Raw genomic sequence first — 72,089 nt, 5'->3', positions numbered from 1 at the left:
AGCACATATGAGTGAGACTGTTTAATAACCACACAGCTTAACATCCTTCAAAGCGTAGAACATAAAGCAATGATCTGCACTGATAAAATAAAGCACAGCATTAGTGCTGGGTTTGCCTGTAGTTTAAAATTGCTTAACCACTATCATCACTGGGGCCATTGTCTTGGCATTTGTAACATTTGGTGGAAGCAAATAGGGCATTCATAATTTTCTCCTTTTCTCTTTTTACAGAGGACTGCATAAGAATATTTCTAGGCTGAATGTGCTCTACATCTATGTCCACCTAATCAGTTAAAAGCATCAATGGTACACACTCCACCAGTGCAGAGAGAAGTATCTTTTCTATACTGCACTTACAGTCAACACCCTCCATCCTTCAGCCGTGAATCTGCCGGGCAAGGGTGGCTGTGAGGCTCCGTCACTAAACAGAGTCAAAGCTGACACTGGTGTCACGGTGGCTGCCCCTTGCGAAATGCTGGGTGACATCCACGTAGTGAAGCCTGCAGGGAGTTTTGCCTGCTGGTACGACAGTGCAGACCCCGCAGGCGCAGGCCCAAGCTTTGTGTCCACTGACGGCCCCCCAGCAGCAAGGAGAATGGCAGCAAAGTCGAAGGTCCCGAGGCTCTGGAGGTCCTCTGCCAGGCTATGGATCGCTTCAAGGTGTTGCTGCTCCTTTTGCTCCTCAGCCCGCGCATCAAAAAGTTGCACGGGCATTGGCATGCCCATGCCACCCTCACGTGGACTCCGCCAGTCCACGTTCTGCACGGCCATAGGCCTGATGCCTTGTCGTCGGGGGCGCCTCCATTGCTGCGGCAACTCGGTGCATGAAAGCTCTGGTGGTGCCTCTTTGAAGCCCTTCTGCTTCAGCAGAACAATTAGGCGCAGAGCCGCAAGAATGTGGCTGCAGGCACCACCAGCCCCAGCGGGGCACTCACAAGTGGAATCTGCCACTGCTCCACTGTCGCTTTTCAAAGCCAAGCTGACTTTGTACGGCTGCCCACTCTTCTTCTGGCTTCGGTAGCACGTGGCACGTGCATAGACAATCCCGAGACTGTAAGAGCAACAACAACAACAAAAAAAGAACTTTGTAAGCTGCACACAGTCGAGTTTGTCATCTTTTTACCGAGTGCCAAATCACAAGTACGAATAAAGCTGTCGTGGCACTTGCCATGACAGCTTTATGCAAACAACAAGGTTATGCAACCTACTCTCCACAAAGTAATGACTATGTCATTCGGGAAAACCCCTGCGCAGCTGACGTTACAGTGCAATAATACAAAACCTGCATGAAGTGATTCGATGTGAACAACCTCTAGTGGAACATAAAAAAACACTGCTTTTTATTGACGAGTTGTAAAACCACATGCCAATGCTGCTGAAAAATCTCCAAACCAACATGCACTGAATGAATCAGGTTTTTAAGGAGTCCCACTGTTAACTTACGTTGACACTTGCGGTGGATCAGTTCCGTTCTTTCTAGCTGTCCTTGTAGACCCGTTTAGTCTAAATGTTTAGTGAACAAATTAGCGTACGTCGTGTTTTATACAAAGCAGCATGCGCATTCGTAAAGGCAGCACATTAATATTACACCAGTAATGCATACGTGCGGACGCGAAATTTGTTTGCGCAAAAAACTGTTTTGATAGTACGAGCGATGTCCTTCAAGGCATGCACACTGCACCACCGGAAGAGCTGCGAAGTCGCTGCGCGATCACGCCTGCTGATCGGACGTGCTAAAAATAAACGCCAAACCATAGCCTCCTCTTGCCAAGCCATAATGACAAGTTATCCAAGCACGTGAGCACGCGTAGTGAAAGAAACACGCAGTGACATGACCGACCTCGCCGAGAACGCCCGCACGACGTTAACATTGGCGGCACTATTTGTACGTTGCTCCAAAAGGAAAAGCACTGCATGCTTTCAGAAGGTTACACAAAACGTCGCTTACCTACCTTGTGTCACAGGCGTTGGTCACAACCGACGACGGCAAGGTGTACGCTTCCACGGCGAAGGCATAAGATTTTGTTTGCTGCTTGGATGACGTCGGCGCCTGGTTTATTAGGTCCGCTACAGTGTCGTTCGATATATGCGGCAAGTTTTCTAAACAGTTTGTCCACATCACATGTTCGGGCACTGGGAAACGTCTTGCTGTGGCCATCGCAGTAGCTCAGCGCAGTGAAGCAGGTGTTCAGAAGTCGTACGGCCGTACTAGCGAACGCGTTTCCGTCGACCGCTCGCCCACATTAAAATGGCGGCGGGGTCGAAGTACACAGTGTTGCCAGAGCACAAAGCAATTTCGCATATGGTCTATTGTGATCGAGCCAAACCAAGAATTGCGGGCACGAAGTCATCAGACAGAAAATGAATAATGTTGATTGTTTGAAAAATTGCCCTTAATAAAAGAAAGAGGTATGGAGTGCTACGTAGCTTAACTCGCAGTAGGAATTTTATATATACATATAGATAGTTTAAAATGGACAATGTTGCACACACAGACATTGGTTAAATTTCTTTGCAGCACAGTTGAAGCATCTATGTAGAACTGAAGCATCAAGAGAAGCTCGTGCGTCCTCACTTTATTGCGCTTTACATAGCTTGTATGCGTCCATGCAGCCACGATATGATATATTTTAAAGCATTTGTTTAACCTATAATCTTCTTATTCATTAAAGCTGGTCCATAAGTTGTGTCTTATGTAGCACTACAATTGAGGCGTAATCTGCATGGTAGTCTGAAAGAATGCTTTTGAAAATCTCAAAACGACCCAGCTCTATACACGACCATTCGTGCATCAGTGATAAGCACCATTATGTGTTTCTACATATCAGTTGTGCTCTTACACTTAATTATTTTTCTGACCACTCCCTCTGCCACTACCTCGTTTCTGTCGTGAAGCTGTGGCAAGTTGTGTATAGCTGTATTTATATTGTAGGAGCACATACTATCAATAAAAAATTATTTTTAGGCTACTTGCAATTAGTTTTCACAGATTTTCATTTCTTTTGTCGGTGCTCAGGAGAGCTAAGCTCATGGTCGATATTTTAAAATGACATTTCTCTTTGCCAATGTTAATGAGAACAGTTCATTAATATTGACAAGTTCATTCACATTGAATTTAGTTCTCATTATTATTGTTTCTACCGAAAAACGAGCCCTTGAAGTTATCTTTTTTTTTGCCTAATTTGTTTTCGTGTGACAGCATGCAAGTAAATTGACAGTTATTGTCATTCCTTGTGAATGACACATTTTCCGTGTGACAGACTTTAACACCTGGTCATCTGCAGAAGTTGTATTCATTCTGGAAAAGGGCGTACAGCGGTGACTGACAACACAGACTAGCCTGCGTTATTCTTTTGTACTATATATGTCACTGTGCATTCATTTATAACTTTATAGAGCTCGGACTTCCTGCTTAAAATGTGACAACAACTGTAGAGTTTCCACATTTTTGCAACAATCCACATGCCTTTCATACACTATTGCACATTTTCGTAAGCACCTTACAAAATCTGTATATTTCCGTAAGATCTTACATTCTGCATTTTCCTTATGAAAGCTTCTGTACACTCCATACACTTTCCTTATCCTTCCATATCTTTCATTATGAACTCTCCGTATGCTCCACAAGTTTCCTTATCTTTCCTTATCCTTCCATATACTCCATAAAAAGCTTTCCATATATGCCATACAATTTCCTTATCTTTCCGTATACTCCATAAAAAGCGTTCCGTATACGCCATACAATTTCCTTATCCTTCCTTATACTCCATAAGAAGCATTCCGTAAATGCCATACAACTTCCGTATATTTCCATAAAACTCCATATTTTTTCCGTATGTAGCATAAGGAAATGTTACGGAGTCCATATATTTGCCGTAAGATTTCATACGGAACGTTTCAGCAGGGAATCAGCTGATCTCCACCAGCTCAGTGAGCGGAGCAAACCGAGCGCATCGCATTTATTGTTTTCGTCTGTTCTCGAGGCAGTGCGCCGTGCTCCCGTCCGGGTTGCAGAAATTAGGTGCCTTTTCTCATCTTCTAACCACTACGAACACCACCGTCTGTTCTCGCAGATCGTTCCCAAGGGCGTCAAACAGTTCGATTCAAGCGAAGAACAAGATATCGTCTTGGTGCTGGTGCGCTGTGCCATGGTGTCAGTGCTGCTAGAACAGATGCTTCCAAAGAAAAAAATGGCAGCATATCCACGGAGTGAGTGATGGAGAGTGGGGCGAAGAATTCGTCCGTCCATTCGTTCTTGCTTCCGTCCGTCCATGCGTCCGTCAGTGTGACCGTCCATGCGTCCATCAGGCCGTCCGTGCTTGCGTCTGTTCATGCGTCCGTCCCTCCATTTTTCCATGCAGCCGCCCCTGCGTTCGTTCATGCGTCCATCCATGCATCTGTCTATGTGTCCATTCGTCCATCTATTCAACACTCCAAGTACCACAATCTCGCATGTATGTATTCTTCATATAGAAGCACCGCTTATCCAGCGGACATTCCAAGGACTAAACGAGAGGTGGCACATGCACACTTTCTTACGGCTAGCGCTTCGGGTCCACTTCCCACCTTTAACCACCTCGAGTTCATGGTCTATACTAGTTCACTGTTTTCATGGCACTGCGGCCGAACGCTCGCTAAACCTTTCGAAAACCAAGGAGGTTACGCCCAGCGAGTATGACGTAGCAAACTTTTTCAGTCAGATAGTGCTCAATGTACATGCCAATGGCTGCTAATGGGAAATGAGAGGTGGAGAATTCGGCTTTTACTTTCTTACGGCTTGCGCTTCGTATCTGTTTCCCATTTTTAACCACCTCGAGTTCATTCATGGTATATAAAAATTCATTGTATACATGGCACTGTGGCTCAACGTTCGCTAAACCTTTCTAAAGCTAAGGAGGTTACACCCAGCGAGTATAACGTAGCAACCCTTTCTTGTCAGATAGTGCTCAATGTACATGCCAATGGCTGCTAATGGTGATCGCAGCCTGCACGTTAACTAGAAGCCGAGTGCTCCTGTCTCGCATTCCCCATAAGCAGCCATTGACATGTACATTGAGCACTATTTCTTATTGTTCAACAACGCACAGAAGAAGCCTCTCACCGGCACCACCTTGGAGGTCAAAATGTTGTACTTGTTACATACTACGGGGGACGAACGGGTGCCGTTATAAGGAGTTTCGACCCTAAAAAATTGGCAGATCTCACGTACAGTGGGAATAGATGATATGCGAAGCACGAATGAGAAGGGTTGTTATGTCACTTTAAGCACAACGTTACGAGTTGGAGGTAAATGATGCCGTACATGACTTCCGTGTCATGGTTAACTTAATCGAATTGTGTCGTTTACCTTCGTCATCTATTCACGTAACGTGATACCAAATTTAGTATACGTGGAGCTATTGAAACGGCCGCGAGCATGCAATGAGCGTGGTAAGTTGTCATTTGCTTACATGACACGCATGTCAGGATTATGATGTTTTTACCAGTCATATATTTCGTCATTCATTTACGCCACGTAACACCGAATTTGGTTTATGTGGAGCAAGCAAAACAGCCGCGAGCGCATCATGAAGGGCATACTCCAGTGTAGTGTTGATTCGCGCGCATGCTGGGCACAGTGACGCTACGTTAGCAAAAGGCGAGCACTCGATAGTCTGATGCCAGGCACGACAGGCACGACCAGCATCCGTCGGCGCGGCCCGATGGCAACCAGCGCGAAATACGACATGCTGCATTTTGAGCGGATGCGTTATGCAGACAACACTGCGTCTCATTCTTTTCGTGATGGGGAGACGCTGGACGCGCTCAAACGTGCATGCGTCAAAGCAACGCTGCCCTGGGCGCACCTGCGAATATATCGCAGGACCGGGGCCTGGCAGAGCAACGCCGGCAAGACGCAGCAAACTGCACGCCGGCGAGCACGCAAACCACGTCTCGTCAAAATGTTTGGCGCCTTGACTGTGGCATGTAGTCATGTTCTCACATGACACGGATCCCGTGATTATCATGTATGCACCCGTCAAAACCTTCGTCATCCATTGACGTCACATAATACAAAATGTGGCATATGGGAAGCTAGCGAAACGGTGGCGAGTGCATCATGAGTGTTGCATGCAGTAATGTTGTTACATGATACGCATATTGTGATTATCATGTTTGGATGAGTCCTTTACCTATGCCCTCTGTTCGCGTCACGTTATACCGAGTTTGTTACATGTGAGGCTAGCGAAACGGCGGCGAGTGCACCATCAGCGTAGCATGTAGTAATGTTGTTGCATAAAACGCATCTCATTTTTATCAAGTTTGCACCAGTATCATACATTCCTCATCCATTCACTTCCCGTATTAGCGAATTTGGTATATGTTGCACTAGCGAAATGGCCGCCAACGCATCATGAGCGTGGCATGTAGACACGTTGTTACTTGACACGAATCTCATGGTTTTCATGTTAGGGTCTGTCGCTTTTGTTCGCCATGCAGTCATTTCAAAACATACCAGTTTTGCAACATGCCATGTGAACGAAACCACCGCAAGAGCTGCATGACCACGAATTGTAAACATGACATTTATGACATACATGTAATGATTTTCATGTTATGACTAGTCAAATATGATCTGCGTGTAGTCATGTTATGCCATGCCAAGTTTGGTATCGATACCATTATCGAAGCAGCCTGGAGAGCTAAAAGTCGTTTGCGGCTAGATAGATAGATACGCTCAAAGTCACCGAAGTTCGCTAAGAAATGCTTCGCATTTAAAAGTATTTCGTACATTAGTCTATCGCGCAAGCGGTTTTACCGCGACGCGGCCCGACGGAGTGGCCGCAGACGAGGTTGCAGTGATGAGCCGAGTGCATGTCGGTGCAGAAAGGTACAGAGCACCGGGCACGATTTGCAGCAGCAGCTGTTCGTAGCCCAGTGACGGCCTGTGCGTTGGGGGCCCTCGCCTACGTCTGCGATCGGCCGCAGCTGGACTGTGACGTCGCAGTTTTGCACGAGTGCACTAGCGGTCGCTAAGTTGGAGTATATCAGCCCCCTGGGGTTCTCCTTTTCTTACGTAGCATTCACAAAAGGCAACAGCGGAAAAAATTCGCGATGCCATCTTCATCACGTTAGGTTGTCAAGCACAAGGAGGGAGAAAAAATTCACAGTATATCTTCGGAGTGAATGATGATTAGCGGGGCGAGGCGGCACTCTGTTCGTACGTCGGTCTGTGTCTCTATCCATCTGTCTGTCTGTCTGTCTGTCTGTCTGTCTGTCTGTCTGTCTGCCTGTCTGTCTGTCTGTCTGTCTGTCTGTCTGTCTGTTCGTCTGTCTGTCTGTCTGTCTGTCTGTCTGTTCATCTGTCTGTCTGTCTGTCTGTCTGTCTGTTCGTCTGTCTGTCTGTCAGTCCGTTCGTTTTTTCCGTGCGTGCGTCCATCTGTTTGTCTGTCTGTCCGTCCGTCCTTTCACCCACCGTTTATTCAAAACCACTAACGCCATCTAGTGACAATATTTGCTAAAATGAACAGATGGATGTATCCGATTGTAAGTTTGAATTGGGCGGTGGCTCACGCCACTTAGCCATGAAATGAAGTATTTTAAATATGTGTTTGAAAATTGAATTTTATTCGCGCCTTCGTTGTAGCCACCAGTTCCTTAGCCTCCTCTTGGTTATTTGTACACGTTTAAGGTCTATTTTGCCTTCAGTGTTCCTAAACCCCAATGCTTTGAAACATTTCGTGAAGTTATCTGGGACTATACGGTGGAGCTCTTTACAGAACATTATCAAAAGTACAGCCGTTTCATCCATATCTCCACACGCACCACATAACGTGTCTGTGCTTTCGTATTTCACTTGGAACGTCTTGGCCCACAATACTCCCATTCTGGTCTCTAACAGCAGATAACTATCCCAAGAATTATCGTACACCTTTTCTTTTGTAATTTCCTGCTTGAAAGTTTAGTAGGCCTCCACGGATTATTAATGACTATAGTCTTTCTTGGGGCACTTCGACGCAAAAATTTTGGTCTGTCTGTCTGCACATTTGTCTGTTTGTCCACCGTAACTATACCGCAAGCGGCCTCAAGCGATACCCCAAACGGCCAAACCCAGCCGCAGCGTCCACCGGTATTGCTGAAGTTCAAGCGTTCATAATTGTGCGATTCTCAAATTAAAAGCAATTATTGCGCATATCTGAGGTACCATAACAACACGACAATATTTTGTATGTGTGTCTTTATACTAGAGAAGTCATACGTAAATAGTTTTAAGGCCCGTAGCGTTTATCACGCCACGCTGACAATGCAACGCGATGCTCAAAAGGGCAAGTGTTTCCAACGCTTTGCTAAGACGCCACGGTGGTGGCACCTGCCTGCTGCTTTGCGTCCACACCTTAGACAGATGCGCATCCTTCTTCATGGGCACGCACGCCTTCCTTCGTTTTTGAAGACAACTGCCAGATAGCGCTCGTGTCTAACGTGCCTCGATGCTCTCGTTCGCCTTCGCTGGATGGATCGAGACTCGCTAACGCAGCGCCTCCAGGTAACAATTCACCAATTTTCTCGCGCAGAACATCAAATAAACATTTTGTTAGGTTTCTCCAGACGCAAGATTGTCGTCTTTCAACGCAATTTGCAGTGAAACATGCAGATACGGGGCCAATTTTTTCGTAAGCATTACAATCTTCTACATTTTCTTCTCTGATTCATCTTCTTAACTGATGTTTTGCTTTTGGCTTGGTATTTTGCTGCTCTCTAAGTACTTGCCTGAAAATTTTCGAGTTTCCTTCATCTATTTAGTATCAACATTCTCCATGCACAGGTAGCTGAAAGCTACCCTATCCCAACACTCCTCTCTCATTTTTTTTTTCAATCGCTCCTCAAATTCCATCTTGCTGCGGGCTTCCTTGCACTTGAACAATTTCCATCCCATGTCACCCTGTTGCCCCTGATTTTGGTTATTCCCGTGTGCTCCCAAAGCAAGTCTGCCTCTGTTACTTTGTTTGATTTCCAAGTTTGCTTGAATCTCCGACTTCATGCACATGACCGCATTGCTGAACGTAAAACCCATCTTTTCCGAATCTCTCTGAAAACATCATATCTATTGTAGTTCTACAGTGCCCTATTTTTCAGCACAGCTACATTCTAGTCACCCTTCGACGCCACGCATCTTTCGTGCTCCTTTATGTACTGAGCCCGTTATTATTCCTTACGCCCAAATAATTCCCTTTATGCACTATTTCTAGGCGAACTTCGTGTACCTTATGCTCACTGCCTTCATTATTGCCAAATATTACGATTGCCGATTTTTTCCTACTGAACTTCAAACATAGCCTATCTGCCTAGTTTACCACAGATGTCTATACATATCTGCAGATCTTCCATGTTGTGCAATAATAATACTATGTCATCTGCATACATCAATGCTTGTAATGACTTCAACGTGTTTTCCTTGATTGGTAAACGAGAGGCTGAAGCCAAGTCGGCTCCCCTCTAATTTGGTTTTTATTCCCTGTAGATACAGCATAAATAACAAAAGTGACAAGGAAAGTCCCTGTCAGAGCCCGATTGTATAGTTTCGGATACATGTTCTTTCCATTTGTAACTACCTTGCTAGTTTTAAAGACATGCTTTAGAAGATTAGTTATTCCATCTACTACATCAAGTGTGCCAAGTGTTCCCCACAAGTATTCTTGAACAACACTAACGTAAGCTCCTTTGATATCTAGAAATGCCAACCACAGGTGCCTGTGTTCGTTTTCTACTATTTCAGTACACTGTATCGTTGAAAATCAATTGTCCCCCAACCACTCTCGTTTAAATGACGTAACAAATTTTGTAGTTCTCCCAGCACCCCCTAAATCTCCACCCATGTCTGTAGTGTTTTCTTTACTATCTTCATCACCATCCTGTAAACGACAAATGTCACAGTTATATGGTAGTTGTCTATATCAGCTTTGCCCCCATTCTTTTAGAGATTATGGTCATCCTGCTTAGTTTCCAACCATTGGGGGTTTCCCGATCCATTTTTGCGGCGTTCGCTGCTTCTAATAATATTTGCTTAGAGTTTAGCCTCAGTTACTTAAATAGCATAAATGGAATGTGTCAAGAGCCCTTATTAGGAACCCTTTTCTCTGATCTTTCCAACTCTCGTTGTCTTAGTGGAGCCACTGCGCTCATTGGTCCATCATCATCTAGTAAGATGCACGTAGCGCTTTCTGGTATTTATATTGACGCGTGTGTACTGGTGGACCGAAACGACGATAAGGGGATTTGGCGGACACCAGGTTGTGAAGCTCTGGCTGATCGAAGATAAAGAAGGTGATCTTGCTGTTCGGCTGCTGAGAGTCACTGTGCCTACTTTTATCGGCCTTTGGTTCGCGCTGTACCGCGACACTGGTGGATATTTTTCTCTCATCATTGCTTCTTTGCGTCATCTTTTTCTAGTCTAACCCCTTGGACAGTAGTTGTGAAGCTCTGTTCTATGCTTGTCCTATTACTCAGAGATTCGAGATAGTTCCAAATGTTTGCAGCACCTTTTCTATTCTTTTTGTTTACTTCCGCCATCCATTGGGACGCTTTCTTCTAATCTTTTCCCTGGGCAGAATAAACACTTCCCTTCTACAGCTAGAAAGTTACCACAATTTTCTTTTCATAACATCTTCCGGTTCACCCCTTTCTTTAGCGTACCTGTGTTCCGTGGAGGCTTAATGTGGTCCTAATGTGGTGCTCTTAACTTCCTCATTCCACCGGCTCTAAAGTTTGTGTATCTTTTTGGCGGTTCATTTGACTCGTTCCTTAGCAAGCTCTAACTTAAACAATAGAGTCATAATTGTGTACGTCCACTCTGTTTTAGTATCCTCAGTGATTATTTTCTTTACCTCTTAATTTGCTAGTTATATTTGCCTGTCTGAATTAATATTACCATGTGGTTGCTCATAATGCCTACTTTCTATTTTTATTTCTCTTCCAAAGCTCAGCTTCATACGTTTGTAATCGCTACCTAAGCTTGTTAACGCGTATTATTTTTATATTTATCACCCTCAGCCCATCATACACCCTACGCAACATCATTACGTAATATATCGTTGACTACAGCCTTCCCACTTCCCACGTTATCTACCCATCGCCTTTCTCGGTACTGTTGTAAATGATTTATAATGCCTTTCACACATAATTATTAGCACCTTGCCTGCTGCGTCAGTATATCTATTCATATCTTCTATACGCACATTCATATTTCCTAATATATTTACCTCGCACTGTTCTCCTTGTTAGTCAATGTACTTTTCTATGCACTGCAGCGTTTCTTGGATTTCCGCTCTGGCTTTTGCCCCTATCTCCAAGCATACAAAACCCAGGGGCGTCATCTGGCCTGCCACTTTCCTATTTAGCCATAAATGTCTTCTACACTCCTTCTTGATGAGGAACAACGACATACACACCATGACCAAGGACACATATACGGAATGTCATCTAGAGAGAAATTCTTGAATCTATCTATAAGTGACTACTACTACTATTACTACTACTACAACTACTATTACTACTACAGAGCAGTGAACGACCCACACCCTAAAGAGCTTCTCCCCTAAAAAATTGGGGAAATTCCACGTACCTGATAATTGATGGTACGCCAAGCTTGCGGGGGGAGGGTGATTGTGTCGTACTTTTTTATTGAACTACACGTCATGAAATGGCGCTAAAGATATGTACAGTGTCAGTTTTCAAGAAAGGGAACACGGTGACGCGTGGTTTGCGTGCTGCAGCGGCTGCTGGTAGCGCGTTCAAGCGGGAGCGAGAGCAACCACAGTTTCTTTTCGCATCATCTCGCGGCAAAAAAAACGACCATTTGTTGGGGGAGACGCCAGGTGGTGGAGTAGCTTGCGGATGCGTCTGCATCGGCTCCGCCAACTGACGTTGTTCAACTGAGTCCGATGTGCTTTCCCTCCGAGATTTCTACTGGAGCAACTGCGGGAAGTTTCATATAACACCTCGATACCCCATCATGGTAGGTCCACTGGAACCTCCTTTGTGGGTCCTTTCTTCGACACCAAGGGTTAGGCCTATTTGTGCTTATACACGGACGGGCACCGCAGCGCGGAAACGCGGAACGCGCGGCCGCTTGTTCGGCCAACCCCCGAGGAGGCCATGCCTCATGAGGCTATGGTAGAAAGAGAGAAAATCTCCAAAGAGGAAGCCGAGTCTAACGGCTGGATTACCGCCCACAGAAAGCGGAATACGGATAAAACCCGCTTTAAGCATGAGACGCACTCGGCTAGGCAAACTGGAGCCCTCGTTGGCCCCGCTAAAGCCAGCCAGCTGAGAAAGGTTGCCGCAGTCTCGAGGCTACCGCGCCTGCCCACATCGCACTTTCGAGTGGTCGTCCGCTCGGGGGGAGGGCTGGACGTGCGAACATGCAGTCAGTTAAAGGTCACGCAAGCCATTTTAATGGCGGCCAGGCTGCCCCCAGCTGCAACCCAGGAGTATATCGTGTGTGCGAACGCCATGCAGAATATCTTCGTTATAAGCACACCCTCCGAATCGAATGCCAATGCATACTGCAAAGTGCAGGAAATATTCTTGGCAGATAAAAAGCACTCTATCTCGGCTTACATTACACCTCCGGGAAATACCTGTAGAGTTGTAGTCAGAGGCATCGACACCGATCTGGCCGAAGCTGCGCTGCAAAGCCTTTTTGTCGCACCCAGAAACAGGATGGTGCTCGGAGTCAGGACCGTGATTGTACTGTTCAACGCATGAAAGTGCCCATTTATGTTCAACATGCTACGCTGTACACTGTACAAGAGGCAAATTGACACTCGCCGTAAGTGCGGCCGAATCAGCCAAAGACACGATGTCTGCCCTAGACCGACTGAAAAAGTGTGTGAAAAGTGCGGGACTTCGATCATTGCAAACGGACACGAATGTGTGCAACCGAAGTGCGCGCTATGCGGAGATGCTCATCTCACCGGTGACCGTACCTGCAAAAACAGATACCAAGTTCCCTACGTTGTAAGAAGGCGACGTAGAAAGAGAAGGAAAGGTGGTCACAAGACGAAGAATGCTACGAGCAACGCCGGAGACCAGGAAATCGCCGCTCCTACCAAGACACCAGCTGATGCTGCTCCAAGGAACGCCGCCACGGAACGCTCTCGGAATTCCCGGGGTGGCTTCAACTCGCAACCTACCTGGGCGGACAAGGTAGCCGGAACAGGTGAGGCCCATGCCCCCGCGCAACCAGGGCAACTGTCACAGCAAACTCGAGACAAAATACAATCACTAGAGCGCGAGAATGCGAGTCTTCGACAGGAATTAGCTGATATTAGGTCGATCTTGCAAGAAATGCAGCAGCGAGAGCGCGCGTCTAGCGATCAAGCTACCACAGCAACAGCGTCTGTCAACAGAGGGGCGTTATTGCAAGAAATGACGTTGTTGCTGAAATTACTCCTATCAAGCTCCAACTGACCGAGCACACCGCGAGGCTTCAAATTTTAGAATCATACAGGCAGCACGCACTGCTTGGTACACCCCCTTCGAGTCAGTAAAATGGCTAACGCAAGCAATCTATTAATCTGGCAATGGAATCGCGTCAGCTTCCGCAAAAGGAAAGCAGTACTGCAACACTTTCTTAGCTTTGCTACGGAAAGGCCATCAGTAATCCCCCTCCAGGAAACGCTCACCGATTACATCGCTCTTCGTCACTATCGTGCAGAAGCGTATTTCAAGGAAGGCAAGAGGGGTGTAGCGACACTCGTCTCAAAGCATCTCGCCTATTTACGTCATGACGTTAAGCCGGATTTAAAAATTGAACACATCATGATCGAGCTCGTCCCGAACGCTACACTTAAGCAATCTGTTTTTATTTTAAACGTTTACAGCTCACCATCCGACAGAAAAGAGACGTTTCGTGCACTTTTCCACAAAGCGTGTAAAATTGCAGGTGATCGAACGCTCATCATAGCAGGGGACTTTAACGCACATCATGAAGATTGGGGCTATATGAAGGATACCGCAAAAGGCAAAGCCCTCGCAGCACAAATCAAAGCTTGTGGTCTCACATTGGTCACCGATCCACGATACCCAACCAGAATAGGCAATTCGGTCAGCAGGGATACCACACCAGATTTGACCATGGTTAGGAATGCGGAGGAACCCATATGGACTAACTTACAAGAGAATCTTAGCAGTGATCACTACATTACCAGCCTCGCAATAAAATTCTCGTCACCACCGCTCTGAAAATTTCACGTCACAGATTGGGACCTTTTTAGAGCTAACAGAATGCAAGACGAGAATAAATACAACTCGTTAAACGAATTAATCACTTGCCTCAAAGAAGACGTTGCTGCTTCCACAAAAGACATGAAGACAGAAACAGAGATAGAGCGCATGGACAGTCGATTAGCCTACCTTCTGGAGGCTAAAAACGCGCTGCAGGCTCAATGAAAAACGCAGAAACTGAACCAACGACTACGCAAAAAAATTTCTGGACTGCATAGGCAGATAGATGAGCACAGTGAAACGCTAGCTTGACAGCAATGGGATGAACTATGCAATGCCGTAGACGGGCAAATGAAAAGTGGTGCGAAGTGGTACCTCCCCAAACGTCTACTGGGAGATAAAAAATCCAAAACTAATCAGCAGCTTACAATTGACAGACTTATTCACAACCTAAAGAACCCTGGTCTGACAGGGACACACATTATCGATGAGCTCGCCTCGAGATATCTTTGCACAGAACCCGCCTCACACAATGACTACCCTCCTGCTTTACCAGAGAATGAAACAGACCCTCTTGCTTCCCCCTTCACGTGCTCAGAGGTACGAGAGGTTCTATATGAGCTCAACGGCAGATCAGCTCCGGGACCCGATGGGATCAGTAACAAACTCTTAAAGAATTTACCTGTTGAGGATATCGAGCTTCTAGCGAATAAAATCAACGATGTGTGGGAGACTGGCGAGGTTTCAATAGAGTGGCGCGACGCGACCGTCATCCTCATTCCGAAGCCGGGGTAACCCCTGGAGCTTGACTCGCTCCAGCCGATATCTCTCACTTCATGTGTAGGGAAGGTCGCCGAGCACGTTATCTTCAAGCGGGCCACTAAATTTACTGAGGAAAGGAATCTCTTTCCGTTTAATCTAAATGGATTCAGGCCGTCCATGTCAACGCAGGATGTAATGTTGCTTTTAAAACACAAGATCATTGACAAGGTCTCCAGAGACACCAGAGCTGTTTTGGCACTTGACCTGGAAAAGGCCTTCGACAAGGTCAAACACACTCACATACTTCATTTCATTAAAAAAGCGGGTCTAGGAGAACATGTTTACAACTATATCAGCTCATGTCTTAAGAATAGAAAAGCTACCAATCGCCTAGGATCTCTCGGCTCGAAGACGTTTGATCTTGGACCCAGAGGCACTCCGCAAGGGGCAGTGCTATCCCCATTATCTATTTAACTTATCGCTGAGAGCACTTTCCCACAGTCTGGCCGAGATTGAAAGTCTCGGTCACGCCTTCTACGCTGATGACATCACCGTCTGGTGCGAGGGAGGTAGTGATGGGCAAATTGAAGAGCGATTACAAACAGCGATCAGGGTTGTCGAAGATTTTCTTCACAAGGCAGGACTCTGCTTGTCGGCCAATAAATCGAAACTGCTCCTTTACTGGCCAACAATCGGTGCAAAGAAAGGAAATTTCCCCGATATCTTGATCACCACAACAAACGGCTCTATTATTCCGATCGTAAAGAAAGTTAGAATCCTCGGTGTGTTCCTAGAGGAGGATGGCAGCAACGCCTACACGTTAGAACGCATCGCAGCCAAAGCCGATTTCATGACAAAATATTCACGAGGGTGGCCAACAAACGAGGGGGGTTATCCGAGGAGAACCTTCGTAGACTCTTTAACGCCTTCCTAATGAGCCACATCAACTACATCGTCCTTGCCCACAAGTAGAGCAGGAGGAATGAAGCCCGAATAGATTCAGTAATTCGCAAGAACTAAAAAAGGTACTGGGTCTCCCACAGAGCACCAGTACAGAACATCTATTGGCGCTGGGGGTCCACAACACCTTCAGCGAAATAGTAGAGGCACAACAGGTCGCCCAAATTGCAAGACTGGCTTCCACGGAGGCTGGAGGACAGTTACTAGCGCATATTGGTATACGGTCTCCCATTGCCAGACAGAGGGAGTGCGCGCTCCCTATCAAAGTCAGGGAAATGTATACGGTATCTCAGATACCTAGAAACATGCCCCGCCAATACAACTGCGGCAGACGCAAAGCAAGGGCCAGGGCCCTTCTTCAAACAGCGGCTACGATTGAGGACAATGTCGCCTTCGTTGACGCAGCGCAATACGCAGGTTCCAATCACTTTGTTTCAGCAGCTACGTCGTTACGGGGAAAGCTGCTAACATCACTTACACTCAAAAATTCGGATGCCGACAAATCCGAACAGGTGGCAGTGGCCGTCGCCATGACCACAACGAACTGTTCTACTATTTACACGGACTCGCGAGCCGACACTAGAGCATTTATGAAAGGCTCGGTGTGCAGAGAAACCGCGCGCGTTCTATCGGCTGCATCTTGGACAGGCAAAAAGCATATAACTTGGTTCCCTGGTCATGTGGGCAGTGATGCTCACGAAACCATCCCAAACACCAACGAACTTGCACACTCCCAGGCGCGAGGTCTCACACACCGCGCCGGAAGTGGGCACCGGGAGGCTGAGGGAGGGCAGTGGCAAAGGGACCCTCTTCTCACTTTCAACGAGGTCTGTAAGCACTATCAGCTAGGGCGTAGGAAGTTTCCGCTTCCACATCCACATCTAAACAGACCACAGGCAATCACCGTGGGAATGTTAGAAACAAACCCGTATCTAAGTCCGTTTATTTGGTCAAAATTCGTAGACGGAATAGACCCACGCTGTCAGCGCTGTGTTCATCCGAGGTGCACCCTCCAGCACCTGCTGTTGCAGTGTCACGACTTACACGGGGGCTCAGGGTCTCCCTCCACTGAGGAAGACTGGCTCCAGCTTATCACCAGCTCCGCAAAGGTCCAGCAGCTAAGGGCTGTCCAGAGAGCCCGCGAAGTCGCCGAGAGCTTTAACCTCACGGTGCCATCGTGAGCGGGGCCACCAGACGGTACCGCCTGACGGGGGAATTATCGTCTTCTCAGGACCAAATAAAGTTCTCTGTCTGACTGACTGACTGACTGACTGACTGACTGACTGACTGACTGACCATTCGTTGCTGATATAGAACCAGCGGCAAGATTACGACCCCCTCTTCCTTCGAGGTGATAACGCGAGCGCCAGTAATCACCTTGAAGAGGGAGACGTGCGATAATGCTGTTCTACATCAGCATCCAATGGTTGTTATGCTCGCCGCGAGATGACGCGAGAAGAAACTGTGGTTGCTCTCGCTCCCGCTTGACCACGCTACCAGCAGCCGCCGCAGCGCACAAGCCACGCGTCACAGTGTTCCCTTTCATAAAAATTCACACTGTACAGATGATGCACGCACAGGCATGTGTTCAAGAGTTTCTGATGCTTATATAACCAGTTGTTTGCACTTGCACAAGACGCCAACTGGAACATGCGTATCAGCAACACCAGATGCTGATATGAAGCGCTGATGTTCGCGAGGATGCTGGCTCTACACACTGCTACATAAATACACTTCAGCGCATGTTAATGAACCATATTTGACGTTTACACGACGCGACGGCTGTATCAAAGGAGTACATATGTACTGTTCATAAAATTTTGTAAGCTGCACTGCAACCACTATTGACGTTTCACGAATATTATCATCTGTTTCAGAAGTATCTATGCTAGTTATGAGACCTAGCATAGATCTGTAGTAAAATGCTTCATTGACATGCAGAATGCTTGTTGTTTGATTCCAGCTGGGACCCTGACATTTATTTTTTGCATTCGTCGCGTCGAAGTTACTGATGTCGGGTATTTCGTAACGCTTGACTGATATGTGGGGTTTAATGTCCCAAAACCACCATATGATTATGAGAGACGCTGTAGTGGAGGGCTCCGGAAATTTCGACCACCTGGGGCTCTTTAACGTGCACCCAAATCTGAGCACACGGGCCTACACCATTTCCGGCTCCATCGGAAATGCAGCCGCCGCTGCTGGGATTCGATCCCGCGACCTGCGGGTCAGCAGCCGAGTACCTTAGCCACTAGACCACCGCGGCAGGGCTGTTTCGTAACGCTAACGCGTTAAAATGCCCATGTGTGTTCTAGTCTTACCGGGGTAGATAGTAAGTGTCAATCACTAGTGACACATACGAGCACACCAGCGGCACATCCTTGCCCATGGGTATGTGCCACTGTCTGCCGGCAAGTGTTTGACGACGTACGCGACGAGATTGTGACATTATTCATGTCTTGACCAGCGCGTCTCACTCGTCAGACCATCTTACCTTCCAATGCGAATTTTGGTTCACGACAAGTTAAAGGGGTGCCCATGAGAGCATCCAAACCCAAGTGGGTAGATATATGGACAGATGATACGCTCAATGTCGCCGAATTTTGCTATGAAAAGCTACACACATAAAAAATGAGGGAAAATTATGTCACGCAAGATAAACCCATGTGAAGCCTATAGTGTTGGCCAAACACATGATCAAAACGTCAGAACATGCGTAACTTTTTAATGGCCTAGGTAGCAATTCGTTTTGAGCCTCTTGCGCGAACCTGGCGGTATGCGCCGAATCAGCAGTGTTCGAATAAAAAAGGTATATTGGGTGTGATTACGTTTTGACGTGACGCGGTGCACGTGCTCACCGGCGTTCATTTCGTCGCGTCACCCCGGCGTTGCCCCGCCAGGCGCAGGTCCTGCCATATACTCGCACGCGCACGCTGCGCTGCATTGCGTTGACGCATGCGCGTTTCAGCGCGTCTGGCGAGCCTCCATCACGAAAACAGGGAGACGCACTGTTGTCTGGGTAATGCATTGGCACGAAATGCAGCATGTCGCATTTCGCACCAGTTGCCACCGTGCCATGCCGACGGACGCTGGTTGCGTCTGTCGTAAGACTATAGAGTGCTCGCGCTTTGCTAGCCACACATATACCAAATGTGGTGTTACGTGTCATCAATGAATGACGAAATATATGACTGGTGCAAACATGATAGTCCTAACACGCGTGTCATGTAAGAACATAACAACATACCGCGATCATAGCGTCCTCGCGGCCCTTTTGCTTGGTCCGCATATACTAAAATTTGTATTACGTGACGACCCATCCAAACATGATATTCATGACAAGAAAATCATGTACGGCATCATTTACCTCCACCTCTTAACGTTGCGCTGATTTTAAAGTGACATATAAGCATATAAAAAGTGACATATAAGCATTCCTCATTCAAGCTTCGCATATCATCGAGCCCCACTGTACGTGCGACCTGCCAATTTTTTTTTCAGTGCCACCATATTAAATTTTTAGGCTTCTTGTTTTGCTTCTTTAACAAGTAAACGAACGGCGTTACAGTAAGCGAACACGCCTAAAGACAATTGGGTCGGTGCACACAATGTGTCATGACTCATGAGTTAATAAAATTCGAAGCTTCTCATGGTCGAGCTCAGTCCAATGCGTGGCGTGACTACCCTTACTGGGGATGCATGTATCCTTCCATCCTCTTCTGCAACGCTCCCTCCTCTCTCGCCTCGCAACGCCGAAGCACGCAGCGTCCGCTAGCCAATGCTCGCTCCCCTTCTCGCTTTTTTCAGCAACTCTGCCCACGACACAACACGCCTATTGCGCATGCGCATGTCTTACTCTCTTACTCTATCCCCCTCTCTGGCCTCGCAACATAGACGCAGGCAGTGTATGCAAGTATAAGATCTCGTTTTCTCATCTTCTAACCACTACCACCACCACCATGACTCCCTCTCTTCTAGCCTCGACTCCCTTGGCGTTTACATCCCAATTGGGCATGCGATTTGGTATATGTGCAGTTAGCAAAACGGCCACGACCACGCTATGAGCGTAGCGTGTAGTCATGTTTTAGATAAGACGAATATCATCACTATCATGTTTAGACGTATCATTTACCTTCGGCTTCAACTTATGTCACCTGATACCAAATTTCGTATATGTGAAGCCAGCGTAACGGGCATGAGCACACAAAGAGCTTAGCATGTAGTGATGTTTTAAATGGTAGGAATGTCCAAAGAAGCTATCCGAATGGCCGCGAGTGCGCTGGGAACATAGTATATATTTGTGACTTACATGACACACATGGCATGAATTCCATGTTTAGACGTGTCATTTACGTTCGTCGAAATTTGGTGTAAGTGAAGCTACGAAACGGCCGTGAGCGCACCTTGAGCGCGGCGTGTAGTCATAAATTATATGACATGCATGTCACGATTTCCACGTAAAGCCTTGTCATTTAGGTTCCCCAAGAAACACCTTACCATTCTTGCAACACGTCATCTGAATGAAACTACCGCCACAGCACAGAGACCATGACATGCAAATCGTGACATTCATGGTGTCGTAGTCATGATATGCCATACCAATTTTGGTAAAAATCTTGTTGCTAAACAGCCACGAGATCAAAAAAATGAAGGCGGCTATTTTTAGATAGATAGATAGATAGATAGATGGATAGATAGATAGATAGATAGATAGATAGATAGATAGATAGATAGATAGATAGATAGATAGATAGATAGATAGATAGATAGATAGATAGATAGATAGATAGCCCCGCCGCTGTAGTCTAGTGGCTAAGGTACTCGGCTGCTGACCTGCAGGTCGCGGGATCGACTCCCGGCTTATAGATAGATAGATAGATAGATAGATAGATAGATAGATAGATAGATAGATAGATAGATAGATAGATAGATAGATAGATAGATAGATAGATAGATAGCCCCGCCGCTGTAGTCTAGTAGCTAAGGTACTAGGCTGCTGACCTGCAGGTCGCGGGATCGAATCCCGGCTTATAGATAGATAGATAGATAGATAGATAGATAGATAGATAGATAGATAGATAGATAGATAGATAGATAGATAGATAGATAGAGCAAATTCACTGAAGTTAGCTAAGAAATGCTTCGCATTTACCATCACCATTCAAACAATTGGGCCAAGTATTAAGACATTTTCTTAGTCATGTGAGGCAGATTAGTATAATTTTCAAATGCTATAAATTGATGTATTTTCTTAAGTTATCAGCAATAGCATGAAAACGTGCGCAAACCCCATATATATCGTAACTCTAGATAGTCCATAACAAAAGCGTAGCAGATAAATTTATTCAGATAACTTGCAAGAATAGTTCGACCTACATGCTCAAACGCGAGTGCGCGACATCACTCACCCAAATAAAATGGGTTTACTCGTATCAAAGCAGTCTTTAATATCAAAACGTGTTGCGTTGTATTGTTTGCAATATTTCTTGAAATTTTCTGTGCAGTAATTTTGTATCACAGGCCCTGCTTCAAAGAAATTGTGATTTACCCATAGTTCGCAGGCACCACTGTCATCTGTGAAAAAACAAATTGTTAATGGTTAGTTTTGTACCGAAATCGCTTTTCAATGCGTCTAGCTTACTTTCAGTGAACTCAGAGGCACAAAAACACTTTAGTGCACCCTAATACTTTGCCGCTCACTCTGAGATACTGGGAACACTGTACAGTGAATCGCAATGCCTAATAGCGCACTGAGAAACATTGATAATACTCAATAGTTTGGCTCAGTGTGTGTCAAAAAAACAGAAACACTTGCAGCCCATTGTAAGAAACTAGACGCACTGAGGGTACTTTTAATCTATTTTATCATTTTCTCCTGTGGCTTTGATTAAAACACGTACGAATTGCTTTGAAATACTTTTCTATGTTGTGCCGAACCACATATTGTCAATAAATTACGAATATTCAATGAGCGTGAAGGTACACTGTATCGAACGTGCATGAGTTTTGTGATTTTGGTTCATGTAACTGCGTCAAAATATTATGGAATTCACAAAAGAAGGCTTCATCAGTATTTGTCTCATAATATAAAGCAATCAACTGTAATATTCAATTCTACTATGTATGCCCTTAATGGGAAAATGTCTATGAGAGTAACATGTAGCACGCGACCGCGGTGAAAGCCAGTTCTTCGACAACGCTCAACCACCACGCCTTTAGCCTCTGGCTTGTCTATGTCAATAAGACAGTAGGAGTTTTCTGCAATCAGTCCTTATCGCAACTATTTTGCATGGTAGTTGCGACACATCTTAGGATAAATACCTGCGTTATTCGCAGCGAACGTTGCGCCCTGAAGTCATAATATATATATATATATATATATATATATATATATATATATATATATATATATATATATATATATATATATATGTATATATATATATATATATATATATATATATATATATATATATATGTATTGCCACAAGCAAGGAACCAGGTGTAGCCATGCCAATGCGAGTATGTGCCATGGTGTGAAAAAAGAAGAGGACGTTTGGTGTGCTCGTGCTCTAACGTTCGGTTCGGCTCGACGTCCAGTGCTGCTCCTGTGAACAGACGTTGTGGTCGTTCTGTAATCACGTGACATTTTCTGGTGGAGGTGCTGGGTAGTGTTGTATGCACTGCAATCAGCAGCAAGGTCCCGACACTAGTTGTGACTTGGAAGAACCAGCTGACCTACGGCGTAGCAGGCGACAACTGGGTCTACCTCCTGAATTCGGACCATTTCCACAACTCGGCAGTACAATGACTAGTGCGGGAAAGCAAACCCAAGAAACATCAATGTTGCCTCCTCCATGGTTCTTCGACGCCCCGCGAACCCCGAAGCCGTTCCACGGTGAGCCTTACGAGGATGTCGACGACTGGCTTGACGACTACAACCGTTGCGGCAGCGTCAACGAGTGGAACGAGCAGCGAAAGTTTCGGTATGTCTACTTTTATCTCGAGGACCCTGTGCGCACAAGGTTCGAAAACATTGAAGCCACTATGACAACCTGGCCAGAGTTTCGCAACGACTTGCGGATCCGAAGCTCTGACCGAAAGGAGCAAGCGGAACGGCTCCTCAATTCCCAAAACCAGCGTCTGAACGAGAGTGTTGCCATGTTCGTTGAGGACATGTCGCGGCTGTTCAGGCGAGCTGACTCCTCAATTGCGGAAGAGAAGAAGGTGCGCCTCCTAATGCGGGGAGTGAAAGAGCAGCTTTTCGCGGTGTATGGTGTGCTCCCGACAACCAGCCTCTATGTTATCACTGTGGTGAACCAGGTCACATCTACCGTGAGTGCGCATACAGGCACATGGGCCTTTCTGGCTTACGTCCGGATGCTCGTCGACCCAGAGATGGTGAGCGGCCCCGTGCTGACGCCGCATACTTGGCAAGCCAACGATCCTCAACCCTTCCGTGTCACCAATCCCGCTCACCGTCTCCTCGGCGTTCCACGTCACCTGGCCAACAATCGACTTTTGCGGACGTCCTTGCAGGAAGATCGAGTAGATCCACAAGCCCGCGCCGGGGAAACTAAGAACAGCGACCTCTGGGGGTGAGGCCGCTGTTGATCGACCCTTACAAGACCCTCCCACGATCTGCCTACCGACATCCGACGACATCCTTTCACCGACGTGTGCCATCGACAACAAACGTGTCTCTGCTCGTATCTCTGTCCTTGTCGACAACCACCCGCTGACCGCTCTGGTAAATACGAGTGCTGATTATTTTGTTATAAGCGCTGACCTCACTGCACAGCTAAGAAAGGTAATGACACCTTGGGGACATAGAACCAACCTTCGGACTGCGGGAGGTCACCTATTGACACCGCTGGGAATGTGCACTGCCCGCCTCCGTAATCGTGAGTCGACGTACATTGTTTCCTTCGTTGTATTGCGCGAATGTTCCCAGAACCTGATTCTCGGAATGGATTTTCTCCGCGAGCATGAAGCCATTATTAACCTTCGCGACCTGCTCATAACGTTATGGAACGACCATACAGCCCTACGAAGAGATGCAGTTGCGCAGACCACAACACTTCGAATTGCTGACGACACCATCGCACTTCCGCCGCGAGCCAGTATGTTGGTAGCTGTGGAGAGCGACTGTGACAACAAGAGTAGTGGCATCGCGGAACTTAACCTATCGGTGCTCTTGGCTCGGCAGATTTGTGTCGCGCGTGCTATCGTCCAACTGAAACATCGGAGGACTCAGCTTCTGATCACGAATTTCGGCAGCCAGTACCAACACTTGCAAAGCGAACGGCGATCGCGAGCTTTGAAGTCATCGATGACGAAGAATGTTCCACTATCGCTCCAATCACCACTGCTGCCGAAGGTTACACTGCATTAGCCAGTACAGTTGACGTGAATTGCCAGCTATTCTCTTCGCAGCAGCAGCAGATACGCATGATTTTACGTACGTATAGTGATTTCTTTGCGTCCACCTTCAAAATCAAGCAGACCCCAACCGTGAAGCACCACATTATAACGGACTCTACTGAACGGCCTGTACGACTGCACGCCTACCGCGTGTCGCAAATAGAAGAAGAGGCAATACGTTTTCAAGTGAAACAGATGCTCAGCGACGACGTCATCCAACCCTCGAACAGTCCATGGGCGTCACCTGTCGTACTTGTTAAAAATAAAGACGACACTCTTCGATTTTGCGTCGATTACGGGAAGCTCAACAAAGTGACCAAGAGAGATGTCTACCCTCTCCCACACATAGATGATTCACTGGATCGACTTCAACATGGCCGATATTTTTCATCAATGGATTCACGCAGCGGCTACTGGCAGATCGAGGTCGATGAACGCAACAGGGAAAAAACAGCATTCATAACTCCCGATGACCTCTACGAATTCAAAGTGTTACCATTTGGATTGTGCTCTGCACCGGCAACGTTCCAAAGGATGATGGACACCGTCCTGTCCGGTCTGAAGTGGGAATCCTGCCTCGTGTATTTAGACGATGTCGTTGTTTTTTCCAAAGCATTTGAGCAACATTTACGACTCCAGTCCGTCTTCGTCCCTATTCGATCCGCAGGCCTATCGCTGAAACCGGAGAAGTGTCATTTCGGCTACGAAGAACTAAAGTTCCTCGGCCACCTTATCAGTCACGATGGCATTGGACCAGACCCAGAAATGGCCATGGTCGTTGCTGCATTTCCTCCACCTTCGAAAAAAGGGGATTTGCGCAGGTTTTTGGGTCTCTGCGCCTACTACAGGCGCTTTTCCAGAGCTTTGCCAATATCGCTAAATTCGTTACCCGTTTAACGAAGGAGGATACTCCTTTTGTGTGGGGTCCAGAGCAGAGAGCCGCTTTTTCCAAGCTTCAACAGTGCCTTCAGAGTGAACCCTTACTAGGGCACTTTGATGAAGATACCGCCATTGAACTTCACACTGACGCAAGCAACATCGGTCTTGGTGCAGTGCTCGTCCATTGGCAAGACATTACTGAACGTCCCATCGCTTATGCTAGTCGCATTCTGTCATCTGCGGAAACTAACTACTCAACCACGGAGAAGGAATCTCTTGCTGTTATTTGGGCGATAACAATGTTCTGACCGTATCTGTATGGCCGTCCATTCAGAGTAGTAACGGACCATCATGCCCTCTGTTGGCTGGCGAATCTCAAGGACCCTTCAGGGCGCCTCGCGAGGTGGTGCTTGCACCTTCAAGATTTTGAGGTTACAGTCGTCTACAAGTCGGGCGGCAGGCACACTGATGCTGATTGCCTTTCGCGCGCGCCCCTCGCGACGACATCGAGTGAAGATGATACCGATGACCATTTTCTTTGTGCAGTCAGTGAATCTGACTTGGCCCAACAACAGTGGAATGATTCAGAGATCCGACAACTTATCAAATACCTTCAAGGTCACAGATCGAGTCCACCAACGGCATTCGCACGTTCAAATCAAATCAAATCAAACTTTATTTCAGGAATGCATACATTTACATGAACCAAATTCTACAGTACAGAGGAGGTCCCGAAGTTAGAGAACTGTCGGGGGGACCTCCGTTAGAGAATAAGTCAAGTGCGATAACAATGCAGCAAGCAGTAAAAAACACTTTGTACGAATTAAACAAAGAATGGTAAAATGACCCCCGTCACAACGTTCAGGGTCATTTTGTCTCCGCAACAACATCGTCTACAAAATGAACTTCGAACCTTATGCGACTGAATACCTCCTCATCGTTTCACCAGGGCTACGTGCTGACATTTTATCTGCCTGCCACGACGAGCCTTCCTCCGGCCACCTAGGATTCGCACATACCCTTGCCCGGATTCGGACTCGCTACTACTGGCCAAAGCTCACTCAGGATGTCAAGCATTACGTTAAAACGTGCAATCATTGCCAGCGCCGTAAAGCCCCACCTGTGCGCTCTGCTGGTTTATTGCAGCCTGTTGCACCCCCGTCACAACCATTTGAACGAATCGGCATGGACTTGCTGTTGCCCTTCCCGAAGTCACATGATGGCAATCGCCGCATCGTAGTCGCTACTGACTATTTAACGAGGTACTGCGAAACGAAAGCCCTACATCGAGGCACCGCCAATCATTTTGCGCATTTTTTCATCAACAATATCGTCCTCCGCCATTGAGTGCCAACAGTTCTTATCAATGACCGTGGAACGGCCTTTACAGCCCAATTGATGCAAGACGTCACGAGACTTAGTGGAACAGCTCATCGCAAAACGACCGCATACCATCCACAAACCAATGGTCTGACGGAGAGAATAAACAAGACGCTCGCTGACATGCTATCTATGTACGTCGACCGTGATCACAAAAACTGGGACGAAATTTTGCCATACGTAACGTTCGCTTACAACACTGCGGTTCAAGAGACTACGGGTTTCACTCCCTTCCGGTTGCTTCACGGTCGAGAAGCAATTACGATGCTGGATGCCATGCTCTTGCCTGGAATGACCAATATTCCTACTGATGCGAACGACTTTATCCGGCTCGCCGACGCGGCCCGCCAGCTTGCACTCGAGCGGATCCGAAAACAACAACGCATCGACTCGCACAGGTACAACTCCCGTCATCACCATGTGATTTACCAACCCAGTCATTTGGTGTGGCTGTGCATCCCCGTTCGCTAAAGGGGCTGCTCGGAAAAGTTACTTCATCGCTACTTCGGTCCTTATAGAGTACTACGGCGCCTCACAGATGTCAACTACGAAATCCTGCTTGACACAGCTCGGTGATCTCGATGTTCCCAGCTGGCCGACATTGTTCATGTGTCACGGATGAAGCCACACTACCCCCGAGCCACTTGACACGGCTTCAGTATACCAGATAAGGCACGACAGCCACGAAGCGCTCACGGAAGGTCACGATATCGTATTTCAGTGGTTGCCGAGTCATTGCGGATACGTCGAATATGACCGCGCGGATGAAGCTGCTCGATCGGCTCATGACCAAGACCAGCGCACGCCCATACCACTCTTGAGAACAGACGCTGCAAGGCTACTACAATCAATTGCTCACCGTATATCTCTCCTACAATGGAATACGCCGGGTTTCTCCAACACGCACCTGTATTCGATCGACCCAAACTTGCAACTTCGTTTGCCATCCGGGCTCCCACGATGCGCTGAAACTTTACTGTGTCGCATGAGGTTAGGCGTGGCATTTACGAATTCTTACTCTCGTCTTCTTGGAATGGCGAGCACTTTGGCATGCAACATATGCGCCTGCGAGGAAACGCTTGAACACATTCTTTCTCATTGCCCAGCATACCAGACCGAACGACATATTATGGAAGCCAAGCTCTATCAGCTTGATTCACGGCCGCTTGCAGAAGAGAAGATCCTGGGACCTTGACCAACGGCTTCCCATACGCGCAAAGCCACCAAAGCCCTCTTGTACTTTTTAAGGACCACCAGACTTCACGACCGCTTGTGAAAGAACTGTGCGAGACCGTGCTGTGTAGTCTCGAACTGGCTATTCATGCTTCTCTTTCTTATTCCTTGTCTTTTCTATCTCTTTCCGTTCTATTATTCTCCTTTTCCCCCACCCCGAGTGTAGGGTAGCCAACCGAGCCAAGCTTGGTCAACCTCCCTGCCTTTTCTCTCTATTTATCTCTCTCTCTTCATCATGCGCCTTTGTGGGTGTACGCGATTACTTTAACTTTTAATCGGAATTGGTCATCGGGGTGGTACTTTTTTTTGAAGGGGGGGGGGGGTAATGCCACAGGCATGGAACGAGGTTTAGCCATGCCAATGCGAGTATGTGCCATGGTGTGAAAGAAGAAGAGGACGGTTGGTGTGCTCGTGCTCTAACGTTCGGTTCGGCTCGACGTCCAGTGCTGCTCCTGTGAACAGACGTTGTGGTCGTTCTGTCATCACGTGACAATATATATATATATATATATATATATATATATATATATATATATATATATATATATATATATATATATATATATATATATTTATTTATATATATATATATATATATGAAAACGCAAGCAAAGAATAAAAAAACGCGCGGAATCAAACGTGGGACCTTTGCGTCGTGAAAGCGAGGCGTTAACCACGGAGCCACCCCGGAGAACGCTCTTCAGCGTTCAAAGGCCAAGCTGTTTATATCTACCCCTTTCCACTACTGTGTTTTCGGCATTACCAGAAAGATGGCCCAAAGAGTGCACGTTGCCACATCGCGCAATCTCCAACGCGTATTTCGTCCGGCTTAGAGAAAGAGAGTAATGCTCTCTCGCGCGCCGTTATCTCACGGGGGCGAGAAGGGGATGATCGTATGCCTTGTCTGGCCTCGGGCTTTACGGGGAACAATTCTGCGGTAGTCGCCGGGTGCACAAATGTCACTGCAATGATTGCCGTCTCCGTTTGCAAAAAGCACGTGTTTTTCAGACTCAGCGAAGTAACCAAGTAAGGATTCGCGTGCATCCGTACCTGTGAGTATGTTTAGTGCGTAATTTGTGCGTGAGAAACCCGGGGCACGTTTTTATTTGCTTTCGATTCTGCGCGTGACCTTTCAAATTGTTGCTATCACATTCATTGCTTCGCCTTTGCGGCAAAGGTGTGACTTTTTTGTTTTCATAAAATTGACGAGCCGCTAAAGAAAATTGAGTAAGCGCCACACATATATCCGGTAGGGGAAAAGTCGTTAACTTGTTTTCAAAGCAGAGCAGGTCAACTTTTGAGGCACTGTTCTTAGACTTGTATTATTCAATAGCAAAAGATGAGCTACTTCTGAGGGTCTAAGAATACATAAACATACATGTCGCCATACCGTTTGAGAACGATGTGCCAACACCGGAAGCCGAATTCATGTCACTCTGACAATAGAATGGCGACCTGTTTTTGCAAAGTAGTGGTGTATGCTTAGGTTTACGCCTAGCTCCAATATTCATTGACTCATTTTTACACCAGGAGAACTACTTTTAAGCTTTTGTTTACAATAACTTCAGTGACTCGGACATAGTCCTTCATAAAACTTTGATAACTTTTAAGAACGTTTCACCTCCAGTTGAAGTCAAGTGTCTTACAAACATTCGGCTGGACAAACATCCGTCACACAGATCTCGCATGACGGAACAGTCAGTACCTGTCCAGGAGTATGTTGTGAAAACCACTAAAGAGCACCAAAAAATTTCTCATCGATGAAACGACCCTACGGAAGACACTCTACATCCGCACTCTACAGTACAATTGTCACCTGACTATAGACAGCGCAGCTGCTCAAGCCGCTGACGGCCGTGACTAGCCGGGAATCAACTGAGCCATTGTGTGAAAGGTCCTCGGGATGACTCCTTTTAACAGCGTGAGGTGACTGCGATTGCTAGCCAACGAAAAAATTGAGCAGTTTTTGATATTTCTTAGCCAGCCAGAGTTCTTACGACCACGGTACGTGACTGTCCTTAAAAGACCAGCAACAGGCTCCTACAATTTTTAATCCCGCCAAAGAAGCTCGGCGATTCGTATAGTAGAGCGCGTTGATCACGTTCTCCGTATATTACAGCCCCGCTCACCGCGCAGAGCCTTAATTCATGAAAACGATGCTCCCTTCTTATCCTTAACCCATCCTCCTTCCACGCGCAGTGGCACATAGTTGCCGATCGGTGATTTGTCGTAGAAGGCAGCTTGTTCATTTGTCTATACCAGTAACGACGATGGGCTACGCCTTCTCCTCTCTGTGAGAGTGATAGTTGGCTAAGCCACACGAAAATTCGAAACCAGCTAAAACCGTTTTCTAACCCCAGTAGTTTGCTTATGATAACACGTATGTGCTAAATTATAGCGGCAGCTTGTTTTTATTGCAAGGGTGAACACATTTGTCTCTACAACAGTTTCTAGACCTCATGGTTGTTTACTGCCCTTTCAAGAAGTCATTCAATCTTTTGTGTTAGCTTCTGAGTGCTTTGCGGAATATATATTTGATAACTTTAGAAATTTGCAGAAAAAGTTTCTTGTAGCTCAATGAAAATGCATCATTATTGACAGACCTAAGCTGCATGACATTTAGTAAGTCAATGGTGTGAGTGACGCACCTAAAGGGTAATTAATAAAGTGTATTATTTTTGCAAGCCGACATTCAATCCATACGAACAGACAGCGAACGTACGGCGCAGCTGATCCATAAACTGGAAGTGCGTGTAGACGATGCTGTGAACCGGTCTAGGCAAAATAATTTGGTTTTTTTACGGCCTTCCAGATCCATCTGCATCAGAGCCTTCATCGAATTCCGAAAAAATTATCACAAATCACTGCTCCGACTACCTCAGTGTACGACTTGAGCCTAATAAAATCGAGCGCGCACATAGAATTGGTCGATATTCCTGTAATCGCAAGCGCCTAATTATGGTTAAATTTGTGTCCCATAAAAGGAAAGAAGCTGTCTTTTCAAAGGGGCGTAACTTCAAAGGCACTGACTTTAGTGTTGCCGAAGATTTTTCACCAGCGGTTCGGAAGGCCCGTAAACACCCTTTTGCCTTCGCTAAACAGAAATCTGCGCCCTATTCTCGGCGTTTAATAACACTATTTATGGGCCCAAAGCGCTACATATATGACGACGCTTCTAAGACGGTAAAAGAAGCATAGCAACAACTTAACAAGACAAAAATAAACTGTTGTCCGAAAGTAACAGGCGAGTCACGTCTTCCTATCTCAGTAATCTTCACTAACATACGCAGCTTCATTTCAAAACACAAAGAAGTGTCCAACCTTGTACTAAAATCTAAAAGGAACATGTTAGTTCTCACCGAAACTTGGCTTGGAACCACATTTCATACTCGGAAGTTCTGGCTGATTTGCCTGATTTCAATGTGTGTCGTGCTGATCGTACGGATTCACGGGGAGGTGGCGTACTTATAGCTGTCAGTCAGCAATTATCATGCTCCGTTCTTAGTATCAGGTCCAACTTAGAACTACTTTTCATTCTTTGTCACGCCGCTCCACAATCAGTACTTGTGGGCGATTGCTACAGACCCCTTCGTGGTATCCAAGATTTTGCCGCTGAGCTAAACAATGTACTCTGTGATATAACATCTAAGCACCCCAAGGCTGACCTTTTCCTTTTCGGAGACTTCAATTTTCCAGATATCAACTGGCACAATTTAGCTCCCCACTTAGTACATCATACACAAGCGAAACATTTTCTTGATGTTTGTCTTTACTTTAATCTTACTCAACTTGTATTCCAACCAACGTGTATTACATAATATACAGCTAACGTATTAGATTTAATACTAACAAATCAACCTGACAGATTATCGTCGATCACCTACCTCCAGGAAATTAGTGACCATAAGGTTATTCATGCATCCTTCAACTTTGTGGCAGTTCCACGCTTTAAAGTTAAAAAAACTATACATCTTTTTAGCAAGCGAACTACGAAGCTATTCGTGATAACTTGCGTGAATTTTTTGCTTTAATTGAAACATCTCTTAATGAACATTCTATCCATACAAATTGGCAAAGGTTTAAAGAAAAAACAAACAGCCTAGCGGACAGGTTCATTCCAAAAATAATATTTCGAAAGCAGCCAGAAAATCCATGATTGACCAATTCTCGAACAAAGCTGCATAACAAAAAGAAACGTTTATACCGAGCAGCAAAAGGCAGCACAAACGGATGCGCATGAAATGGATATTACACAGCGGAACGTGCATATTTATCAGCTGTCCGCGAGGCGAAAGAATCATTCTTTCACGAAAATCTACCCAAGATGCTGGTCAACAATCCAAGAAAATTCATCCAGGTGGTTAACCCTCAAGATATTAACAGCAACACACTAGTCAACAATAACGGTGAAACGATTGATGAGGTGGAGAGGGCTAACAGTTTCAATGCAGCTTTTGCATCAGTCTTCTCCAAAGAAGCTAACTTACCGCGTCCTTCTACCGCTACAAGCACATCTAATGCCATGCCAGCGATAAATTTCCATGTCGATGGTATTTTGTTCTTAATTGACAATCATAAACTGTCATCTTCAGCTGGTGTCGATAAAACAAACTCAAAAGTGATAAAAAATACTAAAGATATCAGTGCTCTTTCTTTGTGTCTATTGTTCTCCCGGTCACTTTTCACTGGCATCATACCCGATGATTGGACGGATGGAAAGGTTGTTGCAATCTATAAATCAGGAAATAAGACCTCCCCGCTTAACTATCGCCACATCTCGTTAACAAGCGTACCCCGCAAAATCATGGAACATGTCATTTATACAGAAATCATGAAATTCTTAGACTCGAATAGCTTTTTTCATGCTTCACAGCATGAATTTCGGAAAGATTTTTCCTGCGAAACCCAATTGGCAGCGTTTCTACATGATCTTCACACTAATCTAGATACTAACCTACAGACAGACACCATATGTTTAGGCTTCGCGAAAGCATTCGATTAGGTACCACATCAACGATTGCTACTAAAACTGTCTTTGGGTAATGTAGAACCCAATGTCTTACGATGGATCGAAGCATTCCTTCATAACCGCTCACAGTTTGTCTTTATTAACAACAGCTCATCTGATCCCCTACAAGTAACTTCCGGAGTTCCACAAGGATGTGTTCTCGGGCCTCTTCTCTTCCTAATATATATTAACGTTCTGGCTGCTCATGTAACCTGTAATATTCACATGTTTGCGGATGATTGTGTTATTTACAAAACAATTATTAATACTTCTCACCAAAATTCATTTCAGGAAAATATTAACCGTCTGCAACAATGGTTTCGTTGCTGGCTAATGACACTAAACCCAAATAAATGCAAATTTGTGACCTTCTCCCGCCGACGTAACCCTCTGGCTTATTTATACGCAATCAATAACATACCATTAGAAGCTGCGTCCTCTTACAAATATCTTGGTACCATAACTAATGATTTGTCTTGGAACGCACATATTACTAAGGTCAACTCATCTTCTAATGAGGCACTCGGTTTCTTTAAACGCCACCTAAAACAAGCTCCAAATTATGTAGAATTACTAGCCTATCAAGCCATAATCCGCCCTAAGCTTGAATACGCACGCGCAGTATGGAGCCCCCAACAAACATAGTTAATCAATGCTCTCGAATCTGTACAAAACCGTGCTACAAGGTTCATACATTCTCAGTATTCATATCATGTCAACATGTCGTCTTTGCGAAATGAATTAGGACTACCGACACTTGCTACTTATCGCCGTGTATCATTCCTATTTATTTTTCATAAGTTATATCAGTGTTCGCCTAATCAACTAGTGTACATTATTCCCGCTGGCCGAACGTCACATCGAACTCGGCAATTGAACCAAGTGGGCCACTCCCGTACTCATACTGCAACTTTTTCAGGTTCTTTCTTTTTCCGCACAGCCACGGACTGGAACAGCCTGCCCCACGAAAATACCGCTAACCAGCACACCCACATTCATACAAAAAATATTCGATCATTTTGCAGAATAAAAACTACTGCATGTCATTGTCATCATTCCAACTTCTTGTATATATTGCAGAATCATGTACCCATATTACTCGTACTGTGTTTAATAATGCTTATACACATATTATATCCAACTATTGTATAATGAACATATGTAAACCCACCCCTTATGTAATGCTCATGTTGGGCTTTTAAGGTAATAAAATGAAATGAAATGAACTGAAAGTCAGGAATTTGCAATTCTGGCTTGGAAAGCAAAAACCTACGTGCCTCGCTCTGCTGGTGTCAAGATAGACGAGTAAAATCGGCTTCGAATGCGGTCGTAGGTTTTGCGAAAGCTGAAGTTGCCAGACGTCGCATCGTCTTGAAAGCCATTAACCACATGATGTCGGAGAGCGCGTGTTAGAAGTAATACCCAGCGTTGACCATCACAATCATAAATCGGACAATATAATATAATATTCTCCAGATTAAATAGGTCACGTTGACGATGAAGCCATGAGTTGGGTGTAAGTGAAGCTCTAGAAAAGTGGTCTATCTTGCGTAGACCGCACGGGTCAGCCAGCTGGCGATACCTGAACGAATGTGCGTCACTGGCGGGCAGCTGGTCCTGTGAGGCGAGCAAGGCAACTAAACTGGAAGTGACGTCGAAAATGGTCTCGTTGGGAACTGTAGCGGAAGTGTCGGGTGGTGCTGTGGGCAAGGCGAAAGAGCATTGGCGTCTCTGTGTCTTTTGCGAGATTTATATATATTCGCACATTATTTTGGGATTTATTTTTCAGACTGTACTTTGCCAAATTTATCAATAAGGTTGCAGGCATAACATCTAGTGACTCCAGCATCCAGACAGGTTCATCAATGAAAAAATCAGCAAAACGCACGGTGGTCCCGTTATGATAGTCAATTGACGGCTCCACAGATAAGGACGGAACATCTGTACTGAACAAACTACAGTAAGACACTTCTCCTCAGTGATCATACACTTCTCAGCAGTGGTGAGCACTCTGGTAGCATATGCTACGGCTCTCCCACGTGAAGAGCCATAGCGTTGCAGAAGAACAGTGCCTATACTGCAGCTGCTGGCGCATGTATGCATAAGGGTCACGGCGGTCTCATCGAAATGGCAGAGTACAAGCTCTGGCGTCAGTGCTTCATTCAACTTCTGAAACGCCGATTGATATTCTTTGGACCAAAATAAGACATCCCGAGCAAGTAGCTTGTGTAGTGGCGCAGTTATGAAAGCAAAGTTTCGTAGAAAACGACGAGAATAGTATGCTAGTCCAAGAATTCTTCACAAATCCTTTGGTCTTCTGAGGGGCGGAAAGTGAAGGATGGCAGAAATCTTGTCGATGTCAGGGTCAATTCTCTCCCTGCGCACGACATGACCAGGAACCTGGATAGATTTTCTTGTCAAACGGCTTTTCTTGGTGTTGAGCTGCTGACCTATGCCGGCGAGCCTATTACGACTTCATCCAAGAGTCTGAAGTGCCGAGGGCGTCATGAATACGTGCCATAGAGTCGAAGTCCTCACGGGTGATTGACGCAAAAGTGCATGGCGACATCGTTTTTTGTGCCAAACAACGCGTGATTACCATGGACTAGTTGGTGGATGAACGACCTCTCGTCGCAGGATGTCAGCGATGTTTTCATCGATGGTTTTTCGCTCTGCGAGAGACCCGTGGTATGGAGGCACATTAAATATTCCTTCTGTCTGAATTCGATGCATTGCAGTTGTTGTCTAGCCCAGAGTCGAAAAACAGGTTTCAAAATAATCAGCGTGTTTTGTTAGCAACGTAAGCACATGCTGCGCCTGCGTAGCCATTAGGGGATCACTGATGAGTGATGTGAAGGGGGAAGAAGATCCAGGCTCACAAGTATTGTAGGGGGGGGGGGGGGGCTTTGTTGGAGACAGGCTTAAACGGTGCGGTGCTTATAGGCTCGGCAGCGACAGCGTATGCTACTGTGGGGCCTAGTGGAAAGAGAATTTTTGTCGTAGCCTTCATGACAATGACGAACGCAGAGCCATTATGAAAGCACACGACAACTGACGCAAGAGCTATGCCTTTAGTAACACTATTGGGCGAAGACGACACCAAGACGTCACAATGATCAATGTCTTTAGATGTTAGGGTGACAATTTGCGCTTGACATGGCCTTAGTTCGAAATCTTCCGGAACGAACAGGTGACGTGGCTCGTGGATGTTTTCGTCGAGCATAGAGTTTGTATTGGTAAGGTGTACACACGTGCTCCAGAACATACTGCGGTCGAACAAGAAGACAGAATGTACCACCCAAAAATTACTTGGTGAGAGCACCGGGTGAACACAGTAAACTTAATGTACTGGAGGATGTCAGCACTTAAAACGCGGGCAGTACAAAGAGCGGGAGAAGGAATGGTCTTCACCTGTACTGAGACTGAAGTGGGTTCATTAAAAGGCATTATGACTTTCTTGAGGCATTTACGCAAATCATAGCTAATCACAGAAAACTTCGCACCGGTGTCCAGCAACAAATCTACGAGGGCACCTTCCACTACGACAGAAATCATATGGAACGGGCGTACTAAAGGAATATCGGTCCTAATATCACGTACATTTTTTCCTCCAAAAACTGCATCACTTATTTTTTCCGATCGGTTGTCAGTGGTAAACGAGGCAGGGCGAAGTGGAGAGAAGAAGCCACGATAGCGCCAAGACGATTGACGTCGACCTGAACGGTAACAATTCCGCGCCTCAGTCGATGAGGGCGGAAACGGAGGTCGCTGCTGGGACACAAATGGAGCTGGGCAGAAAAGTCAATGCTGGAAAAATCCTGTTCGCGCATGTCGTAATCCCGACGTTCGTCATGCTGGTGCCTGCGGCAAATTCGCAATATATGACTGTGGCATCCACAGTGCAGCAGCAATCGACGTGAACGATGGCAGCAGCAACGTAGAGTTTACGTTGCAAGGAGGCGTGGCCCCAACTAGCGCATACGTCGGCGGGCTGGGTGCAGGTGACGGTACTCGCGCTGAGTCTGTGAATGACGTGAGTTCTTTCCTGATTATGTCACGTAAGGCCACGCCTGAAGGCTAGGTGACAGAAGGGAGACGGCGCGAGAAGCTGTTTGACTAAAGGTCTTCAGTAAATTCTCTCTCATGAAGTTCCGCAGATCCGACTGCGTTATTTATCATGAAATAAACAACGTTTCGGATAACACGTCTCTTCAAACTGAGTTACTAAGCTTACAGGAATGGTGTAACCTTTGGCTAATGGAAGTCAACCCTAACAAATGTAAAACTGTTTCCTTTCACCGCCGTCGAAATCCGATAGTATTCCCGTACCAAATCGCTGACACAAACCTCGAATTAGTTCATTCCTATAAATATCTCGGAGTAACCATTTGTAGCGATTTAACCTGGGCAATGCACATTACGAACATCATTGCATCTGCTAACAAAACACTCTGGTTCTTAAAACGCCATTTGCGTCACGCTTCTAATAATGTCTAATTACTAGCTTATCAATCTTTCGTAAGGACGAAGATAGAATACGCATCAGCCATTTGGAGCCCGCATCAAGCATATCTGATCAATCAACTCGAGTCACTTCAAAATCGAGCCACACGATTTATTCATTCTACGTACTCTTACGACGTCAGCATGTCACCACTGAAAACAGAATCTGGCCTATCATTGCTTGCATCTCGTCGCCGCATTTCTAGTCTCTCCCTTTTTCACAAGTTTTTTTACAGCTCGCTCGGCAGGCCACCATACATTCTTCCTCCGGCACGCATCTCCCATCACACTGGTCAGCCGCATCAAGTTGAGCGGCCGCGTAAGCGCACCGTCACTTTTTCGTTTTCATTCTTTTTTCGTGCAGCTACGGACTGGAACGGCCTTTCTAATGAAATCACCGCCATAACCTGTCCTACCACCTTTTTGAACACCGTAACAAATTACCTTGCATTGTAAAAAAAAGGCTTTCACGTTTTCATATATGTACCCACCCCTTATGTAATACCCCTTCAATGGGGTCTTTAAGGTAATAAAATGAAATGAAATCCCAGTCCGCTGGTTGGTGTTCCGATGAGCAAGCCGCAGGTGGACAGAGTCCAGCTTATCGAGGCGCCCACACGTGGTGGTTACTTGAGCGGCCTTGAACTAATTCTGAACAGCGAGGGCGTGAAAAGCAGCCGTCTTTATGCCATTCAAATGGGGCGCACTTTTTCCTACTCAGACATTTATGAATTGTCACACCGTTGGAGCGCAAGGACATCCTCAATGTACGAGGTATTCGCAACTCAAATGAACATAAGAGGGCGCTGCGGAGTTGCAGCATGGAGGATTCAGGGAGGTTATTACCTCCACTGTCACTGACACAAATATTGAGTTTTCTACAGTGTTATTGCAGTTCACGCTGGTTTGTAGAAGAGGAGCGGGTTGTTAACGCAGAGCATCTCTTTTTAGTCCGCACCGATTGTCCACGCTGCTTTGTAGAAGAGGAGCCGGTTTGTTGACGCAGAGCATCTGTTTTTAGTCGACACTGATGGTCCTTCAAGAGCGAGCGGCGTTCTTGAAGTGGTCGCACATGGCGCACCGCGTCTCTGCTAAACTTGTTTACATACATACTGTTGTATTTAAAGATAAATGCTCTGAGAGGGTTTCTGTGGAATCTGGCGTTCCCCAGGGTTCGGTACTTGGACCGCTTCTTTTTCTTTTATATATCAATGACATTGTGAATGACATACCCGTTAACATAAAACTCTATGCAGACGACTGCGTTATTTACTCCGAGGTAAAAAATTCTAATGACCAAATAAAGTTAAATGTCGCATTTCAAAAAGTTAAATCTTGGTGCGACAGTTGGTAGATGCCCATAAACTTTGAAAAAACCGTATTTATGCGCATTTCACACAAAAAAGAGCCCCTCTTGTTCCAATATTGCTGTACCAATATATACCTTGCTGAGGTGCAGTATTACAAGTATCTAGGGGTTTACATTACAAACAACTTGACGTGGAATAAACATATCGATTATGTTGCAGCTTGTGCTAACACAAGACTTTCATTTCTTAGGAGAGTTCTCAAGCACTCCACTCCCACTGTGCACTTGCTGGCGTACAAATCAACAGTTCTACCCATTCTAGATTATGCAGTCGTTATATGGGATCCTTTTACGTTGTATAATAAAAAGAAGATTGAAAAAATACAAAGAAAGGCAGCCCGTTTTATATACAACAGTTATGGTCGCACATCTGTTAGTGCACTGCTAGCGAGAGCTAATCTTCCACCAATAACTGAAAGAAACCGAATTTCTCGTCTCAAATTTTTTATATCAACTAATTAAGAAGGACTATAAGATAGACACTAGCAAATTATTGTCTTTCTCCTCTGGGTATCCGACAAGGCATCGCCATAACCTCTCCATTATGCCCTTTCAAACACGCAATAACTGCTTCACGTATTCATTTTTCCCGAGAACAGTCGGGGAATGGAACAACCTAACTAATGACGTTGTTTTACAGCCATTACTTGAAAAGTTTGCCTTCAGTTTAACTGCATAATATATATGTGTGCATATGTGTGTATGTATATGTATGTATATATGTGTATATATTTGAAATTGTGTAGAATTATCACCCGTGTTTTTTCCAATCCTTGCGTATGTGACTCTGTTTCTGGAATATTAATTATCCTGTACATTTTGAATTGTATTTTGTCGCCATGGTTGAACACGTATCCGTGAATTTTGTATATCAGTTTTTCCATTTTTTTGTAATTCCGAGAACTGTACTTTGCTTCCGTATTTTTGTTCTTGTTCACCTAGGAATATTTATGATTGTACTTCCCACCCTGCTATAATCCCTCATGTGGGATTGCAGTATCTACAAATAAAAAATAAAATAATACTTTGGGAGCCGCAGCAATGTGCAGTCACTGGATACAATAATTTTGAACAGCTTCGTGTTAACAAGTTAAAGCTGGTGCTTCACCTGCAAAGATGAAATCTGCTTGGCTGTTCGTTTTTCCTTCACAGGCGGCACCATCCTGCCATGCTCCTACCGTATACGACTGCTACTTGTACTTTTTGGACCTAAGTACGCAGCCTAAGGGTCATGGTGTCGTGACCAGGAGGATATGAAGGCAGACGCATAGACTTCAACCCCATTCACAACAACGGGTTGAAGAACGAAGCAGCGGTGTCTGGCTCAAGGACGAACCGTCGAGAGAAGGACCACGACCTACGACTGTTGGAGACGCACATAAAAAGGCAAGAGCTCTTTCAACACGTTTTAGGCATGAATAAAGAGGTCCTATCGAAGAAGCGGAAGACGCTTCGAGCAAATGTGACGACGCTTACGAGCGAAATTGATAAGAAGATAGAAGAAGACGCCGATCGAGCGCAACTTATGACGCCTCTAAACCAGATGAAGAGCGTGTCACAGACGCTAAGAGAAGTTAACGAACAGATTGAACCGTTCATAGAAGAAGACGACGCGGAGGCGGAATTTGAAAGAGTTTTGCATTATGAGATGAAGGTCGTCGCAGCAACGACAAAAATAGAGGAGCGATTACGCGAGTTAGAACAAGCGACGCAACTGACTACGAGAATAGTCACAGAACAGGCGAGTTCAGTGCAAGGTACTAACCAAATCTCGGAGACGCAAGAGCTTGTTAAGTTGCCACGTCTTGAGATGATCAAGTTTGATGGGAAAAAAACAGCATGACCAAGGTTTTGGCATCAGTTCGAGACATCGGTGCATAACAGAGTGAACATGCCGAAGAATCAAAAATTTAATTACCTTCTGGCGTCTCTCAGTGGGGAGGCTGCGTCCCTCATAGAAGGTTTGCAGTTTTCTGATCAGAATTACGAGCTTGCAGTCGCTCTTTTGAAAGAAACCTTTGGACGAGAAGATAGTTTAAAAGAAACCTACATAAAAGAGCTTGCAAACTTGGAAGCAGTGAAGAGTCCTAAAGATGTAGATGGGTTGAAGAAACTCTTCCAAAAGTTGCAACTGAACACACGAGCACTGCAGTCGTTAGGAGTGGAAATGGATAGTTATGCCACAGTGATAGCTCCTGTTGTAAAATCTGCGCTACCGGTGGATATGATGATTGAGATGAAGATGAAGGAGTTAAAGAAAGGTGACAACAGACCAGCAACTATGGAATCGGACTCAGCGTCAAGAGACAGCACGAGCAGTTTGAAAGAAATTATGGAGTTTTTAAACATATACGCAGCAGAGAAGAAACTCGAGAGGAAAAATACGACGTTACCCAGTCACCGCACAGTATGAGCCGGACTAGAACATCTGCGCTTCAAAGCACCTCGATGAAAAAATGCATCTTTTGTGAGATGACTGGACACTACACGGAAGATTGCAGAAGAAGCATTAGTATGCAACAGAAGAAAGAAGCCTTGCAATGGGAACGAAGGTGCTTCAGATGCACCAGACCTCACCACACGGCGAAGATATGCCGCGCTAACGTACGCTGCAAAACATGCAAGGGAAGGCACGCGACATCCATGTGTCGACCACGTACGCCTGCAGGAAAGTCGGCACAGCAGCAAAGCGGTAATGATGTTGAGCAAGTGCTTAAAGCGCGCAACCTGATCGGTTAGACACCAGGAAGTCCTGCAACATGCACGCACAGCAGTCTGATGAACACAAGTGCATACTACTGCAGACAGCCTTTTCGTGGACGGAGGGAGAAGACAGCGGGTGCTATGCACGGGTTTTGCTCGACAACGGGAGTCAGAGGACATTCATCCTCAAAAGATTGTCAAGAAAACTAGCGTGCAAGGTAAAAAGATCCGAAAGGATTACTGTAGGGTCATTTGGAGGAGGAGAAATGGAATTAGACATGAAAGTCATCGAGGTCAGCGTGAGGAAGGATCCCACATCAGAGCCAGTCACGATTGAGGCACTGGAGATAGAAGTTATATCCTATGACGTGCTACCATCACCACCGTTGACAATACACGAAAGAGCAAGATCGATGGGAATTTGTTTGGCTGATAACAACCAGAAGACGGACAAGGAAAGAAAAAATATGGAAACTTCTATATTAATTGGAGCAGATTATTACTGGACTGTAGTCACTGGTCACATTTGCGAGATTCATCCAAAAGTAATGGCAATAGAAACAATATTGGGATGGACAGTCCAAGGTCCTGTAGGACTTCATTGTGTGCCAATGAAATCATCGACGGTTATGGTACTCAAGGTCAGTGCCAAGTCGGACACGACTGTGGACGAACTGCAGAGATTCTGGGCTTGGAAAACATGGGCGTCAAGGAGAAACCAGCAACAAAGATGAACGATGAACATGTGCTAGACTACGTCGGACAAACAATGGAGTTCAAGGCAGTAAGATACCAAGTGCGGCTACCATGGAAGGAAAACGTGACATTGGACGACAACAACACCATTGCAGAGAAGAAGCTTATCCAGGTGACCAAAAATTATGCAAGTGTAAAGATGAACTCCTAGCCTATGACAAAGCTATTCGAGAGTATTTTGAGCAAGAAATAGCAGAAAACGTCGAAGAAGATGCTGGATCCGATATACAGAACAAATTTATATACTACATGCCGCATCAAGCAGTAATTAGGAAGGACCGAACAACGACAAAAATACGGATCGTCTTTGACGCATCGTCAAGCCAGAATCCAGGTGAATCCTTAAATGACAACTTGGAAAAGGGGCCAAACCTATAAACCCCGACATCACAAGTTTGCTGATGAACTTTAGACATCACAAGATCGCTATGTCAGCCGACGTGGAAAAAGCATTCTTGCAGACCAAGATACATGAAAATGACCGAGACGCACTGCGATTCATGTGGTGGGAAAGAATACACAGCGAAGATATGCCAACCCCGAAGATAAAAACATGGAGGATGACGAGGGTTACTTTCGGAACTACACCAAGTAGCTTCCTTCCAGCGGGCACGATTCATCGACATTTGCATAAATTCGAAGAAAAATATCCTGCAGTTGTGGCGAAACTTTGGAAAGGAATCTACGTCGATGACGTTTTACTAGGAGCCGACGAATACTCGACATCGACAAAGATATACAAAGAAGCACGAGATATTTTTCGCTATGCGGGAATGAATTTAAGAAAATGGATTTCAAATGACGCCGAGCTAAGAAAACTCTTTGATGAAGAAGGAGAGGATCTGGATCGAGGGATAAGAAAAGAGGGACAAATCAAGATTTTGGGACTGAAATGGAATTTCGTAGACGACTTGTTGAGCTTTCCCGACACTACATGGCGAAATGACAAGGACATGAGACAACTCTCAAAAAGACAGGTTTTGCAGGACACGGCAAAGCTATATGACCCGTTAGGTTTTTAGACACCATTTTCAGTCAGAGCAAAAATATTGCTGCAAAAAATTTGGATGAATAAACTGAAATGGGATGACCCGTTACCAAGCCAGCATAGATCAGCTTGGAAGGACTGGTCGGAGGAGCTTCAGCACTTAGATGACTTCACCGTTAACAGATGCTATGACAACAGGCAAGCTGAAGTGAAAGCATCGACTCTACACGTGGTCTCCGATGCGAGTCCAATGGCATATGGAGCAGCAACATACATTGTAGCAGAATACTCCGATGGAAGCAATGAAGCCAATTTATTCATTGCAAAGGGTAGAGTCGCTCCAATCAAAAAGATCACACTAGCAAGATTGGAGTTGTTGGCGGCTACAATATCAGTGAGATTGCCACTAGGTGGTAATCTGACTAAAAATCTGACTTTTTTGACCACTAGGTGGTTATATTGCCACTAGGTGCCACATGAATTGCTGGAGTCACGAATACATCCCGCTGGAATGCTGTTTGCGAGCATCGAGGCTCCTCCTCGCAAGAGCTGATTGGCTTGGTGAAGCTGCTATTTGAAGTCAGGCCAGTCGGTCAAGTCAATCTATTAGGTAAAGAACCACGTTTTCGCAAAACTGTAAAAGAAAAATGGCAGATCCCACGTACAGGGGAAATCGATGATATGCGAAGCAGGAATGAGTGAGGGTGATAGGTCACTTTAACATCAGCACAACGTTAGCAAGCGGAGGTAAAATATGCCGCAGATGTTTTCCATGTCAAGATTATCATGTTTGCACGTTTTATTTAGCTTCGTAATTTATTAACGTCACCTCATACCAACTTTGGTATATACGAAGCTTGTGAAGCGGCCGCGAGCGTGCTATGAGCGTAGCATGTAGTAATGATTTACATGAAATGCATGTTATGATTATGACGTTTGGACGTGTCGCTCATCTAGCCTAGCCATGCCACCTCTCGTTTAGTCCTAGGAATGACAGCTGGATGGCGGCACTTCTCTATGATGAATTTATTATGAAACCATGCAAAATGGCGGTACATAGAGTGCTCACTACATGCACGGACGGATGGACAGACGCACGGTTGGAAAGACGCACGGTTGGACCGACAGACAGATGCACAGATGGACGCACGGACGAATGGATGGACGCATAGATGGACGCACGCCCAGACAGACGGATGCACAGACAGACGCACAGGTGACGAGTGCACGGACGCATGGGAGGCTGGAAGAATGGATGGAGGCACGGAGGGACAGAAGGACACGCAGACGGACGCACATACGGAAGGACGCGCGCACGGACCGACGGAAGCAAGAATGAACGAACGGACGGAAGTGTGGACGGAATAACTGATGCTTCGCACCAGTCATCATCATGCACTCCGTCCATATGTCACGATGTTCACTCATATTAACCAATATTCCTTTACTGACATCAAGCCTACCTAAGGCAAGTTTGCGAGCAAGTCCAAAGCACCAGCGTGGCTCAGTGGTAGAATACTGGCTGATGCGCATCAGATCGGGGTTCAAGTGCTGCTGTGTCCGTGGTACTGTTTTTTTTTCTTTTTTTCGTATGACAGGGCTATGGACACCGGCGGTGGCGGCGGAAAACTACGGCGTTGCGCGTGACCTAAGTTGAATCTCATAATAGCTTTCTCTGTAAAGTATGCAAGCTCAATGTTCAGGAGAGCTATCTAAAGCACTTTCGTCCACATATCATGTTTTTGTCGATGCAATACTGCTCATATATTTGTCTTGTGGGTCGAAGTGTTTCTCATTTTTTTTCAACAAGCACCAGATTTCTTCAACAAGCACCAAATAAACACTCTGGTTTGAATATTGTGCTTCGGTGATTACTTACCTTCTTTTGTGTGATTTTCCTTTCTTATAATAGCGCAGTACTTTGATGTATAATTGAAGTGGATTGTATATATCAAATATCCACCTGTTTCAGAAATGAAGATGAAAGATAATGAAAACTCTTGCACATAATACCCCACCGCGAGGTTTTCATGCCCATTTTTGTGTGGTTATTGATATGTTGGGTTTAACTGCCCAATGATTATAAGAGATGCAAGTGTGGAGGGCTCCGTAAATATTTACCACCAGGGGTTCTTTAACGTGCTTTCAAATCTGAGAACATGGGCTTAAGAATAATTTCATGTGATTATTTGCGTAGTCATGATATGGAATAAGAACGGGGTTGAGCACGTTTGGCAAGAACTCTGAAATTTTGACAGGTAGATTGCCACTATCCCTGAAGAGGTAGTTATGTAACAGCTGAATCTTGCTATTACTTAGCTACGGAGCAGCAACCGGGAGACTTAGAAAGAGGGTTCAGCTTAAATTGAGGACGATGCAGCTGGCAATGGAAAAGAAAATGGAAGGTGTAACCACAAGAGACAAAAAGAGAGCAGAGTGGATTAGGGAACAAACCGGAGTGAAGGATATCATAGTTGAAATCAAGAAGAAGAAAAGGACATAGGCCGGGCATGTAGCGTGTAGACAGGATAACCGCTGGTCATTAAGGGTAATTAACTGGATTCCCAGAGGAGGCAAGTGGGCTAGGAGAAGACAGAAATTTAGATGGGCAGATGAGATTTCGAAGTTTGTGGGTATAAAATGGCAGCAGCAAGGATAGGATCGAGTTGACTGGCGTAACATGGGAGCGGCATTTGTCCTGCAGTAGATATATTCAGGTTGATGAAGATGATGATAATTACGGGCATATAGATGATGATGTTGATGATTATGATTATGATATAGATCACTGTATATTACATCGAATGTTTGAAATAATATTCGTGTTTGTCCCACAAGTGGGTCGAGTGTTATGTAAAAAGATGTCGCATGATCAGTTGCTGTGTTTTAGCACCCGAAGTGTAAAAAATGAATGACTCATAAGCTTCAATTCGATCGAAAGAACACAATGAATTATTTAATAGGTTTCATGCGCATCGTCTAAATTTCCAGTCAATAACCGGTTCACTATGTACGCCTTAGTATTCCCGCACTAGAACGAACGTCTCTGGTGTAACATCGAATATGAGTGAAACTATCCTAGAATGCCTACAGCAGATTATGTTTGTGTAGAGTCCACTACTGCATAATTTTTTTTGACGAATGTGCAAAAGACTCACTGCGTGTCGGTGAGGCAACCCACATAACTACGAGGCCGTCAGGGTTTCCAGATGCTAACAAGCAAGGTAATGCTAATAATAAATCACGCAGGAACGTGAAATCAAGCAGGAACATTTTTTTCTAGCCATATACAGCGTTTGCTGTCAAAAAATTGGCAGATCACACGCGCAGTGCGAATCAATGATATGTGAAGCACGAATAAGGAAGCCTCATATATCACTTTGAGATCAGCACAACGTTACAAGGCGCAGTTATTGTTATGCTGTACGTGACTTACATTTTATGATTATCATATTAGGACATGTCATTCACATTTGTCATGCACTCACGTCCCGTAATACCAAATTTCGTATATGTGAGCTAGCGAAATAACCGTGAGCGCACCATGAGCGTCGCATGTAGTTACAACTAACCTACATGACATGCATGTCATGATTTTCTCGTTAGGGTCTGTCACTTGTATTCGCCTTGCAGTCATGCCACACCTTGCCAGTTTTCCAATATGTCGTGTGGGCAAAATCACCACAAGAGCAGCAAGGCCATGAAATGTAAATAATCATGACATTCATGACACACATGTCATAATGTTTATGATATGACTAGTCACTTACGCTCGCCATATTGTCATGCTGTGCCACATCAATTTTGGTATTGATACCAATATTGAAACGGCCATGAGAGCTAACAATCGTATGCGGCTAATTCGCACTGTGTGACACCTGATTGTTGTTTTGCTGTGACAAAACACTTTATTACTCGTACTAAGGCGATTCCTTTCAGCCCATCAAGCCTGTCTAAGGTGAGTTTGTGGCTCAGTGGTAGAATGCTGGGCTAATACGCTGTGGACCTGGTTTAGAAACTCATTGAGGCCATGGTTCTTTTTTTTTATTTAAGTAACATTTTCTTAATTTGCGCGAAGGTGGCTGCCGACATTGGCAGCAGCGGCGGCCGACAACTGCAGCCCAACGGACCGTTGTTGTGACCTGAAAACACTTTTCGCTGTAAACAGTGCAGTGACTTTTCTCAGTGGAGGTGACCTCGTCTGCACTGAAGAGAGATGGGGATTGGCAGAGAGAAAGGAATGTAGGCTAAATGAGAAGGATTCGCGGTAAAGGACCCAAGTCGGCCGCACCCTGTCTGCACGCTCGCATCCCTTCACAATTAAGAAATGCCGTTAAGCAGGTAAACAGGCAAAAGAGAGAAGCGGTACGGGCTAGGCAGCACTCTCGAATGGCCAAGCGCAACCAGCCACGGGGTGCAGAGAATACGGCAGTCTGACAAGCCGTGCTATCTCGCGAAGCAAATTGCAAGCACCAATGATGGGCTGAAGCTGCTAATCTCGACGCCGAGCTTAATCAAGATATTTACTGCGTGCGGCAACGGCGAGCTGAGGAAACGGTGTTGCGAGTACGGCAGCGTCAACGAGGCAACGACGAAAACACGTTCGCCGAGGCCGACGCCCGCCTTCCGCGGGAGTTTCTCGAACGCCTTCGGTGCCGACGTCTACAACTACATACGGCCGCAAGTTTCAGTTTCACTGGTAAACCATCATAACGGAGTGCTTGAGTGGTGATTTGGTTCTTGATGTCCTGCGATTTTTTTTTCAGAAATAACCGTCTTCTTATAGGCGTATGTGTTCGCTGGTATAGTTTTCTGTGGAAGGTGGCTGCTAACATCTACCAATAATGAAACGAACGTGGCTGCAAATTGTTCCGTACTGCCTCTCCGAGCCCGTTTCTTTACGAGGTGCTCAATTTTGTGGACGAAGACGGGAAATGAGGTGATTGAAGTGGTTAGCTCTGTGTAAGATAAATGCGCGAAATTTGAACCCCTTCACAAAACTTAATCAGACAAAAAGCTGGTAAGCTTTGTGAACTGAACTGGAAATGAATAGTTACCCGTTTCAGAAAAATCCGCTATAACCTACATGAACAAAGAAAAGAACAGGGCAAGCTCTTACCACTGAAACTGGAGTGAGTAAAACATCCGAAATGTAAAATTTTGTTTCGGTTTCTGAGAACGCACGTGAGATTTATCAATTCTTTCGAGTGTCTTATTCGTGATGTTCTCATAATGAATTCAATTGTTAGTATGCGCTTGTGCTGTCCGTGTTTCTTGTCGTCTACCTTTTTCGCGCATTTTTCTTCAAAAACGAGTTAGCTGGAAGCATGTCATCCGAAAAGAAGGAAACTATGATTGCTTACTGCTGTTGAGAGCTGTAAATGTTCGCGCCAGCCCACGTACTCTTCTTGGTTTGTACACCACATCTTCAACTTCCCTGAGTATAACAAAAAAACAGAATGATTAGGCATATTATAGTATGGATTGAGTCGCCTACACTTTTAATCAGCAAATAGCAAGCTAAAGATACTACTACGACAATTGGCGCTAACAGATAAGAAATAATATTTGTTAGTAAAGAATCGTTAACTCATTGAACAATGTCAGACGGCCTTTCGTCATCAACAAACGTTCTCACACGTGTTTACATTGGCGAACTCACCAGAAGACACGTGACCATGGGTATACCATCGAAGAAATGCTGTGAATTAGGGAGATTTCGTCACGACAGTGAAGTCTATGGTATATGTATTACAGATATTTTCATGCATACACAGTCTTCTGATGCAATGAACCTGATTTCATATAACCTGACAATATATGCCATATTACACATTCGTGACAGGTAAAAAATATGTACATGTATTCTTTGGGATTGCTACCCAGCCTCCAAGCAAACATCATTCTGAAAATAAGTAAATTGTCGCTTTACTTCATCAGCCCGACATTATTATTTGATGCATTCATTGTATCATTCAACTAAGACTGCCTCAATAAGGCAGTACAACCAGCACTTCCTCCTCCATAAGGCTGTAGAAGAATAATAGTTTCTTTCTAAAGAAAGTTTTTATTGCATTTTTGACAATATCACTCACACCAGTAAATTTGCAAATGATAGCAAATTTCTTCAATCCATGCTGTGATGTATTTTGACAGTTATCTGCTGTCGTCAAAGGCATGAGTTGCAAACTTGCCGATAACGACAAGGCTGCTTCGCAAGTATAAAGCAGTGATTCTTACAGTGTGAATACCGCAAATAAAAGGCAAACATAATCAAGCAGGCCTTAATTCGTCTGGTAATGAGTCAAAGCATCCTTGGTTAAGCACTATACTGTATACATATATGACGCTTAGTTATTTCGGCGAAAAAAAACACAATGCTAAGATCTATAGAGCAAAATATCGGCAGATCCCATGCACCTTGGGAATCCATGTTAAGCGAAGTATACAGAGAAAATGTCACCATGCCGTAATTTTTTTTTTTTTACGGAGCAACCGAACCGCACTCTAACTGACATGCTTGCCAAGTAACTTTCCAGCAATCACCCTAATTAGGGCACCGCTTTACCACACACAACTTTTGCTTACAACTCGCCCCGTCATAAAAACACCAGATTTTCGCCATATTAAAATTAATAAAGCAGTGAACATCTCTTGATGTTCTACACGTTGCTACCACCTCGTGTCGAATTCTCAACGACCGATCCCTAGATGCAATCCCTTTGGCACCCTGCCGCGGTGGCCTAGTGGCTAAGGTACTCTGCTGCTGACCCGCAGGTCGTGGGTTCGATTCTCGGCTGCGGCGCCTGCATTTACGATGGAGGCGGAAATGTTGTAGGCCCGTGTGCTCAGGTTTGGGTGCACATTAAAGAACCCCAGGTGGTCGAAATTTCCGGTGCCCTCCACTACGGCGTCTCTCATAATCATATGGTGGTTTTGGGACGTTAAACTCCACAAATCAATTAATCAATCAATCCCTTTGGTCGCCCACGCCCGAGAGGGTGCTCGTCAACGCCTCAAAACAACGGAAGCATCTCAAAAGCGACGCTGTGATCGTCAGCACCGAGACACACAACTTCCTCCCGGTTCTCCTGTCCAGAGCAGGACCATCGCCGTCACTTCGCGGCCCTCGCTCTGCTTCGTGTATGCCCCAACAAGGATTCACCACGTACGCAGACGATCCAAGAGATGGAGAGATTCACTACCTTCCTACGCACCTATAGGCAGAACCGGAGTAGCAGCCAATCGGAGTTTAACGGCACAGCACCATCTAGAATATTCTCACTTAACTGCATTTTGTATGTACTTCTGTGAGACAGTGCCATTCATTATCTGTTCAGTAGCTACTGCCTTCCTTTTTTTTTCTCGTTTTCTACTTCTGCCGGTTCCACCTGGTGCAGTGCAGGGTTACACTAAAAAGAGATTCACTCCTATAAATTGCCGCCCGCATCTATCTCTGGTGGGAACTCAAGCAAAGACGCTGCAGTTTAGGTGAGGAGGGGGGGGGGGGGTTGTCGCATGAGTGTTGCGGTATTTAGTATGGTTTTGCAATGCTTAATTTTTTCCGCCTTTTTATTTCTAATTACTGAATGATGGAGAAGTGTTGCCTTCAACTTGAAGCGAAATCTAAGACGCCCTTGCCTGAAATCCGAACATGCGATTCAGTGCCTTCATAAACGGCGTGGACCATGAACGGCAGCGCGAGCTGTCGTTTTTTTATGAGCAGAGGCTGCATGCGTCAGCCTTGCAGGGCGAAGGAGTGGGAGAGAAGCGGCCGTTTCAAGGGTGTCATCCTGGGCCGACACGAGACGTGAGCATGCGCAGTTGGGGTATAGATGGCACCACCACCGAGGCCGAAGCACGACATCGTGTGAGTAAGAAATGTTCTGCATTTAAGACTTCGAACAAGGAAGTCACAAAAGTATGCCGTCTTTAATGCCGGCTGTGAAATATTCACAGGGAACACAGCTTGCAACATGAAAAATCTATGCCCTCTTGTGTAAGGAACCAAGGTTTGTGCCACTAATGGCGGAAAGAGTGAAGCGCGTGCAACAGCTCTCGCTTTTTTAGTTCTTTCTCGCCTGATCGTAAGTTCAACCTCGTGTACATTTTCTCACTTCTTGAACCCATGACATGTTACGTCTTTGTGAAGGACATTTTTGTTGTTGTTTTTTGTTCCAAGATGTTTGATTATGTGGCACGTCAGGAATTCGATCGCGAAATACCGAAAATTATGAATGAGTGTTGCATTATAGAGCATTTAAATGCGGATTCAAAATAAAAAGGTTGTCATTTAAGGCTGCAAAATAAACCAATTTTTTTCTCTGCTGCTTTTCTAATTTAGGCATTAGGATAATAAAGCACAGTTTTGGTGACAAGTTCATGGCACAGCAATGGGGGTTTGAATATTAGTCATTGCCGCTTATTTGACTCGAAAAGTCTGCAATGCCTCGCGCTCTCAGCCTTCCCTCCAACCACGAAGGTTTTGCTCTGTTACGTCACTGATTGTTTATTTTATATATAGTCTAATAAAGGACTTAGATTCTTTTGCGAAGCACCTTAATTTTATTGGACAATTAGGTGATTATGTTGTGAAGAAAAAAATTCAACAGATCCCACGTACCTGGGAATCAGCTTTATGCGAAGCACGTGCAGAGATAGCGACCGTGTTGTGTTTTTTTTATTGAGCGACACGTCATCAAATGACGCTAAATATATGTACAAATGTTGCACGCACAGACATATGTGAAGAGTTGTAGATGTTTATATATACAATTTTTCACTTGCACAACGATATCAGCTGAAAATGTGTTTTAGCCACACTAGAAGATGATATGAAGCGCTGATGCTCGCGAAGGTGCTGCACCCTTGACACTGCTACTATAATAAATTTCAGCGCATGGCACCTCACCGCAATTGACGTAAATCTGACGTGACGGTTGTATGAAAGGAGTACATATGTAATGTTTCCAAAAATGGGTAGTTTTATGCCTGCCAGTCCGCAGCGAACGTCCATGCCTCGGAAAAAGAAAATCTGTGTCAAGGCCAGTACGCGAGCCCACCTGACGCGATGAACAACTCAACGGTGCCATCACGCGACGGCGCCTTTCTGCCGCGCACGTGCAGTGAGTCACGTCCGCCAGCGAGCCGGCGCCTTCCTGTCTGGCGAGTCTGACGCAATGCGTGGCGACGTCACTCGTCCTTGGGTGCAGCCACGTGCAACGCAGCGGCTCCAGATTCGATGAGAAAGAATGACACGGCCCAGCGGCGACCCCATTAGAGAAGTCTGACCTCACGACCAGCGGCGCTTCTGGTTGGACATTTGGTTACTCAAAGAATCCACCCGGTGCATATAAAAGAGGCCCTGCGGCGCGTCGCGAGCAGTAGACTTGTGTGTCAGAGCAGACCTATGTGTTAAAGAAAAGAGTTCGGCTCTTTGGGTCTCTAAGCTGTCGGCCCCAGTGCCGAATTTGTAACGCCTCTGTATATGCATGCTGTACATAAACCTTGTTTAACTCACCGTCGTCTCGTCCGCTCGTCTATCAGCTCTGCACAGAAGCAGTCGCGAGCTGAGAAACATACGCTACGATATGCCTGGTGACCTTCCCGGCGGAATTGAAGCAGTGGCGCCTTCGGGACCGTGTTGGCGTCGCCGTCTTTCGGAACAGTGGTTGCAGCGGTGAGATTCGTGGCGCCCTTTGTAACGTCGTCGGAGGCGCGCTTCGCAACAGTAGTTGGCAGCTGCGAGATCGGCCGGCGTCAGGGACATTAATGCGGTGAGTGCCTGATGTTTTCCCCCTCAGTTCACCAGACCACTCTAGCTCAGGTTATAGTAGTTTAGAGAATGGCTGTGTGAAGCATTAGAGTGAGCTTCGATCGTTTCAAGCCAAGTCGAAGCGCTTTGAAACCAAAGTTAATGCGGAGGGTGTAAACACAGGAGCGTTACAAATCGCTTGCGCGTCTTGCTAGTTGATTTTAGTGGATACGGCAAGTAAATTCTTAACAGGGGCAAACAGCAAGAGGCTAGTGTGAACGATGGAGAACTTCAAAGTGAAGGAACTCATCGAAATTTGTGAGTAACTCGGCATTGCTTTGGGCCGTGCGAATGAAAGCAAGCGATCCTTGAGACCTTGAGAGATGAAGGAGTTTTGGCTGAGGAAGTCGATGAGGCCTGGGAGGATATCAAAGCACGCCGCGAGGAGGTTGAAAGGCGAGAAGTTCGTGAACGTGAAGAAGCATAAAGGCGAGAAGTTCGCGAGGAGGCCGAGAGACCGGAGCGCCTCGAGTTGAAACGAATAAAATTGGCAATCCTACAGTGTTCGCAGGCGCCTAGCGTAGCTTCTCCGACGATTCAGGTCAGCGGTTATAGAATTCGGGACCAATTGCCACCGTTCGTAGTAGGCGAGGACATGGCGAAGTATCTCGTGAAGTTTAGAACATATCTGTGAGCTAAATGCTTTGGAGCGGTCTCTTTGGGCGTAGAACCTGTTAGCTCTTCTTCCCGGCGAAGTGTCCGAAGCGATAACTTGTTTGTCGAGGGAAGCGTTTGAAAGCTATGACAAGGTTAAGGAAGTGCTCATGAGACGTTAAAAGTTGTCACCCGAGGCTTTCAGGCAAAGGTTCCAGTATGCTAAATAGGGGAATGAGTCACACGTTTACTTCGTGCTTCGTCTTAAAGCCGATTTAATTGAATGGCTCAAGGGCGAAGGTGTTTATGACAATCGTGATAAAGTGGTGGAATGCATTGCATTGGAGCAATTCTACCGCTGCATCGAGAAGGATGTCAAGCTTTGGCTGCAGGACAAACTTGGTGAAGTACAGCTAAACAAGGGAGTAGAGTTAGCTGAGGAGTATTATACTCGCCGAAAGTTGCATAGCAGGGCAGTCCGCGTTGAAAAGAATGAAAGGAAAGAGGGCTTTTCAAAGAAACCTGATCAGCGGAAACCCGCTCCGCACCGTTATTTCAAGAAGGACCCGTCTCATACGAAGGACACTGTAGGGGAAGGACAAACGGAAGCGGAGAAAACGAGCGAGGTTCCTAAACAACGCACTGATACCACACGGGCGTTTGAGTCACGGAAGCCGCTAATCTGCTACAACTGCAAAAAGGAAGGGCACATCGCGATAAACTGTAAGCAAAACTTTGCTTTCGCAACAATCCGAGAATCGGAAAAGACAACGCGGTTGTTAGAGCCGTATATCCAAGAAATTAGTGTGAATGGGAAAACGTGTCGAGCACTTCATGACACAGTGGCAACCATGGACGTTGTCCATCCTTCATTGGTGTCTCCGGATGACTTTACAATAGAATGCGCGTGGATCAGGCAAGTAGCCGAGGAGCAGAGTGCTTGCTTACCAATCGCTACGGTTGTCATTGAAGGCCCGTTCGGTAAGCTTGGCACCGAAGCGGCTGTGTCTGCTGCGCTTCCCGATCGTTTTCCTTATCTTTTCTCTAACCATTCAGAGCAGCTTCTCAAAGAGCGGGGTAAATCGTTCTTCCCCAACTTAGCGTACATAGCCCTCACGCGATCGCAAGCGCGGAAGCTTTCGCAGGAGCTTGATCTTGTTCAATGCTGTGAACCTTCAAGTGACCTTGGCAGTGAGTCGACGGAACCTCAGAGAGGAAATTTTCCGTGTGAGTCATGTGAGCAGTCACTCGAGTGGCCCGTCGCCGAAACGACCGGCGTGGTTTCCGTAGCAGGGGGAGACGACAGGCCGCCGTTGGGTCAGAGCGACAGGGGTGCAACGCTCTCGCCTGTAGCAGAAAGTTGGAGTGAGCTGTTGAGGGTTGATCGAGAGACGCTCATTCGAGAGCAACGTGAGGACCTCTAGATTAAAGCGCTAACGGAAAGCGTAAACTTAGGAAAGAAAAAAAAAAGAATGTTTCTTTTTTTGAGAAAGCAGGGATTTTGTATCGGAGGTATACAAATGCACAAGGTCGCAAATATGAGCAGCTCTTGGTGCCACAAAAGTATCGTCGCCAACTATTAGAACTTGCTCATGAAAACGCGTGGGCAGGGCATCTCGGAATAAAAAAGACCAAGGCTAGAGTTTCCGTTGAGTTTTATTGGCCGAAATGCTGGAAGGATATCGAACACTTTGTACGCTTATGCGACACTTGTCAGAGAGCGCGGAAATCCTCGGTCAAGTGGAAGGCACCCATGAAGCTTTCTAATATCAATTATGAAATGAAATTAGGAAAGCGGCCGAACAAAATTTACAACTTGATGAAACCATACGTGCAACGTCAAGCGGTCGTAAATCTGCTGTTGAATGCTTCAGAGGAAGAAGGAGCAGAAATTTTGAGTTTTAGTGATGTAATCGAAAGGGACAGGAGGTAATTTTAAAGCAGTTGAACCTAGAGCCTAGGTTAAGTGAAGTCCAAACGGAGGAACTGAGAAGGATTGTTTCCGAGTTTGAAGACGTGTTTTTGGACCGTCCCGGAAACATGACGGTGATCGAACACGATATCAAGCTAACTTGTGAGGAGTCAATGCGTAGCAAGCCGTATCGTTGTTTCCCTCTGCAACGTCGCAAGTATGAGACGCTCGTGGTACCGCATAGGTATCGTCGCCTAAAAGTGGCCGGTTACTGAGATGGAGCATGAGACTCCATCAGCACAGCTTTGACGTTCGCAACAAACAAAGGAAAGCTAAAAGGTAATGCAGACGTATTGAGCGGTGCGTCTTAGTACCTTCTCCACCCTTTGGTTTCACGCTGGCGATTCGGGGCAAAATTTCGTCCTCATCACGGCCTTAGCTGAGCGCTCTCGTCCAGGGTGAGCTCAAGGAGCCAACTTTATGTTCTATTCTATTTGGTTACTGTATTGTACGTGTAAAAATTTGAGTTGTCATTTTAAAAGTCTTGTGTCCGACATGTGCCTATTGATGTAGAGAGAACGAAATTCCAATAGACACGTAGCTAGCTATATGTTGTACTATACTTTGTCTGGTGTTCTGTCGGGTGACCGAGGGCGCTTGCTTGTGTCGTGTGTTGTCTGTTGTCGAACCGTTCTTGACAAGTTGCAGAACCATCGACAAGTGCTGAAACCAAATATCGTCAGAATTGACGAGCGAAGCTGGTCGACAAGTTGTGGCGACAAGCCAGTGAAGCTGGAATCCGTCCTCAAGAATGGGATGTGTGCCCGGAACGGAGTCTGGAGCTGCATTCTCCCCATGGCCCTGGAGGCGAACCTGGAGGGACCTGGCGAACGAGCGCGCCTGACATCCGAGCCACGTTAAAGCATCTCGTCTATCCGGCGCATTGTCTGGCGACGGGGGTGCTGTTATGCCTGTGAGTCCGCAGCGAACGTCCATGCCTCGGAAAAAGGAAATCTGTGTCAAGGCCAGCACGCGATGCCGCCTGACGCGATGAACATCTCAACGGCGTCATCACGCGACGGCGCCTTTCTGCCGCGCACGTTCAGTGAGTCACGTCCGCCAGCGAGCCGGCGCCTTCCTGTCTGGCGAGTCTGACGCAATGCGTGGCGACGTCACTCGTCCTTGGGTGCAGCCACGTGCAACGCAGCGACTCCAGATTCGATGAGAAAGAATGACACGGCCCAGCGGCAACCCGATTGGAGGAGTCTAACCTCACGACCAGCGGCGCTTCTGGTTGGACATTTGGTTACTCAAAGAGCCCACCCGGTGCATATAAAAGAAGCCCTGCGGCGCATCGTGAGCAGTACACATGTGTGTCAGAGCAGACCTATGTGTTGGAGAGGAGAGCTCGGCTCTGCGAGTCTCTAAGCTGTCGGCCCCAGTGCCGAATTCGTAACGCCTCTGTATATAAGCTGTAGATAAACCTTGTTTAAATCACCGTCGGCTCGTCCGCTCGTCTATCAGCTCTGCGCAGAAGCAGTCGCGAGCTTAAAAACCTACGCTACCAAACGGCTGGTGACCTTCCCGGTGGAGTTCGAAGCAATGGCGCCTTCGGGTTCGTGTTGGTGTCGCCGTCTTTCGTAACAGTGGTGGCAGCGGTGGGATTCGTGGCGCCCTTCGTAACGTCGTCGAAGGCGCGCTTCACAACACTAGGCAGCACTGCGACCACTATTGACGTTTCACGAAGATTATACCGTCTATTTGAAAAGTAGTTCCGAGACCTGGCGTGCCTCTGTGGTAGAATGCTTGACTGCCGCGCAGAATGCTTGGGTTCGATTCCTGCTGGGACCCTTAAATTATTAATTGCATTTGTCAGGTGGCTAACGCTGCCACGTTCAGGTTTTTCTTAACATTGAGATGTATTCTATGTCTTCGTTCAGTCGACGCTACAGATGTCGGGCATTGCTTTATACTCACGCATTAAGATTGCCCATGTGTGATCTAGTCGTTTTTCAGTGGATACTAAGCGTGAATCACCTGTGGCACATACCCGCTTACCAGAGGCACTTACCCGGCTGTATGTGCCACTGTCGGGCGGGAATTGTTTGACGACGCACACAACGGGATTGTGACATTATTCGTGTCTTGACCGGCGCGCTGTATTCGTCAAATCATCTTACCCTTCCATGCTAATTTTGGCTCACCCTAAGTTAAGGGGGTGCCCACGAGAGCACCCAAACATCAGTGGGTGAATAGTTAGATAGATGAATAGATAGATAGATAGATAGATAGATAGATAGATAGATAGATAGATAGATAGATAGATAGATAGATAGATAGATAGATAGATAGATAGATAGATAGATAGACAGACAGACAGACAGACAGATAGATAGATAGATAGATAGATAGATAGATAGATAGATAGATAGATAGATAGATAGATAGATAGATAGATAGATAGATAGATAGATAGATAGATAGATAGATAGATAGATAGATAGATAGATAGATAGATAGATAGATAGATAGATACGCTCGAAGTCGCCGAAGTTCACTAAGAAATGCTTTGCACTTAAAAAAACGCCTGACCTGCGCGGAAGGCGCAGCACAGTCACCGCGAAAGCTAGAAGAGCGGCCTTTCAGAGCATTTTCAAACACTCATCGGGTAACTGCAGCAAGCACAATTGCTTGACATCTAATGGGGCATTAACAATGAACTTTTGGATAGCATGCTGGCATTCGCTATGCTATTTTTCTTCATTCATCTGAGAAGCGTTGTATCCGCTATACACCTGCAAAGCATTTCCTGCCAATTGTCCATGCAGTGGCTGACGACGACGATGCCTGAAGTTGGTATGCGCCACTGTTAATAGCGGAACGAGGACAAGCTTTTGTAATGGGTTGGAGCATTGGACAGCCCACACGTTACGCGATTCACATTGTGAGATGACTGGTTGTTTTTTTACTGTGTCCTTGGTGCTAAGTTTGCAAACAAGTCAGCAACACCGGCGTATTTCAATGGTAGAATACTGGGCTGGCACCCAACACACCCGGGTATCGAGCCCTACTGAGTCCTTCTTATTAGGGTTTTTTTTTTTCATTTCACGTGGTGTGGTTACGAACAAAGACGGCGTCAGCAGTGGACAACTACGCGTCACCAGAGTTCTTATCTCATAAGCGCTTTCGCTGTGAAAATTGACAAGATGTTGTCTTGTCTTGACCGATTGATTGATTGATTTGTGGGGTTTAACGTCCCAAAACCACTATTTGATTATGAGAGACGCCGTAGTGGAGGGCTCCGGAAATTTTGACCACCTGGGTTTCTTTAACGTGCACCCAAATCTGAGCAAACGGGCCTACAACATTTCCGCCTCCATCGGAAATGCAGCCGCCACATGTCTTGATCGACTCGTGACACGGGGTGATATTGATAATTCTTTAGCTAAAGCAATAATTGAAGATTAGGATTGAGGTAACTGCGGAGTGCAAATCTTTCAATATGCAAATTGTTTTCTAATTCACACGTCAGCACTACAAATAGGACATCATTCAACCTCCTAACTAAGGAACCCTACAAGGGGTGGTCAATTTAGCCACACTTTTCCATGTACTCATGCGAGGCCTTGCAAGAAATTTCAGATATTGCCAATATGCAACATCCTATGTATGCAGGCGTTACAGTATGGACAACTACAGGCGGCCTAGCGGAGCACAAAGATAAGCTACAACAGGCAGCTAGCACCATAGGAAGGTACACAAGGATACAGGATTTTTAATTAATGCACCACTGAAAAGTGGGATCTCTTTCGCTTCACAAAAAGAAAAGCACGGCAGATGTACCCGACTATATAGCTGGAAGTCACGCTAGAAGGACGCACAAAACGTACTCACAGGTAAAGATGCACGCGAATAAGCGTTTTAGCTGTTACTTCGCTGTGTCTTAAAAGCGCGCGCTTTTCGCAAAGGGAGACTGCGATGATTGCATTGACCTTTGTGCGCCGGTAACTATAACATAATCATTCCAGGTAAAACCCGAGGCCAGCCAAGACGTATGATCCTCCCCTTCTCTTCACCGCGAAATAAGGTCGTGTGACGAAGCGTCGCTCCCATCCTCTAAGCGGAGAAAGTACGCGTGGGAGTTTAGAGCACTCGCCGCCGCGTGATATAGCGACGCGCACTCAATGCACAATCTTGCTGATAATCCTGAAAACACCATTTTCCCCGCGATTCTCTTCAGCAGCGGTAAGTAGAAGATATATATAGCTTGCTGTTCGAACGTTGAAGGGCGTGCTTCTCGGTGGCACAGTGGACCGAAGTTTGATACCGCACACCAGAGTCTTTTTTCTGGATTTTTTCTATCTTGCATTTTCATATATTGTAGCGTAATGTCCTGGTCGGTCGCTATTTGGTCGCCGCCGGAAAGACGATCGACGCGCACACACAGCAGATCTATAGACTTCCTTTCAAACAAATATATTTCGCTAAATGCACTCTTTATTGACGTTATACACACGTGTACCCTACGTGACTGGGACAATTCTGTGCAGCACTCGTTGCAACCTGCTCTCGTGTCGGCCGCCGAGCGACTCTTCCTCGGCTCCCCTGGCAACATCCCGAGAGCCCGCCCAGAGAACAAACGCTGAAGGACCACCCAATTGTATCCGTTGATGACACCCAAATTGGGCATAAATAACTAAAACAGGTGCACCCAAGTGCAGGGGGCTTCCGACGAGTTTGACCACGAGGGCTGCTGTCAACCTAAAGAATAATGGCCTAATTAAACACACACAGGAAACTACCGCGACGTATGTTAAGACGATAGCTATAGCGCAAGAACAGAATGACGACACAGAGACAAGAAGAACACGAGGAACATGGAGGACACGAAAGCTACTTCTTGTCTCTGTGTCATCGTTCTGTTCTCACGCTATAACTATCGTCATGTCATACCAACTAGCCCAAGCTGCCACATCTCTAAGGTACGTTAAGCGTCCACAGTAAAGCTCCCCCGCATACTGCCCGACACCACGGAGAGCCACTGGTGGCCCCCTACATTAAAAGAGCCCCGCGTAGGATGGAAGCAAACGCTCGCACAACACAGCCAGTGTGACTACTGCCCACCTACTCTTGGGTGAACCCGCGACGTTGGAACGAACCAAATATTAAAGAAAATAGCTACATCAACGTTTACGCGACAATATATAGATACGTATACATATATAGTTAGGTATGGTGACGCCCGATGCTGACACTGGTGGCAAAATCCAGCCGAGAGGGCCCATATAATTGCTATCGTGACAAAAGAATTTCGAAGAAGTGACGCAGTTAGTGTGAACACCCGCGAGCTCACTATCACCGTGCCTTTTGAAGGGAAAATAATGGGATCTATATTTTGACACCGAAGGTTCACATAAAAACTTGCGAGCAGAGTGCACTGAAGGTTCCGGTGAAAATCAGCTTCAGTATGCTACTGGAATGCGATACGGATTTATGGTAGTATCTTTTTGTTTACCTGAAGTCTACCTAGGTAAAATCAAATGATCTGATGGTTCTGTGGCAGAGTGGGAGTTTTGTCGCTTTTTGTATTGCGTCAGACGTCAGCGAAACCTTTCAATATTTGAGGCGCTGATTTGTAGACACCTAAATAAGACACCTAAAGTGCTTATGTACCTTGGCCATTTGATAACCTTTCATTGCTCTCATGAGGTTGATCTCATCAAGAAAGTATTAAAGGCTTTGTTAGTGTCTTCTAGCTCATTGGATTGTTCGGTAGTTAGGCAGATGGTATAGGTTGGCAACTACATAATTTTTATTTGTGTTCACTTTTTTCCGCTAAACAAAATTACTGGAAATTGCAGCCATGTGGTGGGAAGTGCTTAGTTTTTTTTGAATCGGCCAATTTCTAAGAAGGTAAGAGAGTCGTGATTATGACGTTTTTGCTTTGTACATCAAATACGTTGTGTGTATAGTTGTAAAACAGTCTCTAAGAACAAGATGAAGGCATCAGAAGTGCTCAAAATACTTTGATGCTTGTATGGGAAGTAAGTGAAAGCCTCCTAATGGAACGAAAAAGGTTAGCACTTACGAGGCAGATACCCGAGTTAAACGAATCAAAATGTCTGTGTCTGTATAATGTCTATAAAGTCGCCATTGCGGTATGGGATGTCAATATTATCTATATTGCCATATGTCTGCCTGGTCAGTCTATTGCCACAACATATCCAAAAACCTAATAGGCGTGAGTCATCGAGCGGGCGCTTAGTTTGTTTTTTTCTGTACCTCGAAAACGAACACAGATATGCGAAGTATCGAAAGCTGCTATGTCTGCACCTACATGCTCTAAGAAACAGCTTTCCGATTTGAGGAACACGTGAACGAACTGCCAAAGTTTATTCCCGGAGCTATGGAAAATATGCATCGGTCAAGCGGCAGATGACTGATTGAAACGCCGATGAAACATTACTACCAAAACGGGCAAGAGCGATTTCAAAGCACTAGAACAATGAAATTTCCGAGTCGTTGTTGTCAAGCTATCTTTGAGCGGACATTCGCGGTGCGCAGATGCCGATGTAAGACAGGGCGTGAAATGTTCGAAACTCACGCATTATTTCTTTACAATACCTTACATTGCCTTTGAAGGGCATTGTGTAAGTAGGGCAGCACAGAACCTACGTGATTGTTATATACGCATTAGAAAATATTGATTACTCTAGGAAATTCTGTTCAACTCATAATCATATAAGCGCAATTCATACTCAAAATTTAGTTTGAATATGTGAAAGAGTGACATTGTCATACAAAACATGTTTTAGCGGTAAATAAAAATGAGCCACAGTGCAATATAAAAAAACTGAAAAAATGAATTTCCACGAACAAGTATACGCAACACTAAAAATACAGGTGGAAGGAAAAACGGCATCGCTAACACAACTGTACGTTGAGGTGATTATGTAGATGTGATACATTCATTTTCAGTGCACAATTGTTTTTAAAGATAGTGGCCAAACTTTGCATGGCGTTGTTCGGATGAACCAGCATCTGGCGGATTAGTCCGCAGAAGCATCACTCGTGGAAGAGCTGATAGGCTGAAAGCGTTAGTTTTACCGTGCATGCTTTCTAAACTGAAGCTAATAAACACTCGGCACGATACTGGTTAGCTCTGCGTGTGTAAACAATCCTTCGACCTTACCAAGGAAAGGACTTAGCGTTGCGTTAGAGATTAGCTAGTTTCTGTAGATGAAGACGCAGTGGGGCGTGTTTTGTGAGAAAACTGTCATGTTTTCTTGTTCAGAAGTTTTTGCGCAAGAAATATTGTGATGTTAGTTCAAGTGAGCACTATGTCTTCTGTGCATGTTTTTACATTTGTCCTGTTATAAACTTCTGAATGAGCACGGAACCTTCATTATCCTATAAATGACGACTGTCTGACGAGTGCTGATGCCATATTTATAGAAAATACCCTTACGCCAATCTGTGTACCTTCATTTAGGAATATTAATATTTCACAATGATGGTGTGAAACAATTTGTGGACATGCTTGCCCTGTAGGATCAGTCTAATGATGATGACTCACGACTTCCAAGACGAGAATATGACCACCGCCTTCTTAATAAAGGCCCGCGCAGAATGATTCCACTTGACCGCATATTCTTTAGTGCATATTTCTTTAGGATACTCCAGCGTGGATAAGTTCAAATAGGTGACCCTGGATTTCCTAAACTACAGAAAATAACATACTCATTGTTACACAATACTAAGACTAAAACATATATTTTTCTTGCAGCAATCTCTTATTCTCGGAAGTACTTCGCACATATTCACTCAAGCACCTGCTCAAACTCTTAGAACAATCTTCTAACATGTGCCATCATGTTAATATGTGCCAAAGTGGAGCGCCTGGAGGCCTACTACATATATGTGGCCTGATAATAGCGACAAGCTGCTATAAGTTGTCGGGCGGTTTCCTTTTCGCACCCGGGGTAATTGTAGCCTACATTGCGACTTAGAAAGAAGTTGCACTCTTGAGGGCCTAGTATTGGGTCATATCTAAAAAGGACGCCACTCGTGTTAAGAGCCCGTGCCTGGCCATGACTGTCGCCATTACCTATTATACCTGAGTGTCCACTAATAATCACCTGAACACAACCGTTGTCCTGCGAGAATTCATTGTTTCCATCAGATAGATAGACATTCCAATTCATTGCGAAAGTAAGAGCAATACAGTGCGCGATGAGATATTTATGACTCATTATTTGGAACAGTGCCTTTTTAAAACTATCAAAATTTTTGTCAGATAAAGCAACTTCCTTGATTGCTACCAGTTTCTCAGCTCTTTGCTGTGCACAAAACACGGGTAAAGTTTCGATGCCACGAGGGAGGTGTCAATACCAGAAACTAACAGTGAAAAAATTAGGGAACGCTGCATTATTCTTGCGTAGGGAAGCACCTATGTTGTTCCAAATTAAATACCAGGGGCTAAAGTAGCATACTGGAAATGGTCACGTTACTTCTCACTAACGTCTCCAGATTTTTCGATGTATATCATTTTTTTATTGGAAAAGATGCAGGGGCTTTTAAGGCTCCTCCACTCTATCTCACTACCACAGTCTAGTTCTGCTGAAGCTATATGGTATAAACAAGTGACATGCTTGCGCAACACAACACATCTTCAGATGCAATTGCCTTGCAAAATTGCAGCTTTGAGCCACTCCTCTTGTTTAGCATATGCTGCAATTTGTAAATAAGTGAATGACCTCTTCACCTTCGCATTGACCCTGTATTTGTTTATTTCTTGTAACAATAACCTCCAGCAGCAGTGGTTGCAATAAACACAGCAGCGCTCTTTAGGGCGGGCCATCTGCTTCGAACCAAACTTTCGCTTGCTCCTCGCACACAGCGCTGACAGCAACAAATAAGTGGCAATAGTAGCAAGCCATTTAAGCTATCTTACGATGATCACAATAATGAAATACGTTCTGTAGTTATTTGCGAGATGAGCTGCTTATTTAGTCACGCCTGCTCAGCCTGACTCGCCGCCAATTAGACAATGGTTGATGGAAATAGCGTAATGTAGTCATGAACACATTGCCTTCCGAGCGTCGAGACACGTATTTATAAGAAGTTTTATAAGAAGTGGAACTATCAGTTTAGAAATTACAGGCACAGATCACGAAGACGACTCTATAGGCTCGAGGCCAAGGAGTCCAGCATTGATGGATGTAGCCATCTTCATTTTTTGTTCTTCCTTGGCACTGCCTTGCTCTCACCGACACATGCGCACAAAGGCCAGTCGTACGCTGTGTGGACAAAGCGGTGCGGATAGATAGATCATCAGATGTTTTCTTCCGTCCTGTTTGCTATGGGGCCCTGTAGTCAACACAATGCTGAATGACGTTGTGGAGATAGAGGGTGGTGTGGCGACGCAAAGCGGTGCGTCTGTGTGCGTGGCAGAGAGCGCCTGCACCCACACAAGAAAGTTATCTTCGAGACGAAGGGTGATAATAAAAGTGAGTTGTTCTTTGGGACTCGAGTCGTTCACTTGCGCAGATCTGCCGATCGCCGCGTCTCAACAGCAGCTTCAGATACAGCGAAGAGTAATATTCTCAATGTCGTGTTTTGTACCAGCAGTGCTACGAGTGTGATGCAGTTTTCTATCCGCAAACTGCTCAGGCAAAATATAGAATATACTATGTACGCATAGATACCTAATGCTGGAAATATTGCAGCCAGCTTATGTGATCTACCTTGCAAATATACTGCCCTAACATTTTTTGCACTCGATTACAATAATACACAGTACGAGCATGGTGACCAAGTCTTATGCAGTGCCCCTCACTTTAGCAACATGGGTGAAGGTTTTTCGGCGTCCTAGGCAGCTAAGCAGGATGATTTATTCGATTGTCTTACCATTATTGGCCATGTTCATGATGGCTTGCGTGAAGCGTTTGGTGCTGGAATGCCATGCTACAAAACAAAGAATTCAGCCAACTGTAATCTCAATAGCGGAATGAGTGATATAAGATCGAAAAAAATCAAGCTTCTGCGTCACATAAGTTTTTTGCTAATGGTTGGCTCTTTATTGTAGTAAATACGCAGTCTTACAGAGCTGAATTTGAACGAAGCAAAATGTAGTTACTGCGATAAAAAAATATTAAGAGAAGAATGTATACCTTTTGCTGCAGCGTCTTCTGCTTAGTTTGTAAGTATTGTAGACATTTATACGGGCAGTGCTTCGGGCTTTACAGATGCTGATTTTCCTGCATTTTATATTCTATAGCTATGCTTTTTTTCTTCAAAAGTACACCTATTGGTTTTACGCGCTGAAGGACTACACTAAGCGACGGGTAAAGGTGTATCGACCTACCGGGGCATTGACTTTCGTGCATCGCTTTTGATGCCGATTCCAGAAATAATACATGGTGTGCCATAGAGACTTCTGCACTCAACTGTTCGATTTTCCCACAAATTTTATAAGTGTGTACCCATCGAAGCGCACCATAATTATCAACAAAATTATCATGCCTATTCTTTCGCGGCTAGTTTGAATCAAAAAGGACCGAGTAACTCCCCCATCGACTGGCCACACCATCCTTGTATGCATTATTTTATTGAACTGTAGTCACCGTCAAGCTAAGAATAAAAATTCGGCAGGTTCAACGTACCTTGAGAATCAATTTTATGCAAGCACATGGAGGGAAAGCGTCCGTGTTATAATACTTTATTCAGTAAGACGTCGTGAAATTACGTTAAATAAATGTATAAATGCTGTATGGACAGGCATATGCTGTACAGTTGCTGATGTATATATAACCAGTTGTTTGTACTTGTGCAACGATGTCTCCCGCAACAGGAGAATCAGCAACACCGGAAGCGCTATGCTGATACGAAGCGTTGGTGATCGTGAGGATGGGAGCCTTAGACACTGCTACATAGGTCAACTTCAACACGCGGCACCTACCTACAACCTATATTAACCCGGCGTGATTGCTGTACCATGGTAGTACATGTGTAATATTCATGAAATCGTAGAGCCAGCACTGCAACCTCAATTGGCGCTTCACGAACACTAGGCTCTATTTGAAAAGTGGTTTCAAGAGTGTCAATGACAAGTGACAAGACCAGGTCATGAGTGACAATCAGGTCATGAGGATAGCCCAGGTCCCATTCAAAAGCATGCAGCAGTATGCCTTTGCCAACTGGAGAATCTGGAAAGAGGTCACAGACCTGCAAGGCCACAGACCTCACAGAAATGTAACTTCCATAGAGGCAAAAGCGGGTGTCCTTAGTAATGTTAATTCAGCAACAGCATTCAACAAGTATTTTGTAACATGCTGTGAAACCCAAAATGACACCGATGGTGAGGTTCTACGTCTGTAGTGAAATAATTATAGTATTCCCAATACAATTCTGTTAACCCCTGTCACATGCACCGAAGTTGAAAAAAGTATCAGGAAAACAAAACAAATGTTCAGCAGGGTACGACGAAATAAAACCTGTGCCGATAAAATACGTGGCCGATGTGTTATCTGCTTACTTAGCGTATATTATCAACCTTTCTTTCAGCAAGTGCATTTTTCACATAAGCTGAAAATTGCTCGCGTATGTCCTATCTTTAAAGGCGGCAATCCGAAACACATGACCAACTATCGACTCATATCAGTGCTACCCGTTCCATCGAGCATTGACGAAAGTACATTGAACAAGCGGTTCCAGGATTTTTTGATAAATACATTGTTATAAACTATATGCAATTTGGTTTCCGAAAAACAAGTCTGCAGAGCATGCATTACTTCAAAAAAAGATCATATAATAAGAAATTTTCAGAAAAATTATACACAGTTGGACTATTCATATATCTGCGTAAAGCGTTTGATACTATATGTCATGACATTCTCTTGCATAAATTAAGCTCATGCGGTATACAAGAAATTGCACAATACCCATGGAAAATCTATTTAGCGAATCGACACAAATATGTGCGCATAAATAACATGCAATCAGATTACGTCGTGGTCGAGAAAGGAGTGCCGCAGGGATCCATTCTGGGTCTCCTCCTATTTATAATTTATATCAATGATCTTTGCCACATTCCAGATTGCCCCAAACTAGTAATGTACGCGGACGACACAAACATTTTTTTAGGGTTCTTCACTTGTCGACCTTGAAGGGAACGTAAATGTTTTTTTAATCAACTGTCGTCATGGTTGAAACTTAATAAATTGTGCTTAAACGCAAATAAGATCAACAACATGCTGTTTGTCCGCGTGAATAAACTAAGAAATTTTAATATAACTATTACCTAACAGGGCCACAATTAGAACAAGTTAACAACCAAAAGTTCCTATCTCTGCTGACTCGCAGGTCGCGGGATCGAATCCCGGTTGCGGCGGCTGCATTTCCGATGGAGGCGGAAGTGTTGTAAGCCCGTGTGCTCAGATTCGGTGCACGTTGAAAAACCCCAGGTAGTCCAAGTTTCCGGAGTCCTCCACTACAACGTCTCTCATATTCTTAGCGTGGTTTTAAGACGTTAAACCCCACAAATCAATCAATCACAAGTTCCTAGGTGCCTGGTTTCGAAAAGACCTGTGTTGGAATGAGCATATAGCAAATTTTAAGTCGGAACTTAGTGAAAGTATTGGCTGCTTATACAGGTTAAAGTCTTTAATACCACTGTGGCTAAAAAACATTCTTTATTATACTCTCTTCTACTCACGACTTTCTTACTGCGCGCTTGTTTGGGGCACTACAACGCTAACAAACTATTCTGAGTTGATTATTCTACAAAATAGCGTTCTGAGAATCTTTGAAAATTTTCGTGGCCCTATACGTGACTTGTGGACAGAACCACTATTTTCGAAATATGGCATGCTGAAAGCAAGCCAGATTTTTTTTAGGTTATTACAGTACATAAAACGCAATAGGCTCTATCATTTGCTGGAGTCTCGTGGTTCTCTGTACGATATTTGTACCTACGCTAGAAAGGACTCCAAAGACTCGAACGATTTACGGACGACAACACTAATTTTTTCAGATAGCCACGTTTTTAAACAAAATTGACAGCGTACTAGATATATATTGTAGAGTTTCTAAGCATACGATCAGGATGGTACTGATTCAAAACAACATTGAATTTTCTTGACTATCGTTCTGTGTTTCTTCTTTGCCTAAGTAGTATCTGATGCTTTTTGTGTGTGTGTTATTTTTCCTAGGCTTCCCTGTGTATATTGTTATTTTTGTATATCTTTTGCAATAGCATTGAAAAACCACAATGAATGTCTAATTGGTATATAAAAGATCACGACTGTTATGGATATATTTGCTTACTAGAAATAACACTTTACTACTGTTGTATGTGTTACAGCATTTGCACATGTACCTTTTGTATTTTTGTATTTTTTGCATTTTTCATCTGTATCCTGAACAATTCTTATGACGGCCTGCCTGTCTCACTGCATTTGGAGCAAAGGTCCTCAGTCAAGCTTTTAGCCTTTTGCCTTTGCTCAATCTTCTGTACTGGCACAGAAAGAAAAAAAAGAAATAATAAAGAATCTTCGAGCGCTGCCCTGTTCTTCTCTTTGATGCACAAGAGATTAACTATCTGAGATATTGTTTACGCAAACAACACATCTTCGCTGGAATAGCAGCTAAGAGGCCACCCTCACCAGCAGATTTTATTTAATAGTCTCGACAAAAGTGCATAACGCGGCACACCTCAGCAAGTCATTCGGCATTTGCCGTACTTGTGTTGCTGTCGTCGCAACCCTTTCGCATCACTAAGCCTGCAGAGCATGAGTAGCCTCGCTCAGAATCAGCGCCTCTACAGTCCACTCGAGGGGTCTGCCAAGCACTAAAAGCTTCCTGACAAGCAATAAATAGCTGCTTATGCAGCTGTTTTGGTGCACTACTGTGTTCCAGCTCTTCGTAGCAGCCAAGATAAGTCTCTGGTTGTCTCCTACCAAAGTAATGCCATGGGGAATGTAACATCTAAGGGTCATACACGTTCCAGCCTATTGCAGTCAGAGCTTCCCACCACAGCCATGACACAGGATCCTTCTGCGTTGCACAGTGCTTTCATTATATTGAATGGGTCAGAGCCGCAACGCCTTTATTTCAACTCAATTCTTATTGAGGTTTTTCAGTGTGAAGCGTGTCCTTAGTACGGTTCCAAGGTAACACTAATCGCTGAATACTGTGTACCTGCGAGTGTGATCATCCCATGGACGGAGCTCCCTCTGATCGTGGTAGGAGCGAGCAGAGTACTGCCTGGTTGTGCTGCATTTTTGAAAATATCTATTAGCCCAGCCAGAGAAGTTGTGGGAATCGCTGTTTTAGAAGAGAATGTCATTCCCTTCATTCTTGGTGAGGATTGACTCGTAGTAGCTCAGGCATGTCTTATTTTTGAGCCACCGGAGCCAACGCAGTTGTAGCATACCGACACCAATATCACCCCTACGGCAAACCAAAAACTAGTCCTGAGGGCGTCAAATGGGGTGAGTCCGACAATGTCCGCCTTCTTTCTCCAACCCAAGCCCCGTTCCAAAGAGTGCCGACAACGTGATCATTCGCCATTTCCAGAGCAATTATCATGGCAAGCGTTAGCAGCACAAACGTTCTCTCAAGTAGTGCCCCTCTAGTGTTCAAAACCTTCGCTTCTGGCACTGTGCTCGAGCCTGTTTATACTGACATTATATCGGCCTGCATTGGCTGGCAGCTCACTCTAAGCGAGAAGTCAGCTATAGAAAGCATAATGGCCACACACAACGCTGTTTTTGCTCGCCTTGATGATTATCGGGGCCCTTCCACTAGTATGCGACACCACATTGACCTGCTACCTCATACTTAGTTGAATCATATAACAGTGTGCTGCAGAACACAGTTGGTTCCAGGAAAATCATGCAAAGAATTTTCGCCACCGAGCTATTATTCTCTGGGCTTCGGACCCGCTGGTTTTTTGGTGGTAGTGGTGACCCGTGCAGAGAAAAAAAAAATGCACGAGTGTGGACTATAAGCTTTTCAATGAACGGACATTGACTATAGTGCACGTGTGGCCCTGGGTAGATGATATCACCCATGACATATCAGGTTGCGCATACTTTGCTACCTTACGCTTAAATGTGCCAACTGGCAAATGAGCTTATGACCACAAGACTACGAGAATACGGTATCGCTTACTCATCATAGCACATACATGTGGATGGGCATGTTTGTACTAGAAAACACTTTATCTACCTTTCAATAAATTATGCAAACTGTGTTCCAAGATCTGCAGCCCAGGTCCTAATGATGTGGAGTCCACGCGTATCTGTAATGTTCTCCTTTGTGCTGAGTCATTTTCCTCAGTTGTAGCATTCTGGAGGAGGTGTTACAATTGCTGCAGGTGAAAAGACTGAGAGCTTCATTAGAAAGGGGGTGTATTGTCCAACCTTCCGTTAGGTTTCTGGGCTCTACTACTATTCTGATCGCCGTTGATTTTGTCACGCACTACAAGGTACCCATATCAGTTTCAGCCCCGTCTATGAACGACATTATCAAGCATTCCCACAAAGTATTCGACACTTACGGCACACCAGACCACTGCCTCTGGTATCATGTCTTTCCGCCCAATGATGTCGCGTGCTTCAAGAGGCTTCATTCTGTGGTACTCAATTCCTAAACTTCCTATTGTCCTCAAGACAATGTCTTATCTGAAAGGAGCAATAGAACTCTACAGGACGCTTTCCCTCTCTCTTCTCAAAACGCCGATGCTGAGAACGTTTGCAAACCCACGATAGTTCGATACAGGCTGTGTGCATTGGAGCCAAGGTCATGACCTCCGAAACTTCAAGAGGCAGCTCTTGCAGCAAAAACGTCCATGAATACAACTTTACGACATTACAGCTTCTTTATGGCTATGTACCGAAAATTTCACTATAACAACATCGTCTTATCCAGCACACCACTCTTGCAGAGGGTATCCTTGGCACAACAATGCAGAGCTCCGAAGCAGCAGTCAATTCGGAAGCAGCTCAATGTGCCTGCAAAGAGCACTACGATTACAGTCACAGTCCGCCCAAGTTTACCGTGGGTGATCAGGCCTAGGTGCCATGACAGGTTCTGGTTACCAATGAGAAAATGAATGGTGGTTACCGCTTCATCGAGCAGCTTACATCAGCGACTATAGTAGTGTTTTTTTGTGTCATGCGTGACATCTCGTTTGCCTAATTAACCACGAACGGTCCACGTGTCCCAGCAAAAGCCTAACGTAGCATGAGTTTCTTCGGTGATGAAACAAACCGCCCACGTCCATTTAGAGACAATGCCCGCCTCAAACCAACTGGAATATTTTTAAATATAAAGTCGCAAGTTTGGTTGACAGGTACATCCCATTGCATGCTATTTCAGGTAAACATCGGTCCCCCTGGTTTACCTCTTCGTTAAATCGCCTGTTAAATAGGAAGAAGCGCGCGTTTAAAAAAGCCAGACAGAGTAATGAATCAGGTCGATGGAGCGCTTATCGAGAATGTACAACGCAGTATAAAGAGGCAGCCGAGAAAGCCAAGGAAACGTTGCATAAGAACAGACTTCCCTCGTTACTTCTAACGAACGCGAAAAAGTTTT

At 45.3% G+C, this 72,089-nt stretch overlaps 1 protein-coding gene and 1 non-coding gene across 2 annotated transcripts in view; both read right to left on the bottom strand.

Moving 5' to 3' along the window:
- The window catches only part of LOC119165119 (uncharacterized), a 2,591-nt gene extending 371 nt beyond the window's left edge, over positions 1–2,220 (bottom strand). Inside the window, exons 1-2 of the mRNA XM_037417308.2 lie at positions 1,953–2,220; positions 1–1,051 (exon numbers count right to left, since the gene is read on the bottom strand). The exon at positions 1–1,051 is cut by the window's left edge and continues 371 nt beyond it. Of these exons, the coding sequence (XP_037273205.2) occupies positions 343–1,051; positions 1,953–2,158 (915 nt within the window). The 5' untranslated portion in view covers positions 2,159–2,220 and the 3' untranslated portion in view covers positions 1–342. The remainder of the gene's footprint in view (positions 1,052–1,952) is intronic.
- A 19,031-nt stretch (positions 2,221–21,251) lies between these two features.
- Positions 21,252–65,475, bottom strand: LOC119165677 (uncharacterized). Its single transcript, XR_012885384.1, has 5 exons — positions 65,400–65,475; positions 63,067–63,212; positions 48,534–48,607; positions 45,050–45,133; positions 21,252–21,501 (listed from the first exon to the last, which is right to left on the bottom strand). It is a non-coding gene; the product is annotated as an uncharacterized LOC119165677 (transcript).
- Between the last annotated feature and the right edge of the window lie 6,614 nt (positions 65,476–72,089).

The sequence above is a fragment of the Rhipicephalus microplus genome, chromosome 8 (genome assembly GCF_043290135.1).
Source record: "Rhipicephalus microplus isolate Deutch F79 chromosome 8, USDA_Rmic, whole genome shotgun sequence".
In the NCBI taxonomy this organism is placed as follows: domain Eukaryota; kingdom Metazoa; phylum Arthropoda; class Arachnida; order Ixodida; family Ixodidae; genus Rhipicephalus; species Rhipicephalus microplus.
The sequence above is the reverse complement of the archived record's forward strand: the minus strand, read 5'-3'. Positions and strand labels throughout refer to the sequence as shown.